Raw genomic sequence first — 63313 nt, 5'->3', positions numbered from 1 at the left:
GTATTATGATATTGATTTCGTATTGTTTTCGTTAATCAGGTGTCAGGATAGTTAGAACGGTATAAGCCCTGACACGACAGATACATGTTATAGTATCTATCAGTGTTACCAGACTAGAAATTGTAAAGTTAAGAAACCAAATATTACTAGACTTAGTGGTTGTAAAGATTAGGTTCCAAACATTACCAGACTTTATGGTTTAAAAGACATTGACCCAAACCATCTATTCTGATTTATTTATCTAAAATTTGTTGTTCAATTGGATGCTATTATTGAGCATTGCATTCGTCATTATATAATGAACTGTTTGTTTCTCGTGCGGTGATTTCATTCTGAATATGGATTTCCTTCGAATCCAATAATCTGAGTGGCAATCAGCACTGAGAAATAATTTATTATTTCTCACTCGTTTCCCCTTGTGGGTTACAGGTTTATTATATGAAGATAAAGAGCGCTTCCGGGTAATATTTGACAGCAGGGCCACCTAAAGGTATGGAATTTGGGTTTATTATATCTGACAGGGTGCAGAGAATATATCTCTAGCATTATCCACTATAAAATGTCAGATAATTGTTGTAAATAAATTTGGGATGTGGCAAAAATAATGGATGCTATTGGCAATGCATAAAAAGATCCATGCCTTATGTTGTATTAATTGAATGGTAAATAGACGCGGCTGCATCGTCGCACCTCCGGATCGGGGGTGTGACAACTTGTAAGATAGATGAATTTTAACGGTTCAGATTCATCGTTTAAAGTCAATACGATATGTTTTAGAATTGAGTTTGCAAAGAGACTTGTTGAACTTAAGACCACCTTAGTTCTACTCATTATTCAGTTATGTTTAATAGTGGTAATATTTTTTAGTGCACAGATCATGGCTATTGTTTACTTGTATTTATTTATTTTTCTGAGAATAAAGAGTTATAGTGCACGAACCATGTTTCTAGTGTTTACCTATTTTTATTTATTGTGAGATCGCCTCTTCATATGATCACTGCACCTAATCTTATGAAGTTCTCCAATATCATTTTAAATTCAAGTTTTTCGATGTTATAGAATATCAACTCAGTCAATTAATTCACTTGATATTTGTTCACGTAAAAGATATGCATTTTGATACATGTAGAGTTAATTTCTGTGCAGCAACTTAGAACAAAATTAATATACCTATATAAGTTCTTGATTTTTAAATTTATTATATCATTAATTGTATGAATAAAACTATTTCACCATTATATTTTATAGATATATGAACCATTATTTTAAATTGCTTATCACGTGCATACAATATTTATCACTCTCCTTTAAGAAAAAAAATGCATGATCTATTAATATTTTCTCACCTTTAAATAGAGACGCAATAAGGATGAAATTATTGTCATATAAATCTTCCTGGTTACTTCTATATATTCGTAGAACTCGATGTCTCCCATCCCTAGTTTCGTTCCGATACAATCTCAGTCTCAACTCTAAGCAGCACTGCTTTACTAGTTTTTACTTCTCAGTTCTCATCAATGTCTTGCTCTGTCTTTGCACTGATTTTCTATCTATCTAAATAGTAAATTGTTTCCAAAAATTATAAAATTTGGTCTCCAAGCATATTTTAGTATGAATATTATGTTGAACGGTTCATATTGATAATTTAGACTTTGAAAACAAAAATATAAAACATAAGGTATGATGAGGTATGAAAGACATGAGATATTGAAACTCTCATAAAAAAATATGTTTGTTGTCAAATTTTACAGTTTTTTAGAAACTTTTTACATTTTTTAAATAGATAGAATATTTATGATTTTGAATAGTCTATAATTTTCGGATTAAGTGATTTTTTATCTATCTAAAATATAGTATAAAAATTATAAAAATATATAAAATTTATTTTGCAAGTACACTTTCATATGCTGATCATGTTAAAACAGTTACGATTGACTGAACTTCAAAAATAAATATACGGGTCGATAGCCCATACTGTTATGTAACATGCATGCCAACAGTATCATAGCCTCACTCTATCAAACTTATTTATTTATACATAGAAAAATAAAAAAATGATAACTCTTTATGTACATACATAAAGATTAATATAAATTTTATTTAATAAATTTATTTTAGCACCTGAGCTTTTATGTTTTTGTTAAAAATTTAAAAATAAATACGATGGGCTTGTCAAGTTGTCAACCCTAATCAGCACTGAACCTTTTTTTCTCACGCATGCACCGCGTTCTGATAAGTTCTCCGCTGTTCACCGCCAAAAAGTTAATACATAATTTCACCTTTTCCCTCCAGATCGTTCCGTCTGTAGATGCTTTGAGGACTAAAAGAACACGGCGCAACGTGTGCTGAGTCGTAGACCGCACCGCAAGGCCTAATCAAAAGAGTAGAGCACAACATATTACAATTTACAAGTGAACATACGAAGTGGGGCCGAGTGGCAGTGACCCAGGTGGCAAACACTTGGCGATTCCTGCTTCAAGTAAAAATGATTAAATTCACATTCGCCGGGCAATGCGTGACGTCAGCATCTCACCCATATTATGATATTATTATGGCCATATCCTCTAAAATAATCACAAAATAAGTTGCCCCCAGATCTGATGTGAACTTCTCTCCTTACCCACTTCTACAAAAGAGAGTTCCAAAAAGAGAATAAACCGCTTCTCTGATAGCGAAGAAGTTTGGGATTTGTTTCCACCCATGGGCCTCTCTTTTCTCATTGCTTGCAGCTTCTCTCTCTTTCTCTCTTCGCCGCTTCCCTCTCCCGTCGTAGTTTAATCTCAGTAAAAGACGGAGTTAAACAAAGAAAGAGGTAATTTGAGTAGGCTTTAGCGGTTGTATTTTTTTTTGTTCGTCTAGATTTTGTTATCAGAAATTATTTCAATTTGGCAACACGGATGTATAATTTATTTTTTGTAGTTTCGGAACCTAAATTTTTTGAGAAAGTTTTATATTTCCCGCGCTGATTCTTTATCAGCGTTTATATTCGCTTTCGTTGACTATTCTGCAGTAAATAAATTCTGGCTCCACGTTCTCCGCTTCTAATTTTGAGATTCGCTCAAGTTACAGCCCTTGAGCCCCCCACCAAATTTTCAATTTTTATTACTCTTATGGGTAGGATGAAATAACTGGAAAATTGGAGCAATGGAGTATTTGTTCTACTGCGGAAATCTTTCAACACATTAATTCTGTTAATTTTTCTGTAGAATGAATAATGTTTGTTCTGAGTATTAAGTTGTAATTTGTGAAGAAGAAGTTTTGGAACTAAAGGATCCTCCTATTTCCGTTTTGAACCTTTTCTCAGCTCTTTAAACTGTAAGCTCGTATTGTTTTCTATTACTTATTTGAAACTTCAACAACTCGTGAAAATCAATAGGACTCTATATTGTAGCAAAATTTCGTCATATTTTTTACCGAGTAAAAGTCGGTTCCAATGGTTTCTGCCTTTGTGCTTCCCCTCCCTATGAAAAGGATAAATAAAGGATTGGACCCATGTGATTTTTTTTTTCAAGTAATTAGAAAATAATTTGGTCAATAAAACACTTGGTAGAGGCTAACAACGTAATTTTGTTAATGTGTTAATATTATTTGTTTCGTTATTTTTTCTCTGTCACACTGATTACTGACCCAATCTCCAACTAATAATAGCACATGGGCTTTCAGGGCTTGCCATGTGCAGATGTGCTGCTTCTCTCTCCTCGCTGCATTCACACTTCAATACTAATTTGTTTAAATTTTGTTTTCCGCCAGTGGTTTAAATTTTCTGACACATATTTGTCCAATCTCTACTTTTCCACTTTGGCTTGATCATTGACCACCTCTATCACAAAAATGCCAGTAGCTGCATCCTTCCTTTTTTCTTCGTAGGTTATTTTTCATTAAATACTGGTACTTTATTTTTTTCTCAACCGGAAAAGGCATAAATGGAGTTTTTCCTTTTTTCCGATTTATTTTTTTGTTAGACATATTCACACATCCAGTTTTTTTTTTTTTTCTAATTTTGAAACTTTTTTGTTATAATAGTTGTCGTGTTGTATTAGTTGTCAAGGGTTGAAATTATGATTTTTTTTTATGTTTAGTACTCTTAGGGGTTATTTTGATTCTTTTTAAACACTAAAAGAGTTACTCTTACTGCTGTTCTTTTATCTTGAACTTAGTCTTATTCCTGTTCTTCTAATTATCCATTTTGTCTTGCAGGTAATTAATTGGCATAATTTGGTGATCCAAGTAAGAAAATGGCAATCCTAGTTCAAGGAGCCCTTCTCAAGCTCCTTCAGCAAATGAATGGCGACCCCAAGCCGGCTGGTGAGCCCCACCGCTCCACACTCCTCCAAGTCGTCGGCATTGTGCCAGCACTGGCAGGTGGGGACCTGTACTCCAGCCAAGGCTTCTACCTCAAGCTCTCTGACTCCTCTCATGCCACCTATGTCTCTCTAAGCGAAGAAGACAATGATCTAATCTCAAGCGACAAGATTCAGTTGGGACAATTTATTTACATTGACCATCTTGAACCGGCCTCTCCTGTACCAGTTGCCTGGGGTCTCAGACCAATTCCTGGACGGCACAACTGCATTGGCACCCCTGAAGATCTCACGGCCACTACTGCCGCTGCCACAATGAAAACCAATAGCAACAACAAAATAACGACAGAGAAGGAGAAGAGCAAGGTAAGGAAACCCAGTCCCATTGTCCCCAAAATTGAAACAATGGAAAGCAAGAAGGCATCATTGAGCAGATCGAGCTCATCTCTTTCAAAGCAATCAGTAAGTAGTGTAGAGGAGAGAAGAGAAAAGGAGTCCAACAGTAATGCCAGGTCAAGGTCGTTGTCTAGGTCAATTCCTTCTTCTCCAACAAGTTGTCACTCACTTCCTGTCACATTCGACAGACTTTCAATTGGAGGTAAGAATAAGGAAAGTACACCGGCAAGATCAAGGATGGGGCTATTGGAGAAAGCGGCTTCTGTACTAAAGGTGACTGGTCGAAAACAAACTAGTGGGAATTCAATTGGAAGTACTTCGATTGCGAGCTTGTCAGGGCCAAAAGCTTTGAGAAAGAGCTGGGATGGAAATGGAGAGCCACTTAAGGGAAGGGATTTTTCCAATCCTAGGCCAGCCAAGGCATCGACTAAACCTGAAGCACGAAGCTCTTCAGTATGGTTTCTTTTTCTTTTTAGTTATTGTTTCTTTATATGGTACAATTATTATGTGAAAATCTTGTTTTGTCATAGTTCATGAAAATAAAGTAAAATACGAGGGAGAGTTGCATAGGTTATATATTACCATTAATTGAACTTATCTGTTATTGTATTTAAAATGATAAAATAGTTCAGATAAAAGAAAAGAATGACGAGGTACTTAATTAGATGTCATTATACCAGTTAGGTAGACCAACTTTCAAACTTGTGCAAAATAAAAAAAAAAATAAGTCGTTTGGTGTTATCCTTACACCATAATCCTGATGCATATAAAAGCAAACAAAAATATAAAATAAGCTCCAGTAAAAAATCCTGATTGCACTTGACAAAATATATATATATATATATATATATATAAAACAGTAGTTCACTAACTCTATTTCTGTAATCTTGCTGAATCTCTCTAAGCACAGTGAACTATTTTTCCTGAATCTCTTTAAGCACAGGTAGACTAACTCTATTATTTGAATTACAGGTTCCTAAAAGAAAACCAACTGCTGATGAAAAACCGCTGCCGCCGCCGAAGGAAGAAAACAAGCCGCAAACCCCCACAAAGAAAACCAGTTTAAGATCAGCACCTGAAGATTCAGAGAAACTGAGCAAACAGAGAACTCCGCTTGTGAAGAAAACAAATGAAGCACCTAGCAGTCTCTCTTTAAGCAATCTAGTGAAAGTTCCTGTTAATAGTAGAAAATTGACAAAAAGTACTGCTTCATGGGGATCCCTGCCTTCTTCCATTTCTAAGCTTGGGAAGGTAATGCAATTGCATCCTGGTAAAGTTCTCAACTGGTTAGGTCCTAGGAAGAATCTGAGAAATATGTGTATAAACATATTGGCAAAAACAGAGATCTGGGCTATTTGGAAAAACAAAAAGAGGTCATAAAATCACCTCCCGCCTCCGTTCACGGTTATCTCACCCTAAAAAATACAAAATTTTGAGTCATCTTGTCAAGCTCTTAGTCTTAGGCCTTGGATCTGTTTCTTGTTGTTTTATTCTTGTTATTGTTTGTTTGCAAAAGAAATTTTATGCTTTTTCCGAGAGATTGCAATTTGTAATGCAATATCTATATTTAGAACATTTAGTATGAATATGTTAGCTAATTTGGATTTTTCTTGTGGAAAGCAGGAGGTTGTGATTTATAGAGATGCAGCTGAGCAAGCAGCTATAGAAGCTCTGCAAGAAGCTTCTGCTGCTGAGACCTTGCTAAGGTGCCTCAGGTATAATGTCACTTTCTCAACAGATATTTTATTGCATTATTATATTACAGTAGTTCAACCTAATTTGTCCTATTATTAATTGGTATTAATTAGGATAATGACCAGGATGATCCATGTTCATGTGGCTTTTATTTATGACGTGTTACTATGCAAGGACCTCTGGTTATCAGTTGTACAATTTTCATATGGCGTTTATTTATGACTACTTTACAATCTCGCAAACTGGAAATGCCCTTCAATTGTATGAAACACCTTAATAATTTATTGAAAATCACAAACATCAAGATGTTGTTTTAATATGTTAAACCAATATGTTGTTTTAATAAAGCCATCATTGGTGTGTTTTAAACAAGATGAGGTGAATTTTTGATGGAATGATTATCAATGCAGAGTTTCAAATACAAAGAAGGAAATATATAAAGGAATCCCAACTTAGATCTGATTTAAATCTGGGACCCACATGACCCCCCTTCCTAGAAACTGTGCTAACTAGCAAATATGATTGGAACATGGGCAATTTATAGAATTATAAAAGGAGAATTCAATTTGGTGGTGATATATGGTTGTGAATACTAATGCATGGTTTTCCTTCATGGAGGAGGCTTTGCAGCAGTTAAAAACAGAGAAAAGGTCTTGTTGACATTGAGAAACTGTTGCTATTATTTTCTCACAATAGTTCAACCTTAAAAAAGTACCACAATTGTCGAAACTAAAATTCATAATAAAAGGGGGATTTTGAAAGCAAATTTCTGGATAAAAAGATATTGTAGAACATATATAGGGCGTGTTCGTCGTGCCACTGTTCCCGTGGGAAAAAAAAAATTCACTCTGACCCAAATAGTGTTTCGGCCATTCGAGTGAATTTTTTTTTTCCCACGTGAATAGTGTTTCGGCCATTCAAATTGGACCCAAACCCATTCCAGTTCCCACCCGGCAACCGAACACGCCCATATAGAATTTTGATTTGATTCCTGTCATCATTGCAAAATTGCAAATTAGCTTTTCTTTGATATTTTTCAAATGAAATTTACTTAACAGCAATTATGCTGAACTTCGTACCTCAGCAAGAGAAGACTCACCTCAACCAACTGTAGAGCAATTTCTCTCCCTCCATTCGACCTTAACCCGTGCAAGCCTCGTTGCTGATTCCCTCTCTAAATCCAACTCCACCCAGGTGGCCAGTTCTTCTGATTCTACTGTCCCACCTGACCCAACCCCAGAAGAAACCATCCGTGTCACCTCTGACCACCGACACCTCGCTGCCTCCTGGGTCCATGCTGCCCTCTCTACCGACATCACCCCTTTCACTCTCTATGGTCCTAGATCTGCTCTCCCATCACCATCAGCTGCCACTCCCCCGGTAGTCACAGCTGTAGTGGCTGGTGATTCTCCAGCACCTGCAAAATCCTCTCCTTCTACTCCTTCCAAGTCTCGACCTGTGGCGAGACGGCACCGATCACCACCACCACCACCAGCCTCGGTGGAGGTCAGAGAGTGGACACATGGCCAGGAAGGTATGGAGGAGGCTGCCGAGATGGCAAGAGGGCTGAAGGAGGAGACCACAAGTTGGTTCTTGGGGTTTGTGGAGAGGTTTCTTGATGCTGACGTGGCGGCCCCGGCGTTGTGGGACAGGGATCGTGTGGCGGGGATGTTGTCCCAGCTCAAGAGGGTTAATGATTGGCTCGATGTGGTGGGGCAGAGAAGAGATGGAGGAGAGGATGTGGCTGGTGCAGCAGAGGGAGAGGTGGAGGTGACAGTGGAGACGGGCAGTGTGCCCAAGGAGACCGTTGAAAGGCTAAGGAAGAAGATATACGAGTATTTGTTAACACATGTGGAGTCAGCGGCAGCTGCACTTGGTGGTGGTGCTACTGCCTCTACTGCTGGCAGCCCCACAGTGACACCGGCGAGTAGGAGCGGTGGGGATAGGCCCGGCAGTCGGAGGAGCTGACATTTAGTTATTGCTTCATTGCTAGACAATATTTGAACCATAAAAAGATCAATAGAAGCTACTTTTGTACAGGCCTTGGTTGAATTTGGTATTCAAGTGTATAGCATTGTTCTCACTTCTCATTAGATTCACTTTTATCACTTATTACATTATTTTCGTAGGTTTGCAAGAAAGATAATAGGGAATTTACAAAAGAAAGAATGCTGTTTGATTGTTTGCTTTGCTTCTGTCATGATTTTGCAATGTTTAGTTTGACCTGGATTTTTTTTTGTTGGTTGTGGTTTGGGTTTTTTCGACACTTTTTTTTTTTTTTTGTGCGGTCAAGCAGCCATGATCCATGAAAACCGATCTGCCCTTTCTTACTTAAATGTTGTTTATTTGTACGTCTCTGGAACACACAAGAGGAAATGCTGAACGAGAGAAAACACAGGAAAGCATAGTTATGCCTTTTATTTTTTGTGGAATTCCAATTTTCCATCTGTAACCTTCATAGATGCTAGCAGGCATGCAAACAAAAGAAAAGGAAAAAAAATATTATTATTATTATTTTTTTAGGAGAAACCCGTTTAAAAAAAAAGTCCATAAGCCTCGGTTTCCATGTCTTCACTCTTCACCAGTAGGCTTACAGCGTATAAAGTTGGCATGGACCGGAACCTTTTAACTGTTCGCGAAAAATTCCGAAAAAATAAAAGTGTGCAATAATTTGTAAAAATAAGAAGAGTATGAAGAAAATTTTGAAAATAGAAAAGATTGGAAGTTTTTTGAAAATAGGAAAAAAATATCAGAGCCAAGTTTCGATCTTGGGACCTGTGGGTTATGGGCCCACCACGCTTCCGCTGCGCCACTCTGATTTTGTGATTTAATTAGCTTTAACATTAATCTAGTATTATTATTTATTCCATATTAACGGGCCGACGAAGAATTATATTATTATTTGTTCATTGATAACGGGCCACTTCCCAGAAGTAACAAGGACTGAAGGGCTTATCGCGGGCACATGAAAAAAAGATCTCTATTTTAATATAGATTTGTTGGGATATAATAACAACCGTAAGTGAGATTTAATTTTTAATGAAAATACAATTCTCTTATGTTAAGTGCGCTTTTTTTATTAATTCATTTAACTTTTCCACCTCTTCTCTGCAAATTTGAAAATTAGATACAATGTAATGTTCTAGTAGAACTTTTTAATGAGCGTAACAATCAATATGATGTCCCCCTCTGGTTAATGAAACACGTTGAGACGAATTTTAGTTTGGTTGCAGAACAAGTTGATCCATTAGTATGAATGTTTCTGTACACAACAATATGAGAGCAAATTCTTCCATTCCAAAAAACAACAAAATGATTAAATGGCACAGGCTAGAATTACGCATTTACGCTCAATTGCAACCCCACACACCCCCATATTAAAGATGGTTTGCAATATAGCATTAAGTAATAATATTACATCAAAAATATGCACAAGAGCACTTCATGGCCATATAGATCGGAGAATATGCAAATTAACTGAGAAATGTCAATCAAGATTCTTCCATTGAGCTGCGTTTCATAGGTTTTGACGTTTTTGCTCTGGGGCTTGATGATTCTTTGAAAGCAGAGGGGCAGATTTTGTTTATTTCACAAATGCCGCACTTGGGAAAGCGAGCAGTACACACTGTTTGCCCAAAGCCAACCTATACTTATTGAAGACATGGAAGTCAGAGGCTTATAAAATTTTATCAATTCTTTGTATCTTGGTCTGGTGGTTTTTATCCAAATCCCGATTGCCGTTATTACCGTTATTATGATTTATGTTAGTCATTTATTCACTTTTTTCTGAAAATAAGAGGCCAAGTAGACCACCTGATCCATTAAAGGAACAAGAGCTTCGCTTTCCTTTTTTTTGACAAAAAAAAAATTATGGCTTATCCTAGTGCTGCTCTAAAGCAATGAGCCTATTCTGCCTGTCCAAATACCACGTTTTTGAATTAAAAACAAAACTGACTAAAATGTACCAGAAGGGGATTGATAGGAGACCATTCATCTTTTGGTAGCCACGCCTCAAGTGCCACTCTCGTCTCTTCTGGGCTCGATGTTTTCTACAAAAAAGAGTTGCTAAGTCAGCCAGACCTAACCCAAATCAAATTCATTTAAAAATAGAATGCCATAAAATCCAGAAAATCATGAGAAGTACAGTCAACTTTTTTACCTTCCTAATAATATGATGCATATGACTCCATCTAGAAAATTAAAATTTGGATTTCAGGTTTCATTTTTAGGTCAAGACATCAAGTGCATTGGGAATGGCTCAGCCCATCACTAGAAACGACAAAAGGTACCTGTTTAGTCCCGGGCTTGAATACCCATCCAAGACGATTAGAGATACGATGCACGTGCGTGTCAACACAAATTCCCTGGATATCATTCCATGCAATGCCCATTACCTGGTTGATTCAATACATCAGATAGGAGCAGTTCCAAGTTCAAAATAGACAAGAGAGGGAGACAAGTTGCTATAGTACCAGGTGGGCCATTTTGGGACCAACTCCCTTAAGAGAAAGAAGATCAGGTAAAGAGCTAGGGATGTCTCCTCCATATTTCTCTAAACATGTCTGAGCAGCCATTTTAATGAATGAAGCCTTTTTGGGATAAAAACCCACCTAGTAGTGAGATTACCAACAGAAGACAGGCAAAATTAAAAGAGTTAAAAAGAGATGCAAGCACGTTACTAAAAGAAATGAAATTTTCTTTGATTATGATAGTGGAAGACAGGCCAATCCTGCCCTACATTTAATAAGTGGTATGGGAATCCTGTTAACTTGACCACTGACTTTTCTTTGTTACTTTTAGTGTGTGTTTTTAACCAAATGAAGGTAAATAGCATAAAACTGACACTCAGTTGCTCAAACCAGGACTTTGATTCAACATTCGAGATTAACTGAAGCATATTGAAGCTCCACTGATTAATAAACCATACAAATTCTACATTCTTGGTGTGTTACATACCGGGCGAATCAAATCTCTGATGGTTGCTTCATCGGTTTTGACAATTGCTTCAGGATCCAGTAAACCGTTCTTAGAAAGACGCTCTACAGCACCTATTTTTTGGTAAAAGAAAACCAATATAAAAATTGATCAGTACAATGCAAAAAAAACACACCAACAAATGCAATAATAAAAATGAGACATCTTGAGGTAGGAGGACTTGCCATGTGTAACTTCGTCCTTGGTTTGGCTCGATAGCATTGATGAAATCAAAACAGCAAACCTCCTTTCCTGAAATGTTAAATATATAGCTTGTTTGGAAAAATACATACATCTCAATTGCCAAAAAAAAAAAAAAAAAAAACTAATAAAGAAAATATTGGTGGAGAGAAGCCAGAATTACCTTAGGAGGTAGAAGGCTGCCGGCTTTTTCACAGCCCTTGGTGTCGACTGGTGCATCTTCTGAGCATCTTATTTTCTTTATCCCTTCTAAAAGCTTCTCCCAGTTCTCAGGGGCTTTCACTGCATCAACCATACTCACAATTTTTCCATTTTCAAATAAACTGATTTTTCATTAAAATTACAACTACCTTTGGACACAGTGGTAACACTAATTCCCGTTTGCAACCGAATGGAAGTTGACTGCTCCTTGCTACCTATTAGATTAGGAAAACAAAGGTATAAGAAGGTCAAGAGAATAAATTTATAGAGGTAAGTTCTTGTAAAGCAACATTTTTTCAAAGTTACACAAAAGGCCCTAATTATCTTCTAACCTGAAATTTTTCTAATGCAACACTGCAATCAACATACTCACATTTTTCCATTTTCGAACAAACTGATATTTTATTAAATTACAACTACCTTTGGACACGGTGGTAGCATTAATTGTCGTTCCCAACCGAATGGAAGTTGACTGCTCCTTGCTACCTATTAGATTAGGAAAACAAAAGTATCAGAAGACCAATAGAATAAATTGTATAGGGGTATAAGTTTTTGTAAAGCAACCTTCTTTTTTTCAGAATTACACAAAAAGCCCTAATTATTTTCTAACCTACAAATTTTCTAATGCAACAGTGATTTCAATTAAAACAATGTCCTCGTATCAAAATTAGTAGCAAGAGAACCCTCATTGAAGTATGCACTTACTTAAAGATTTCTTGATGTAACTAAAGTCCTCTATATCAGGCAGCCTTTCAAACTGTAATAAAGCTTGTTAATCTCATGTTGAAGGAATATCAAACAAAAATGGAAAAATAGTATTTGGACTAAAGATTGTCATGTATTCGGCCAGTACATACATTGAACCTGACTTAAATGGACTAATTTACAAATTTGTATTTTGACTTAAATGAACCTGACTTCAATGAGCTTTAACTGATTGTTATTTGACATACTTAAGTATTGAACCTCAGTTGTGCAACCAAGCTTCAATTTAACCCAAATAAGCCACCATTTAACCCAGCCCATGCAATTAAGCGGCGGTCATAAGAGAAAGAGGAAAACACAATGGGCATGGGCGCAAAAATGATCAAACGAGTACTGGTGCCCTGCTTTCTGCTCAGAATATTTACCTTAGGGCATGCTCTATTAGGATCCACGCCATTTGGAGTTTCTACTTTGGTTTTAGTATCTTGTCTAATCCTCTTTCTTCTTTGATTTTCTTCTCTGTGTTCGGCAGCTGCAAAACCAAATATTTTCATTTATGCTGATTTAAAAGAGCAGTATGATTATGGGTTAAGTTTAACACGAATTCAAAATTTCCGGGAGGAATAATCTCTTGTTCTCCTTCTAACAGCAAAATCAAACATTACCGAGTGCGATTGACAGAACTTACTTGGGTTTAGGTGCGATTTCGTGACCTCAGTACCGCTAGAACGAAATCGCGTGGACGATCGTGTTAGAGGCATCCTTAGTGTTAGGGTTTTTACTGGAGAGGAGACGGAGGGGAAGGGGAAAGAAAGGGGCATCTGTTTTTTTTTTTTTGGAGGGAAGGGAGACGAAAAAGTAGTGAGAGGGTTTTGTGATTAGGTTCGATATTGGGTTTATGAACTACTAATTAGTATTAACTATTAAGACATGTTTAAATTTGTTTTCCCTCGACCATTGCCCTGGTGCTGCTTTGAATTGATCCTTTTTTTTGGGAGAATTTCATGCATACCACTAAAAAATAGTAAAATTACGTATTTATCATCTAAAAATCTAATAACTCACGTATTTACTCAATATAACTTTAGTATATATCAAATATAACCAAAACTCAGATTAATTATGTTTAATATACATAAAATAATAATTAATCAATGACTAACTTAGCTCCATCTCTCTCTCCTTACACCATTTGAGTTCCTATCAGCTAAAAGACTCACGCTATTTTTAACTGACCTAGTAACAAAACGCATATTCTCAAACTACTTTGATAAGGGGTTGCAATATCAGCGTCGACTTCATTACGAGTTATTTTGTTAGAAAAAGTGGAGTAGTTACCTTGTTTTAGACGATTAAGCTGGAGGTGGAATACTAATCTCCGAGTCTACTATCCATCTTTCTGAGTTTCAGCGGGAGAGATGAGATGACGGGAGAGTTTTAGCATAAAGGATAAAGTTATGTTAAAAAAGACGAGAGGAAAATATGAGTGCAGAAGAGGAACGGGTAGAGGAGAAGAGACTAAATAACTGATTAATTGTATTTTATATAATATTAAACTTAATAAATTTCATTTTTTTTATTAATTGAGTAAATATGTGAGTTATTAAATTTTTAGATAGTAAATATGTAATTATAAAAATTTGAATGATAAATACATAATTTCACAGTTTTTGAGTGGTATATATGAAATTCTACCCTTTTTTTTCTCGTCATGACGGCGTGGAAGCCTATTAACCACCACATTTTCGTCATGACAACGTGGAAGCCTATTAACCACTTTTCAATTTTGCCTGCTTGGGATCCGCTAATGCCTAATTGTGATGATTTGCTTTGGGTCTTATTTTTTTTTATATTATGATTGCACGTTGACACGGTGCTTAAAACTTATAATTTAAATTGTGGTGATTTATATTGGCAAGAAATGAAATCACAAGTATATTATTTAGAAATAATAAATAATAATAATGAGTCTTGTAGTTTTATCTTTATACAAATTAATAGAAGTTTTTATTTCTAAGAAAAAAATGTCAGGAAACATTTACATTTTCTGCATACTGTAATGGTCCTAGATTTGTGAATATTAGACTGCACATATCAAACTAATTTAATCAAGTTAGAAATCACCATTGATGATTGATGAATTACACAGACGGCAGACACGTCAGTGATTTTCTTAATTAATGACAAATATTGTATTTGTGCATTGTAACGTAAATATATTATAAAAAACAAAAAATATTCATACAAAATAACATGTATTCATAAAAAAAAACTTTAAATTAGATAACAAATAACATTCCTAAAATAATATATATGTTTTTTTTTTATCTTTTTGACACATTTTTATAAAAGAATGTTTTACGAAATAACATATTAATTGACAAATAATATTTTTAAATGATATAAAAAAATAGAAAGAAATGAGGACATGACCAATCAATTATCAATCAATTAAAAAATTTCTTAAATGACATTTAAAAAATAGAAAGAAATCACGACCAATCAGAAATATATTACAATTTGTATGTGACAAGTTTTTTTTCAAAAATAGATACAACTTTTTAGAAATTAAATGTATTAGAAGGATGACAATATTTTCTGTATTTATCTAGAAGTGACTTTTGAACCGGGATCAATAACTCAGAATCCAAGCATTTTTATTTTTTTTTCCAATAGCACATAAAGAAATATATTAATTTTTCTAACAGCCGCGAAAAATCCGGCCTGAAAAATGTTGATCTGGGTTATTTGTCACAGTCTTTCTAATAAATCAAATTATATTGTATTCCATCTATTTTCAAAGAAATATATTCAACATTTCTAATATTTCAATACAAAAAATAAAAAAAAATACTTTTTCTGTTTTGTAAAAAAAAAAAAAACCCGGCTATTTAGTAACCGGTTTCAATAAAGTCATCCGGTTACTAAATAACCGGTTTTTTTTATAACAAAACAGAAAATTTTAAATTTTTAAAATTTTTGTATTGGATATTAGAAATGTTGAATATATCTCTTTGAAAATAGATGAAATACAATATAATTTGATTTATTAGAAAGACTGCGACAAATAACTCGGATTAACATTTTTCAGGCTGGATTTTTTGGGGCTTAAAGAAAAATTAATATATTTCTTTATGTGTTATTGAAAAAAAAAATGCTTGGATTCTAAGTTATTGATCCCGGCTCAAAAGTCACTTCTAGGTAAATACATAAAATATTATCATCCTCGTAGTACATTTAATTTCTAAAAAGTTGTATCTATTTAATTTTTTTTTAAATTATTTAATGATTGTTATTTAAAAAGAATTCTCAAAATAGATACAACTTTTTAGAAATTAAATGTACTAGAAAGATCACAATATTTTTTGTATTACCTAGAAGTGGCTTTTGAACCGCGATCAATAACTCACATTCAAAGAATATTTTTTTTTCCAATAACACATAAAGAAATATATTGATTTTTCTTACAGTCGTGAAAAATCCGATCTAAAAAATGTTGATACGGGTTATTTGTTGCAATCTTTCTAATAAATCAAATTATATTGTATTCTATTTATTTTCAAAGAAATATATTCAATATTTCTAATATTTCAATACAAAAAAATTTAAAAATAAAAATTTCTGATTTGTAAAAAAAAGAAAAGAAGACAAAACAACAAAACCGGTTACTAAATAACCGGATGAATTTATTGAAACTGGTTATTTAGTCACCGGTCTCAATTTTTGAATCCGGTGACTAAATAACTGGAAAGAGGGGCTTTGTCCGGTTATTTGGTCACTGAAAGGAGCAGATTTCGAATTCCTCTAGAAAGTAGGGTAGATTTTGTAATTTGATAATTTTTTGGGTATTAATAAAAATTTCGGGTTATTTCGTGTATTTTTACAACTCTTTCGAAACATAGTAAAGTGTCTCATGTCATTCATCTTTGTCACACAAAATTTTCCTTTAGTTCTAATTAAGCTATTCTCTCCTCTATCTTATCTTTTACCTAGCATTTTCATGTCCAATTATGTTTCTTTCTCAAACTGTATGATACACGCTAACTCCATATTTTTTTTTTCTGGGACTATTTACAGAATAATACGATGAGCTATTTATTTTCTACGGAGAAAGAGCCAATTTCATTTTGACACTAAAACAATTAATAAATTAAATACATGGAGTTGCGTACATCGAGTATCTGAGTGTAGTAAAAAAAAATAAGAAGCGAAATAAAACAAATGAAAAAAAACGAGAATCAAATTAATAGGTGGTTTTCTAAGAGTGTTTTGAAGAACCCTCGACATGTACAGAAGTTAAGTAATGCTCGAGAAAAATTTAACATGGTTGATTTAATCGAAGTACTCGTAAATTGAGGAATAATTTAAAGTATTGATATGCAATGTCAAAGTTTTAATTCAAAAGATTCAATACGTTTAGTAGGGCATGTTAGGAAATACGCCGAGAAAAAGATGGAACAGGAGAGTAGTTATTAAATTTTAAAAGGAAAGAATCCGTATAGTAATTAATCCGGACCGTTCTTTTAACTTGCCGTGAATCTCAAAATAAGTTTCAATAGGCACCGGATTGAATTTCATCCGCTGAAATTAATTTGGACTGTCCGTTCTTTTAAATTGTACCTCAGCTACCTTGGCGAGACGGAATTAGGACGGGCAAAAAAGCTCGTGGCTCGTGGCCTGTTTGGTATTCGCTCGTGATTCGATCGGCAACAGCTTGTTCGTTAGTGGATTGAGTTAACATTAGCTCGCTTGCTACATACTCGAGCCAGAATTAATGAGTTTGAGTTTAGCATGACTCGGTCGTTAACGAGCTATTTAATATACATAGTTTAATAGTTTAATCGGATCCTTTCACTTCAAATTGGAGATATTATGGTCTATGGATGTTATAGTTAATGTTATGACAATTGCACTTTGGAGTGTGTTTAAGTTGATTGATAATTTTGTATGGAATATGTGTGAATTAATTATAAGCAATTAAGTTAATTTGCATGAATTTGTTTGATTTAGTATGAATGAATTTATTATGTGAATATGTTTGTATGAATTTACGATTTTGATATATTTGTATGTATGAATTTAGTTGTAAAGTTAATTTATAGTAGTTGATTTGCTTAATTATAATTGAATTAAGAGTATTCCTTATTAATTAGTTATATAAATATTATTTTGTTTTAGTCATAATTGATAAGATATGTTATGAAAATTTAAGATATAAGAAAAGAAAGTATACAAATTTATAAGGCAAAGGTTTCTATGGACATAAGGACCTATTTGTAAAAATGAATATATTTTTATTTTCAAAATTCAAATGATCGATCCAAACCGTTCATCTTGTTCTCCATATTAATATGTGCTTGGAGACCAAATTTTATATTTTTTGAAATTTTTTTACTATTTATTAAGATGGGTACAAAAAATATCAAATTCAGACCATTGAATTTTGTACCCATCTTAATAAATAGTAAAAAAATTTCAAAAAATGTAAAATTTGGTCTCCAAGCACATATTAATATGAAGAACAAGATGAACGATTTAGATCGATCATTTGAACTTTAAAAATAAAATTATGTTCATTTTACAAATAGGTCCATAAGTCCACAGAAGCATCGCTCAATTTATAAATCACGCAAAGTTTGAGATATCTCAGAGGATACGAATTTAGAAGAGAATCCCACTTCGCTTGGTATGGGAGAACAAATCCATCCTCAATCCCGAATGCCCAATTACCGAGACACAGTTCGTCGTTTCAATTTTTCTTACTGAAAAATCCTCCTCGTTTCAAACGGGAACTGTTTTCAGTCGGAACCACAAATCAAATAGAGAGATTAATGGAGAGATTCCGATCCAGGGTTGGGGATTTAACACTGTTGATCTTAGTCATCCTTGCTGTTTCTACCAAGGTTCCCGCTATCAGGTGGTTTGCTCGAACTACGCTCCTTTATCCTTTTCTATACATTCTGTTATTAGTTATTTAACTTATTTTATACAACACAATTTTGAAACCAACTGATTCATAACCGATTAATCTTTCCCTTACGGTTCGACTTTATTTGGTCATAGATCTATTAAACAGCTGTAGTTGGATCAATTCCAGTGCAGTTAACAAATTAATTGCAATTTGCATATTTGTGGAAACATTCGGATTTGATATGAAATACCAATGTATCTTTCTTTCAACTGTAAAATTTCTTCAGACGCCTACGGGCTTCATCTAAAAAAAAAGTAAAATTTCTTCAGGACCGACATCAGTTTTCCTCAAGCCCCTTTGTGCAAGACCACTGTCCAGGGACGGTATCTAATATCAGATAACAAAGGTAAGCATATCTTCAATTCCATGTATTGTTCTTATTTGATACTGTAAATAGAAAAAAGGAAATTATGAACAGAAAAAAATTACAATAATCAAACTCTCAGGAATCACTGTTAAATAAAAATTCACATATTTCTAGATCTACTTTGGGGCACAAGCCATTACTTTGGGAAATATTAGCGAATTTCAGCTGGCAGTTACATATTGTAGGCACTGTTTATGTAGGTTATGTGTGTACTGCCCCTTTACTCGCAGTTACATATTGTAGGCACTGTTTATGTAGGTTATGTGTGTACTGCCCCTTTACTCGATTCAGTTTCTCGCTGCTGTCCATTAGGAGGAGAGCGGTTTTCTTGTCAGTGAGTTTCCCTCTTTTTCATCTTATTAATTTTCTTATCTATTTTACAAATAAATTTGAAAAGATAGGATCTAAGTTTAAATACAAAATATAGGGGGTGCAATCTTGCTTCCCAGTGTTGCAACTCGTACGAGTATTGCGTCTCATGCTGCCTCGATCCATCTAGGGTTTGTTCTTTATATATACTTTGTTTCATTTGCAGTTACCACCAATCTTTTGCCACATATCACATTTGTGCTTTTAAATAATAGACAAGGGAGGATCTGGCGATGAAGGTCAAGATAGCCAAACCAGTTACTGCAGGTAATTTGTATATTAGATGTTGACAGGTTCTCATTGTCATATAAATACATTACTTAAGTGGTGCTGTCTGTGTGCTGCTTTTAGGCACTTATGCTAGCGCTTTTGATTATTGTGCGGGAAGGTGCCGCCACAATTCTGCTAGTGTTGTATGATCGCTCTCACTCTTTTCCATTTATCTGATTGATTTTACCATATTCTTTAGAGTTGTTGGAAATGATTCCCAATATATCTCAAGTGACAGTGTGTATTGGTGATATATATGCAGCAAGCACCAAACAGTTAGCTTGGGTATAGTGTGGGCTTTTTGCTGTCAAATGTTGTCATATTTCTATTTAGGTATTTTCAAGGATAATCTGAACTATAATCAAGCAAAGCAAGTTTATGTTTTGATGTTTTCTTGAACACTTAATGAATAAATTTTGGTTAATTAACTAGAATAGACTGTTTGGGAAGGGGATAGTTCAGTCAGCTTTTGCTTGGTGAATGTTAATTACACATATGAGAAGTTGACCCTTTTTGATGTTGATGTTGTTGGGTGTAATTGACAGGTCTTTATATATCAACTTCTCTATATTCATTCTAAATAAATTCACAAATTAGTAGTATGAACTTCTCTTGGCAGGTGCATGAAAATGCTTATGCCAGCGACTTCCATCATTGCTTTTCCTTGCACCAGAATTCTTCTGGTATGTATATTTCAGCATCAGTAAGCCATCATCAATTCTAATAAAAATCATTTTTCCATAAGTACTGCATGTTAACGTAAATCTATGACAAATTTAAACCAGAGCCTAAAGAGTCAAAGACCGAAGCTAGTTTGACTGGGATCGATGTTCTTGTGGGAAGGTTTGTAATGCTATAATCCTTGTGCAAAATGAAGTTGTAAGATGTTTAGTTAATTGCAAATGATTTGAAATTCAGGCCTGGGGAGTCGTGTGAGTCAGTTTGTAGGTCAAGGGGGCAATCGTGCCTGTCTAACATGCTCTCCTTACTGAACCAATGTGATATGTAAGTTTTTTCTTCTCCTATTATGTTTTCATGGAGTGTCTATTACTCTTAATTCTGATTTCAGAATTTTATGTGGTCTGGATTTCATATTTTGTATCTGCAAATAGAGCCCAACATATTCATGCTGGAAATGGGCACCGAGTTTTTCTGACATGTTTGCAATTGGCTGTCTTGACCCAATTGTGGGTTAAATGATGATGGTTTATTTTGCTCCCGGAGTCCCTTGTTTTTTCTTTCACCGAGGACATATTGTGCCAAAACCGAACTATTGCACTAAAATGTCAATGCCAACTTGGCACTATTGCAAATATAAGAAGCAATTTGGTCACATTTGACTGACTTTACTTTGCAATAATATGGGTTCTCATGTGATACTTGGCAGGTGTTAGCTGCATGTGTGAGGAATGTTGCTTTCTTTCTGCAATTACGTAAAATGCAAAACACTTGTTTGCAATAACTGATTTTTTCTTTCTTTTGGGTATCACCAGTCTACAGAAATACATGAGATGCAAAAATGGTTGTTATGTAAGCATGGGGGCCGACCAACCAGCTGAAGTGGCTGAGGATGCTCCCAGCCATTTGGTACGCCTCTATATGTCATGCATCTGATTCTTTTTATTCTCTTGATTTGAGGTGTGAACTCGATTGTTGCTTATTTTGCAGAACCCTGGAGCATGCTTGTACACACAAATGGAGGAGCGGCTTTTCTGTGAGGGGTCGCATCAGCACACCAGGAGGTTGTGCCCATGCGCTTGACCAGTGTGCACGTAAGATCCACAATTTAATTGATTTGTATTAGTTTTATTTTTGGTAGAATTTTGGTAGTTTTAGTGTATAAAGTATCAGTATAAACTGTACTTCTAGAATATAAGAAGTCACAAGCATTCAAATACTTGCTTGTACACTTGGTCAATTATTCATTGCTTCTGCTAGTTCTGTTCTCTCTTTTTGAGTCCTGAGAGAAAAGTAGATAAATTTAGCTCGGTACAATTTTACCAGTTTTATAGTTTTATACTTTTATATGATGCTTCCTTATTTCAGGACCTTGTTGTATAACAGGAGAGTAGAACTAGGGTGCTCTTGAGCTCACCAAAGTGTTTGGTGAGCTTGACTCTAGAACCCATCAAATCAATTTCAAATGATGAATCCGAACCGTTGAAACCCGCCTACCTTATGTGTGATGCGTCTACATGTGAAATTTTTAAACATTTGAATTAATTTAGTATAAAGTCAAGCGGTCAAAAAACGTTCAAAAAATGAATGCACTAAAATTAATTTATTAACCTTCTAATTTTGACCGATTGACTTTATACTAAACTAATTCAAATGTTTAAAAATTTCACATGTAGACGCATCACATGTAGACGCATCACATGTAAGGTAGGCGGGTTCTAACGGTTCGGATTCGTCATTTGAAATCGATTTGATGGATTTTAGAGTCAAGTTCACCAAACACTTTGGTGAGCTTAAGAACACCCTAGTTCTACTCATAACAGGAATAGTTCATTTCTGTATTTGTTTTGCAATATTATTAACATACGCATGGGCCGTTTCTTGGGAACTGTACTCGGGCCTATTTGGGCACCATGTACCGCGAGTTGTAAGTCGTTTAGTTTTTGGCGAAAGAATTTTTCACGGAATATTATTTTGTAGAGTTGTACATCCACAGACTTATTCACGGGCTCACGGCTGAAGCTAATTTAGCCGTCAGATCTGTACATCCACAGACAATAACATGAAAAAAAAAAAACGATCTATCCTTTGCTGATTCCAAAAGCTAAGAACTTGTGTCGTCTCTTTAAATTCCGAAATTGACTCACATCGTATGGATCAAATGTTTAAAAGCTAGCTGTGCCTTCCAGTCAGCACACAACCTGCACATCTTCCGAGAAATACTGGAAAATAAATCAAAGTACAATTAGATTAACAACCTTTTACCAGTAGCGCCATCTGCACAAAACAACGGTTTTAATCTCCCAATACACATGATATGTATCCTCTCAGAAGGAATAATCAGGCTTGAAATCTAGCAACTTCTGCCTCTCATTAGCTTTTTCGACACCCTTTTGCTCACCCCCGTCGCTCTTCTCTTCTCTCACCTCCTCATCACTCTCAGCTCCCTTAGCATCATCAAATGCCGGGTGCGTGAAAATACATGTCAAGAGCTGTGTCCCTCTCAAGGCATTAGTAAGCGGTAGATGCCCCTCAGGTGGCGTATCGTCCTTCAGCTCCCAAACAAATTCGTCTGGAAATGCCCTGTAATTGTACTGCTCCACCTCAGTGTCGAGCTTCTTCATCCAGCCAACACGAATGAAAAAGCGTGTGAAGTCTCGACGGGATTTCTCCCACAACCGCTTCTGCACACTGTACCCAAACCTGCCTCGGCTGTACGTCCGCCACAGCCGGTCAATTTCACGTAAATCGTCAGATGAAATGAATTGGACCTCTGTGAAGAAAACATAGCCACGCTTCTGTGCGGCTTCCCCGGCAAGGTCAATAATGAGGCGGCGTGTGACTTCATCTGCCTGACGGTAATTTTCGGATGATAGATGACGCTCTAGAAGGTTGAGGGAAGGGGTTGTTGATGTGGCGGTGGCGTTTGTGGAAGTGGGAGTTGTCGTGAGGGAAGAAGAAGAAAGATTGGAGAAGAGCACATATTTAGTACTCGACTTGCCGGGATTGAATTGGAAGGTGAGTTTCGTTTCGGGGTTGTAGATAGTTGTGAAAGGTTGGTGATTGTGGCGGTGGAGAAAGGTTTGGCGGAGAGCTTGTAGAGAGGTAGTGGCCATTGGCTTGGGATAAGGCATGAATGGGAGAAACTAGAGAGAAGTGGGGGAACTAAGAGGGAAAAGTTTTGTACAGAGGAGGGATGAACTGATGAGGTGGAAGGAAAGGGGAGCTGTGATTGGTTGAGTGTGGGTGAGACGAGATACGGCTTCTATCACCAGCTTAGCTGGCGCATGCGGCATGTCCTAGACTCCTAGTCACAGTTTTATTTGGTAAATATGAAAAGATTCCTTGTGGCGTTTCGGTGCAGTAATTTGTACAACGAAATCGATTCGCATATTGCCGATTTTTTTAAAAATACCCATTTAATAAATAAATTAAATTAAAATGCCCAGATCTGAACAGAAATTTTAAAAATACTCAAACTGCGGATTTTTTCCGCGCTCCGGAATTTTTATTCCGGGCCGCGGAAAAAATTCGCGCCCCGAAAAAAAAAAAAAAAAAAAATAATAATAATATTTGAGCCCGAGCGCGGATATTATCCGTGGGCCGGATTTAAATTTTTTTTTTTTTTTTTTAGTTTGGAGAAAAAAAATTATTTTTTTGGTCCAACTTTACACCTCTGGTTAACATATCAAAACACCTTCAAAAATCATGAACATTTACCGACATGCATTCTTGACTTCATAGAATAAGACTGTAAAGTTTCATACAAAATCTCAAAACAAATTGTGAGATATCGGCTGTCAAAAATTGCCCGAACTGCTGAAAGAGTGCTTCTGACCCCAACTTTGCACATCTGATTAACATACCAAAACAACTTCAAAAATCATGAAAATTTGCCGACATGCATTCTTGACTTCATAAAATAAGACTGTGAAGTTTTATACAAAAACTCAAAACAGATCGTGAGATATCGGCTCTCAAAAATTGCCCGAACTGCTCTCAAAAAAAGTTTGGCTCAGAAGCACTCCTTCAGCAGTTCGGGCAATTTTTGAGAGCCGATATCTCACGATCTGTTTTGAGTTTTTGTATGAAACTTGACAGTCTTATTTTATGAAGTCAAGAATGCATGTCGGAAAATTTTCATGATTTTTGAAGTTGTTTTGGTATGTTAATCAAATGTGCAAAGTTGGGGTCAGAAGCACTCCTTCTGACGTTCGGGCAATTTTTGAGAGCCGATATCTCACGATCTGTTTTGAGTTTTTGTATGAAACTTCACAGTCTTATTTTATGAAGTCAAGAATGCATGTCGGAAAATTTTCATGATTTTTGAAGTTGTTTTGGTATGTTAATCAGATGTGCAAAGTTGGGGTCAGAAGCACTCCTTCAGCAGTTCGGGCAATTTTTGACAGCCGATATCTCACAATCTGTTTTGAGATTTTGTATGAAACTTTACAGTCTTATTCTATGAAGTCAAGAATGCATGTCGGTAAATTTTCATGATTTTTGAAGGTGTTTTGATATGTTAACCAGAGGTGTAAAGTTGGATCAAAAAAATAAAATTTTTTCTCCAAACTAAAAAAAAAAAAAAAAAAAAAAATTTAAATCCGGCCCGCGGATAATATCCGCGCTCGGGCTCAAATATTAATTTTTTTTTTTTTTCGGGGCGCGAATTTTTTCCGCGGCCCGGAATAAAAATTCCGGAGCGCGGAAAAAATCCGCGGTTTGGGTATTTTTAAAATTTCTGTTCAGATCTGGGCATTTTAATTTAATTTATTTATTAATTGGGTATTTTTAAAAAAATCGGCCCATATTGGGTTCCTATTTCCCTATAACTTCTAGTTCTTTACCTGTGTTTTTGTTTTTTTCTTTTTGTAGTTGGGAATAGCAATCTCGGAAATATTTATATACTAAAAGTAGACATTACTGAAAAATAAGTTCCGGTGAATGGTCTACGAGTACATCGAGGACGGACAGATATGAAGGTAGTTCTCTATTATGGCACAGAGACAAAATGTATATTATATATTTTTCTGGGAGACAAAATACATTCTGTTTTTTTATAGGGCCACCGGCCACTTATAACAAAAGAGTTAGCATGGCTGGTTTCAGACTGGGCTGGATTGAACAATACCAGCAAGGGTCCAGTTCTAAGCTGTCTAAGAAATGAAGAAGCTGGCCTAACTCCTAAGAGTAACTGTACCGCTTGATAAATACAAGCAGCGACTCTATATGTTGGAGAGAAGTAAAAAAAAAATTCCTGATAAAAGTTTATTTATTTATTTATTTTTTTTTTTAAGATTTAAAAAAAAATTATCAGGATTTTCAATAAAATAAACAAAGGACGAGATCCTTATTTTACTAAAAAAAAAACTTCTATCAGGATTTGGGCAACTATCATCAGTTAGGACTTGGAAGTTTTCAAGTCATTGATTAGTAATTTTGCACAATTTACATGCAAAGTTGCAAATAGTAATTATGGTAGGCCGAATCATTAAAAATAGCAAATTAACGCCCGGTTCCAATTAGAAAAACATTTAACCCGATCCCTTTATTGGCACAACACCGATCTTCAACCATGGTTGATGGAAGTAGCAAACTGTTTTCACTTGGTACGTAATGCTACCGTACCGTCGCTACAAAAACGCAATAATACCAGAAAAGTGAAACAGGGCAAATTATGTTATGCATAAGATTACATTGCATGCATTCCAAAAATGGGATATAAGATACAGATGGAGCTTGCAACAAATCCTCCTACCTGCAAGTTCTCTATACGCAAAACACAGCAAAATATTGGCCTAGAAATTATGCTGCAAGAATAAATTCTCCTGCGGGGATGCCGGCCCGATTTCTTCTTCGAGGCACCGCAACGGGTCCCCAGTGACACCTCCACCACTCCTCCCTTCAACATTTCTCCCCTCAACTACTGTATCAGCCTCTGATGCTGATGACTTCCTCCTTTGAGAAGAAGTAACACTGGGGAAAGTGATCCAAGAAGGAGCTCTATATTCTATTCGCTGTTCATCCCCTTCTCCAACCAATTCATTCTCTGAGCATGACAGATTAGTAGATGACCGTTGTGAGGCCTTCTTGTGCATTCGACTACTGCCTAATACAACCTCAGTTGGTAAAATTGGTTGCTCATTGGAAGGGTTGCCCATTAACAGTGCAAGTGCTCTCTCAAGTGCGGTTGTAACCTTATCCATTGACGGCCGGTCTTTACCTCTCATTCTCACGCACTTGTATGCTACTGTTGCAATCTTTTTAAGAGCTTCAAGGTCATTAGGTGGGTTTAAAACAGGGTCAAGGATTGAAGAAATGTCTTCTGATTTTAATAGGGGGACAGCCCATTGCACTATGTTCCCTTCTTCAAATTGCATGTCGATGGCCTTGCGGCCGCTAAGTATCTCCAAAAGGAGAACTCCAAAGCTATAAACATCTGATTTTGTGGTCAAGTAATGTAGCCGGTAATACTCTGGGTCAAGGTAACCCAGCGTACCAGCTGGTAACTCAGATAAAGGTGTGCTGCTATCAACCGGGCCAAGTAAAGAGAGGCCAAAATCTGACACACGTGCATTGTGTTCTTCATCAATTAAAATGTTAGATGATTTTATATCCCTATGAATCACTGGCGGGCATGCATATCCATGCAGGTACTCAATACCGCGTGCAGCTTGAACAGCAATTGTGACCCTCCTGATCCAATTCAATTGCCTTTTCAAGTTCGGGTCCTTGCCATGCAAATGTTGGTACAGTGAGCCATGAGCCATAAACTCATAAACCAAAAGTCTTTCTCCCCCTTCTTCACAGTACCCAAGTAAATTAAGTAAATGAGCATGGTTTAACCTAGATAGAAGGTCAAGCTCGGTGTGAAACTCTTTCGAGGTTTTCTTTATGTCCGAAGAAACCTTTATTGCCCGTTTTACAGCAACTATAGTTCCATTTTTCAATACCCCCTTAAAGACACAGGAGAAGCTCCCTTTCCCGATTTGAGAATCTTCACAAAATCCACCAGTTGCCTCATCCAACTCTTCATAGGTGAAAACTTGGGCCCGCCGGATCTTTAGTTCATCCATACCAGGTTGGATCTTCATGGAATCCTTGTTAAATGAACAGGCTTGATTTTTCATGGCCCGCACCTCGACATCTGAGCACTTGCACCCTCTTAACTTGTGTCGCACATACATAAAGGCAATTGAAAAAATGGAAACTGCCAATACTATGGCGAAGGATATCTCAGCTATGAATACTGGCATCTGAACTGAAAAGAAGCTCTTTCTCCTTGGTTTACTTTCATGCACAGCTGAACAGTATGAGGGACAATTGTCTGACACACAACTCGAACAATTAAGCTGACAGCCATGGTAAGATGTGGTATTGCAAGGCAGTGATTTAGAGCTACCATCCAAGCACCCAACACTACATGGTAGACAAATCCTAGAATCTGCTGGCTTACACACCTTGCTCCCTAAGCTTGTGTGGATGTACTCATAATAACCAGGCCCACATTGTGCACTGGTACATACTCCGGGCGATACAGCCATCGGCACTGACCATGGGCCACCTGTACCCCAGCAAAATGGCCGAAAAGTGTCTGAAATCACACCACATGTAAAATAATCACCAGCCACTATTTCCAAAAACTTCTTGTCAGTAGGAGTAGGTACGGTGTTTTTTAAAGCAAAACCCCAACAAGACACACTGTGATCTAAACTCTTGATACCACATGCATGAAACCGACCACCAACGACTGATACCATTGGATCCATGGGTACCATTCTAACATCACCTTCTCCTAGTAGATCGGGTTTCTTCATTTCCAAGCTCGTGCCCCAGCAAAAAACCTGCGCATTTTGTAAAATGCCACATACATGGTACCCACCAGCAGATATCGATTGAAACCGCACATTGCGCGGGACCAAGGAAATGACCCCGCTGCCTGTATCATCCCCCCAACAAAAGACAGTATGATTGTGGGTGAACAAACCACAATTGAATACTGACCCAGCAGAAACCGAGTCAACCGCACCACCCAAGGCATGTGATGCTGTCATGTTGTAGCCCCAACAATCAATGACTGAATTGCCCTTATAAGTTTCATTGGGGGGCATTAATCTGAGGGCACACAAGTGACAATCTCCTGCACTGATTTGGGAATACCTTGCCCCTTCCTCCATTGGCTGTGGGACCCCCATTTTGACATACATATTGCTGCCCCAACAATACGGTTGCTGTGAGTCTAATAAAAGGCCACACACAAAACCATCACCGGCTGTTAAACCTAGTAAAGGGAGTCGGACTGGGGCCCCATAAACTATTGAGGCATCAGCACCATAGCAATTGACTAGGTGGGATCCATCTGAGACAAGGCCGCAAAATACTGGCCCATTCTCTCCGTAGGAGACGGCAATTGATGACATGGATCCAAGGCCTAATACACCATGTCTAAACAGAAATGACATGAGAAGCAGAAGTATAGCTTGTAGTGAAAGGAGTCCAATATTAGCAGTCATTGTTGATTCTTCCGTAGGTGCCCTGGAAATTATAAGAAAATTATCCTTACAACATATGTTTTATTTTACCTTCTATAATAACCAGCCCATGCACAGATTCATAGTAAAAAATTTATGGTTTTTTTTTTTTTTTTTGATATTGATGTCTACAATAGGTGACGAAGCAGTATATGCTGCACATATTTTTTTGGATAGTATTGTGCAGATCATTCATAACCAGTGTTCTAAATATCTAGCTATAGCTTTTTCGGACCATAAACGCTAAGCTATGAGATAAAAGTGCGCTAACTCAGCTACGACCGCTATAGCTGTAATAGCTTACCGCTATTACCGCTATGCTACATGATTTTTTTTTTTTTTTTTTGCAATTTATATGGGTTTCTGTACTTCTATTCCTATTTCTAATGCTACATGGTCTTCTACGATAAGTATGCTAAACCAAACTATGTGCTTCTATTTTTATTTGAAATTTATTCTCTCATTCTATATCATGAAATATTCAAATATTAATTTCTTCCTTTTGATTTCTTTTTGTATAGTATTCATTTGTAAAATTATTATCATTCGTTTCAATTAAAAGCTGATTTTGATTATTATTATAATATATAAAATGTTTAAATATGTATACTGAATTCATTTACCTTATAAAATTAATTGCTCTTCGTCCTATTATAATATGTAATACTATGAAGTATGAATTATTAAATAATGTTACTTTTCAGATCTTCTTTTTTTCTTCTTATTTGCGTAATCGATAAAAAGTATAGACTTAGATTAGTTGTTATCTCAATTCTTCAATATTGATTATGTTGATAATTAGTATAAATATAGAATATAAAATTTGAAAAGAAAAAAAAAAAGCTATGTATGACAGCTTCCGCTATTCACAATAGCTTTTTTTTTTATCTCCCCGCTATGCCGCTATAATCGCTATTTAGAACATTGTTCATAACACTAAGAGATGTTTTTTGTGCCAAGATGGCCTAGCTTTCTTGTATATAAGTAAAACGCCCTGTAGTTCTAAATCTTTTATCTTTTTGCACAACCGCACTCCCAAATATGAACATAATTCAGTTACCCCAAAACATAACACCCAAAATCTTGTTTTGAGCCAAGGCCTTTAAATTACCAATAAGCCCACCGATCACATTGGTTACACCACATAATTATGAGTACTAAATTTGCAAATTTTGAACTTTTGGGGTATATGAAAAATTATTTTTTCAAGAGCATGCATGCTAAAAGTACCCTTCTTCTTCGATTCTGGCGCACAACCAAGTTTGATGAGAAAATATTACATTTTGGATATAATTTGTTCACGTGTGCTATTTAAAATTGACTCTTTTGTAGTCGTTGGAACTTTGAGTAAAAAACAATGTTGGTAAAGAATTTTATACGAGAAAACAGAAATGTTGTTAGTTATTGTAAGAGAGACTAACCGGCACTGTTGGATTTAAATTTTCGACAAGGTTAATTGGAGGATCGAGCGAGAAGAAGCAATAACACAACCTACACCTTGCAATTTTTAAGAATCAGATTAGCTCCCAAAATCTGACAAATAAACAAAAAGATCAATTATTTAACTAAAACAGAACGCAATAACGAAGGAAAAGGCAAATATCTTTCACCTTTTTTTTGTTCATATCGCATTATTACAAGACATGATTGTTGCTACCGTGTACAAAGCAGAGCCTTTTCAACCCATTGCAAGACAAAAGAAAACGAGCTCGCGACCAAGTCTAAAAATGTCTGGTAAAAACTCTGGATAGTTGCTTTCGTTTCCTACTGGGAAAGAGAAAGGTGGGTCTTAGTCTCGGGCTCTGAAAAAGCTACAGCGGTACAGTCTACAGCAGAGAGAGAGAGAGGAGCAATAAATGATGGTTCATGGGTTGGAGAGAGTGTAGGTAGGAGTGTAAATGAGAATTAAATGCGATTGTATGTTTTCATGCCTGGATCTGTGCACATTTGTCCATCAATTCGAATTCGGTGCGCCTTTCCTTTCTTTCTCTTTTCACTGTTATTATATGATCCTTTTGATGTAGCTCGGTGATTATAAAGGCGGATCAAATTATGCGAAGAGTCACAAATATTATATATAGGCCAGGCGGAATAAAAGAACTGCGATCAGTTTTCCGGAGAAAATGCTGTGGCTAGTTGAACAACTCGCTACACGAAGTACAACATTATATGCCACATAGGATCGGACAATTATTAGGTTCGTGTTGCCAAAAAATTAAACAACCGTTTCGAGTTGGATTCGGATCCTCTCCGATTGTGCGGATTTAGTTGGAAAGTTTATGTTAGATTTGAATTGAACATTTCGGATGAGAGCCTAAACATGTAAAGATAAATTGGATAAAAAGAGAGAAATATTAGACAGAATTGACCTGGACGATCTGATCTATAATCAATAGTTCAGATTTATTTAAAGCTCAATAAAAATTACTCCCAAATCAACTTCACATTCTTGGACTACCTACCCGAAGTCCCGAACTCAACCAGACTCAATCTGACGATCGAAAATTAAATGGGTTAAAAAAAAAAACGACCATGATGTCACTAGGGGTGTCAACGGGTACGATACGGGTCGGGTGGAGATATTTTCATACCCGTACCCGTTATGATAACGAAAAAAAATCTTTACCCTTACCCGTATTTTCAAATACGGTACGGGTCGGGTAAACGGATAAAAAAGTGTCATTAACATTTCGATTTGCATTTTCGATAAAATATTTTTCAAAATAAGAAAAAAAATAATAAATACAACTAATTTGTATTATGAAAATTTAATAAAATACAAAAAATTTATTGTATCATGTATCATCTTTATACAAATATATATCTATATATATAATTTTATTTTTTTAAAATTATCTTATACGAAAACGGATAAGATAACAAAAAAAAATCATTACCCTTACCCGTACCCGATTAGCTAACGAAAAAAAAAATCTTACCCTTACCCGTGTTTTCGGATACGATACGGATCGGGTAAACGGGTAAAAGGGTGCCATTGACACCCCTAGATGTCACTCTAAGGATATGCTAGAGCATGTGTAATCTCGCTATTAATGCATTAATTGAACTCATTTAGTTACACATATCCAAACAAACCCTAAGCGACGCAAATGATCGACTGTTGTCGAACATATGTTTTCCTATTTCTGTAAAGAAATGACGAATGTCTTGAAACTAAGCTCGAGCTCTTAATTTCATTATCAAAATTGTTCATCGTGTAGTTTTAACTAACAAATACAAACCTACGCACGGGTTAAAAAGCTTGACATAATATATTTGATATGGCGCGCAACCCAAAAAGCCTTTCTGGGTTTGTCATGCTATGTTTCTGCTGCACAGTTCTCCGTTGAAATCTTATGACCTTTTTTGACCCCCACTTCAAGTCCACGCAGTTAAATCATCCAAAAATAAGAATTCCACACGATTTGTTAACACGGGCGTGCTCGTCGGAGTCTTTTTGAGAAATAAGTTGCTGCGCCACAATTATCCAAAAATAAGAATTCCCCTTACTTGTTTCTCAAACTTAGATAGAATGGATCTGTTTAAACGGATTCAGATGGTGGATTCGGAGCGAATTCAGATCGGATAATCCGTTTGCACCCCTTACTTGTTTCTCAAAATTAATTTAAAAAAGTAATATTATATTAATATATATTCTTCTCATTTCCTAATAATCCTCACTGTATTTTATGACTTTAAAAAACAATAAATAAATAAGAAGTCCATTATTATATAGGGCCTTCATAATTGTCCCCCATTATTCTTCCAATTTTATTTGTTCAATCTCGTATATATTTTTCACGATTTATAAATTTTTTTTGCGAATTTAAAACCACGAACGTCTTCTACGCAATTTTATTTTTCAAATGAAATCCATGATAACATACTTTCGAGCTCGTCGTTACACGAGTATTTATACATCGTCATTTAAGTATTTATACCTAGTATTTTCCACATATGACACTGCTGACATTTAAAAGTATTAATATCAAGTATTACAAGTATTTATACCCATGCACTAAAGTATTGATACCTATGTGGTCAATTATTTTTGTTAGAGAAAGGTTGACGCAGAGACGATTGGGAAAGATTGATGCGGAGATGCGGGTCCATGATTGAGGATAAATACTTACAAGTATAGGTATAAATATTTGTATGACGATAAACCCGAAAGTATGTAATCATAGATCTCATTTGAAAGATAAAATTGTGTAAAATACGTTCGTGGTTTTAAATTCGCAAAATTTCTTATAGATCGTGAGAAATGTGGATGACATTGAAAAAAAAATTCACCTCTAAAAATGTGTATGATTATTCTCCCAATATAGTTTGAGTGGTCCCCTCATATAGTCTTATCAAGTTAGATATGTAAGTATTAATTTATTATATTTCAAGTATTTATACCTATGAATTTAATTAAACTTGGAAGACCATAATGTTTTGAATAAATTAGTTAATTAAGTTAGTTTATGGAAATTAAAATATGTTTAAGAGATGGAGAGTGACGGGCGATGAGAGTGGTGGTGGTGGTGGTTGGGGGGGGGGGGGGGGGGGGGGGGGGGGGGGTTATATAATTATTCCATTATATAATGATTCTTAAAAAAATTATTTACTTTTTACGTCAAATGAACAGACGAAAGGATCATCGTTTTTTGAGGAACTTTTTTAATAACCTGTGCACAGCTAGTATCTGTGCAATCAAATGATATTATCTGCAGGTGTTAATTGCAGATCAAATGGTGCGCACATAACAACTGTACATATTCAGTAGCTGATAAAAAAATAAAATTTCTACAAAAATAATAACATCCGAAATTCGAATTATACGTGCTAGTGTGAATCAACCTAATATTCAGCTTGCATTAATCAAAATTAAGTGAGTATTTCAAGAAGTTTGGAGGAAAATTTTGGAAGACCAAAACAAACTGTTAACTAAGAGAAGTGAGAACACATTTTTGACATGGTTCAAATTGCATGGCAATTATCAAGAGTTACGTCTTAACCGAAAGAAGTTCAATTCAATTATCGACACAATTGGCATATGTGCATGGACATAGTAGACAAGTGTATATATTTAAGGCGCATGAAAAGTTCGATCGGGAGAGTGATTCGAGTGTGAGTTAATAAAGGTGGTTATCGGACTTATTTTAAGAAATAGCACATGTTCGAGTAACTTTTCTTACTGCTGCACTCGCCTCTCGTTTTTAACTAGGGTGTTTGTTGAGTAGAAGTAGGGTATTTTTAAGTTTATTAAGTTTCTTTGTTAACTCTAAAACTTATTATATTGACTTCAAATGACGAATTTAAACTGTTGAAATCCATCTACTTTATGCGTAATGTGCTTATATGAAAAAATTTAAAACTTTCGAATTAATATAGTATAAAGTCAAGCGATCAAAATTAGAAGGTTTATAAATTAATTTTAATGTATTAATTTTTAACATTTTTTGACCACTTGGCTCTATACATAATTAATTGAAAATTTTAAATTTTCTACATGTAGACGCATCACTCGTAAGAGGTAGACGGATTTCAACGAATTAGATTCGTCGTTTGAAGCTAATCCGATAGGTTGTAGAGGTGAGTTCACAAAAATACTTGGTGAACTTAAGAACACCCTAGTTCTACTCGTATTTGTTGGTTCCTAAGGCACCTGGGGGGGGGGGAATGAATATGGGGTCTTTTTAAATTTTAACTCAAAGTACTTTTAACTAACGTGTGTTTGTGTTATTCTTGGCAGAAACAAGAATAACTATAAACTAAACAAGTGTACGTAAAATAAATAGAACAGTTAAGATACACTTGACACGAGAGTTGTTTACGGAGTTCGGCACTAACGCCTACGTCTCTGGGACTCGCAACCTTTGAGATTACGCGCCTTTCTTTACCCAATGAGAAATGAAGTATAAGGTGGAATCGGTGAGCCCTTACAAAGCTTGGGAAGTCACATGGTCCGAGTACGGAAATGACTTAAGAGGACAAGGGGCTCTAATACAAGATAAGCGAGCACTAAAAGCTCAAAGTAGAAGAAGCGAGCAACAAATGCTCCAGTGTTTGTAGTAAATAGAAGATCTCTCACAAATCACTCTAATTCTTGCAATAGATTGAATATAGTAGAGTAGATTTTCGGTTGTTAAATGAGTATTGAAGTTTCAAGATCAAGCAACCGTGGCAGCTCTCTTTTTCAGCAAAGGAGGATGTGTTTGACGGCTGGAGCTCTAAGAGAAAACCTAATATTTGTTTCTATATAGGGAGATAAGCAAATATAGGTTTATAAATGTTATCATATATGATGTCTGCCTTCCATGGCCCATAGCCAGGGGCGGACCCAGAGTAGAACATGGGGGGGGGGGGGGGGGGGGGGGGGGGGGGGCAGCCGCCCCTCTTGATGTTTGATTTGTAATTCAGATTAAATTTAGTGTTAAAATCAAAATAAATTTCTTGAATTATAATTGGTAATTAGAATTATAAGTTAAAGCATCAGAATTATAAGTCAAAGCATTGTTTTTTTTTTTTTATCGAGTACTCAATTAGTTGATGGGTTAAAATCCGATAAGTTATTTAAACCGGATTGGATATTTTTTTGCCCCCCTCCCCCCAAAAAAAAATTATGGGTCCGCCCCTGCCCATAGCGATCCATAACTTTATAATTTGAATAAAGTTAAAGCATGAAAGTTGTATATCTCGGTTTACTAAAAATTGCAAGCTTTGATTCACTAAAATTGGAGTTCGTATGACCAAACGGTGGCCAAAATACAAAAGGTGTGCAGAGCTAGAAATGCTAACCGTTGTACAACGGTTTAATTCTTTTCGAAGGTGCTAATTTCTGCCAAACCTTCCAGAGACAACCATTGTGGAAACCGTTGCAACACCTATTAACTGTTACAACGCTTATCAAGCGTTGTGGAACTTCAGCAATTTATGCTAAATTTTATAAACATGCACATATATCAACTCAAGGAAATTGTTAAATTCAATAAATATATATTTTGCAAATCTAGTTAAATAGACAAGTAGATTATGACACAATCCAACAGTATTTGCTTATGTACAATATAATTACTCTACTTTGAAAAACCGAGTTGCTATTTTTATTTAAATACAATTAAAATATGTTTCTCTCCTTTCTAAATGATATTAAATTAACGCTACAAATAGCAGAATTACCACTTTTGAAATTAGTGCTATTCAAAAAATACTAAATTAAACAACATTTATACTAATTTCACGCACTAATGTGAATAATACTATCTTTCTATTATTTCTTTGACCATCCTATTTTCTATTGAATAGCTTAAACAGGTGTATATCACTCGAGAGTCGAGAGGGAATTTCGAGGTCGACCTGAGAATTTTGAAATAAAATAAATAAATATTATGATGGTTTAGCCGTATATATTTGAATCGATTTTTCTCGCCAAGGAATTTTTTTTTTTCAGCTTGTCAGTTAATAGAAACACGCAGAACTAATGTGCAATAACCTGAGAAAAATGCAAATTCTTCACAAATTTAACTTTATATAGAATTCACTCCCAAGTAACGTACACATAATTTGTATACGGTTATTCCTTGATAAGTCGAAGCCAAAGCCGATAACGGTTAGCAAGCACATTCATATCTTAAAAGTATAATTAGAGTATTTTTAATTTGAGGAGGATTCAAATGTCTCCATTTTTGTGCTTTTATTATGTCTTTATTTTTTAAACTTTAATAATTCAAAATTTAAAACTCAAAAGTGAAAATAAAACCATTAGATCGATGTGATCTACGTTATTTTCTCTATGTGCTCATAAAAAAATATCACATTTTAATTTTGTTCTTATGTAAATCAATAAGTTGAAAAATCAGCGTCTAGAAATTATGCACATTAGTATGTATTTTTACGAGCTCTTGATGACAACCAAAATAAAATTAAAATGTCATAATATTTTACATGTACATAGATAAAATGATGTAGATCATGTCCAACGGTTTTATTTTGATTTTAAATTTTAAATTTTGAATTATTAAAGTTTTAAAAAATGGAGGCATGATGGAGGCACAAAAAATGAAGGCATTTGAACCCTCATCTTTTAAGTTTATCAAGATTTTTAAATTAACTAAAAAAATATATTGTATTGGTTTCAAATGAAGTGTCCAAATTATTGAAACATATATATTTTATGAGTGATACGTCTACATGTAAAAATAATAATTTTTGAATTATTTTTGTATAAAATCAAGTGGTTAAAAAATATTTAAAAAATAAATGCATTAAAATTAATTTATAAATTTTTTAATTTAATCACTTGATTTTATAATAAATAAATTTTAAAATTAAAATTTTTTGTATGTAGATGCACCGCTCGTAAAAAAAATCGGTTTCAACATTTTGAAATCAATCTAATAAATATTAATTAAATTCATAGAGAAACTTGATTAACTTGAAAATATTCTAGTTATACTCTATTTAAAAAAGTAAATTGTCAGAGAGATAAAATAATATATGGAACATAACTTTTGCTGATTAGGGTGTAAACGGTCGGATACGGATCGGATAGTGGTCTTACTATATCCGTATCCGTTATAATTTTTCGGATACGGATACAGATAATAGTCTGAGATACGGATAGGGATTGGATATTAAACGTTACAGATACGGATCAGATATCGGACGGATACGGATATTTTTCATAATTAGCTTGTTGATTACAAAACGTCTATTATATTATTAAAATATTAGTCACTAATTATGTCATAGTGTTATATTGTTTATCAAAATATATATATCTATATGCAATTTAATAAATTATTTGTACAATATGTAATTTAATAAATCAATTTAAGAACATATAGCACATTTGTTGTGGTTTAAAAATGTAAACGGTAGGATACGGATATTTAAAAAATCTTGTCGTTTTCTTATCCGTTATAATTTTTCGGATAGAGATATAGATTGGATAATTTAGATAATTTTTTGAATTCGGATCTGAATGAAATCGGATAATATCCGATCCGTTTACACCCCGTGATACATTAGACATGATGCTTTTGTGGTTTATCCTCTGTCATTTCTCAGGGAAAAAACTTTGAAATGTACAGACGTTACGGAGCAAGGTAGTTGAGATTATTCATTATGTATCTGTATTTGAATTCGTATTTGTAAATTATTCACTTTGTATCTGTATCTGTAAATTATCCACTTTGTATCCGTATCTGTTTAAAGTAAATTTAATTTTACATTTTGACATATATTTACTATCTCCGCTCACTAAAATGTGACGTTTCAGTGTTTCACCCCTACACGCTACATGTCTTATGTTTAAAAATGATAACTTTTTGTCATATTTGTAAATTTTAATAACAATTAGTACAAAAAAAAAATTATGGAATTTTAACTATTAAACGGTCAATGCAAGTCGCTTAGTTCAATCTTCCGTACAAAAAAAATCTTTTATCCTATAAGATCAATGGTTAATTCTCATAATCTGCAAAATGTTATTCAAATGAAATTTTATGGAACCTTTGTGCACTAATTCGGTAGATAGAATATTTTTTATTGATATAGTAACACAAAGCTAATAAAAAAAAGAGAAATTTGGATATATATACCTATCATAACTTCTTTAATTAGATATTTCCTCATCAAAAATTACAAATTGGATATTTTTCCATGTAAACACTATTTATTAATGGAAGTTGATAACAGTATCCGCAGTATAGTACTCGCACTGTATCCGCAGGGGGACCACCGAAAATTAAATGTGAAAAAATAATTTTTTATGGAGATCACAAAAATTCCACAATTCGATTTTTTTCCTAAAGTATTAATATCTATACATAGAAGTATTTATAACTATGAGATGAAAAATTATTTATTGTGAGGGTACTGTAGCACAAAGATAATAGTACCCGCAACACTGTACCTGCGGAGGGACCGCCAAAAATTAAATGCAGAAAGATAACTTCCTGCAGGGACTGCAAAATCTCCACATTTTTTTTTCATATTAATATCTACGCAATTTTTTATTTCAAATGAGATCCATGATGACGTATTTTCAAATTCGTCGTCGCGCAAGTATTTATACCTCGCCATACAAGTATTTAGTGTTTTTTTACATATGACATTGAAAGTATTAATATCTAAGTATTGAAAATATTTATACTTATACACTGAATTATTTATAGTATAAGGTCAACTATTTTTGAAAGTATTTATATTTATGCATTCAAGTATTTATTCCTATGAAGTCAACTATTTTGTTAGAGAAAAGTTGACACGAGAACGAGTGCGGAGATTGTAAAAAGAGAAATTATATAATTAGTGGGAACCATAGAGAAATGATGCTGCTGGGATTTTAGAATAATAATTTGATGAGACTATAAAATTAGTGGGAATCATAATACATTATTTTATCTAAGTGCGGGTATTATAGCACGAGTACTGTACGGGTACTGTAGCGCGGATACTAAAATAATTATTCTTTATTAATATACTCATTTTCAGTTTTGTTTACTAAAAATATAATTTAATATTAATAAAATATTTCAGAGACCCTGTGTTTTTTATAATCTATTCAGTAGCAAATGTAGCTTAAGTTGTTTTCTTTTTTTCGAGAATTAAGTTAGGAGTTTTATTTTATGGTAAATTAGACTTTATTCTGGTAGGCAGAAAAGAATTAGGATGTAACAGACTCTATTTGAATTCAATCGAAAGTGCGTAAGGGTTTTCATCAAAAAAGAAAAAATTGAATTCAATCAAAAGTGACCAAGGACTTCTGTCCTACGATTCTGGTTTTCCAGTTATGTTTTCACTACTACTTTAATTTCACAATTTTTCTATTAGCTCAATCGTTTTAATGCTCTCATGTAACTAAACTTCTAGTATTAAATATAATTTGATTACATATTAAAAAGTTGCATTAATTACAATCTTTGCACGGAAGAAGGGTGGGTTGGAGAGAGGGCAAGTTGGGGAGAGTCTGGAGAGAGATGGCGTGGGGGTGAAGAAATGTGAAGCAGAAAATTAGAAAAGAAAAGGATATAGAAAGGAATCATAAGGGTAAAATGGTTTCTTAAATATTTTACTATTGTTTATTTATATTTTTTAGTGAAAACATTGAAAATGGGTATATTAATAAATAGGTTGTGTTTAGATGAGCAAATATCTAATTTTCAATTTTTAATGGGTAAATATCTAATAAAAGAAGTTGTGATGGGTATATATATCCAAATTTCTCTAAAAAAAAATTACATTTACTTCATTTGAAAAATTATATATATCTAATACTAGGTTGCCATTTAAAATAGCAATTTTGCAATTCTATTTTTAGTTTTTGTGTTCTTGTAATCGACAAAATTTGATACCACTTTTATACATATTATTAAACAAACAAGCTTCCGAAATTAATATCGTAATCGACATCAACATTTGCAATTAAATCTTGCACTCTTTAATATTATTTAATTCAGTAGGTAGTTGCCCAATAAATAAATCCTGTACCTGTAGAGCAACCAAAACCCGCGGCTGAACAATACTAAAAATTTGGAATGTGGGGCATGTGGCACAATTGTGATTGATATTTTTATCAGTCCACTTTTACTATGGCTATTCAGATGTGCTAAAGAACTAGAAAAATTAGAAGAGTATATAATTTTAGGAATGGATTGGACAAGAAAGGGAAGTTAATTGTCAAATTGAAGGGTACAAGCTGAAAATTCGCATCCTCTGAGATACCTCAAACTTTGAATGTTTTTTTTTCTGGAAAATCTCACCCGTTCAAATATGTTATGCACGAATCTCAAAGCACAAATAATTCTGGCCCTGTGCTATCTCTGAATAGGCACTGCACCGTACATGTCGGTCGCACAAAAGTTCGAGTTATCTCAGAGGATGATGCTCATTTATGTAAATAATTTCTCTACTTCTTCATTCCCTTTGCTTTGCTACGTTTCAAAATTTTGGCTTATAAAACAAGTAACAGCAATTGGTTACTTATTTTGTTTTCTATATCTTTCTCGTTCAGTTTATAATATTAGATGTGAAGTTTCGCGTTGCTTTAGTTTTGTGATGTTATTTATCTTTATTAAATTATAACGACGCATTTAGTTAAATTTACCACAACCTTGACGAGCTTTAAAACGTCCTAGTTCTACTCAGACAAGTATGTATGAATAACTGAATTAAAAGATGTATCCAGGCCATTCCCACCTAATATACGATACAACGGTGACCATCAATGATCCAAAATAAAGTCTGGTCTGTTACGAAGAGTTCCGACTTTATGGCCCGGTTCTAACAAATAGGAATCTTGGGCTTTCGGCTTTCGGCTTTCGGCTTTCGGCTTTCGGCTTTCGGAATCCAAATATATATTGCACATTTCTATTTGAATAATTATTTCAATCCCCAAACTCCAGTACCCCTATCTCTTAAACAGATTTTAACTTCCCATAAACTAACTTAACTAACTAATTTATTCAAAACACTAGTATAAATACTTGAAATATAATAAATTAATACTTGCAAATTAAGATATTAATACTTGCATGTCTAACTTGATATAACTATATGGAGGGACCACTCAAACTACATGGGGAGAAGAATCATACACATTTTTAGAGGTGAGTTTTTTTTTTTTTTCAATATCTTCCACATTTCTCACGTTCTATGAGGAATTTTGCGAATCTAAAACCACGAATGTATTCTACGCAATTTTATCTTTCAAATGAGATCCATGATGACGTACTTTCGGATTCATCGTCACACAAGTATTTATACCGCATCATACAAGTATTTATACCTATACTTGTAAGTATTTATCCCCAATCGTGGACCCCGCATCTCCGCATCACATTTCCCTAATCGTCCCTGCGTCAACCTTTCTCTAACAAAAATAGTTGACCACATAGGTATAAATACTTCAGTGCATAGATATAAATACTTGTAATACTTGATATTAATACTTTTAAATGTCAGCAGTGTCATATGTGAAAAATACTAGGTATAAATACTTAAATGACGAGGTATAAATACTTGTATGATGACGAACCCGAAAGTATGTCATCATGGATCTCATTTGAAAGATAAAATTGTGTAGAAGACGTTCGTGGTTTTAGATTCGCAAAATTTCTTATAGATCATGAGAAATGTGGACAAGATTGAACAAATAAAATTGGAGGTACAATGGGGGGATGAGAGTGCGGGTACTCATATCATCTCCCTTTCTATTTAGGGGCTGAAATTTCAGCTCCCAACTTTAGGAAATGGAACTTTCGTTAATCAGACAGAGGGGAGTTTAGTACTGAAATAAAAATATTTTAATTACGGCTCTTCAATAAATATATCACCATTTACAAATATTTTCTAAAATGTTCCAAGTAAATATAATTTTCTTCGAAATTTCATGCAAAATATCATTGTGGGGCTCACGGATTTTCCGATGCCTAAACAAAGTGTCTCAGTATATTAAGACTTGAGAGCGACAAAAGCACCAAAACCAAATTGCATAGTTCACTTCAACATGGCATTATTGATAGTAGAATATCTTTATTCACATCAAATGACTTTTAAATTACATGAAATCAGACATAATAGTCTATAAAATCAACTATATGTCTATATGCCTACATTTTTATTAAACACTTTTCGGTTTGTTTTGAAATATATTGTTAAAATTATCAACTTTTATTTAACGGATTGTTAAAATTATAAAGAGATATAGTTAGTTTTAGACATCCTATTTAAACTTTGTATAATTACCAAGTTAGTCATTTTTTTTTCTTTTTTGGAATTTGATACGGAGAGATAGTACAATTGAGGTGAAAAACATATGCTGTGATTTTGGTGTGCTGTGTCATGTTATGACTAAGTTAATGTTTTACGTATTATGCCGTGAATAAAATATCAAAGGGTGATCACGGTATGCGAATGATCACGCCGTGCCCAAGCGTGCAGGGACCAAACATAACCTGTGTGACCATTTGATTCTAATTTAGATAAGTTTATTCAAGATTTAACGATCTAAATTACACGTGACTCGGGTGACCACGTGCCGTACTGTGACTAGATTTTTTGCATGGTGTGTCGTGCCGTTCTGTACTGCAATCGTACCGTTCCGTGACGAAACCGGCTCTGACGTTCTATTTTTCTCACTCTAGGTACACTGCATTCACTCTTTTTTTTTACTCAAAAAGAATTCGCTATTTATCTTGAAACAGCCTAAACTTGATTGATATGAGTAAAGTTGGCCAGGACCCGTTACCCGTACTGAAATAAATGCGATGTCATGCCTCACATGACATGTTGATGATTAATATTCCTACTTCCTAGTGATGGACCCAAGGCAGACGCGTTATCATAAAGAGCTACCAATTTAAATAGCTATGATCATAATTAGGAGCGAGAGTTGTTCCATAATTAGAAATATGTTTCTATTTGTATTGCTGAATATCTTATTAAAATAATGGGGAGTGCTACATGTCATCCGTGCCAATCCAAGAATGTTGTTTTAGGAACTAACTCTATTGTATTAATTGCTGAATATTTTTTTAAAAATAGCTATCGTAATTAGGAGCGAGAGTTGTTCCATAATTAGAAAATTGATATTATAATTTGGTGGAGCTTTAGGGGTTTCTGACAGGCAAAAATGATGGTACAAGGCCGGAATTATGTGGATGGTGGCTGAAATGTGTCTTTGAAATTTGTATAATAACCTCTTAACAAACCCAATTTCCGAATTTAATAATTACGATTCCTAATTGTATCTGTCAGAGCACATGGTTAAGGGTTCCCTTGCGGAAGTCAGCGGATTCCATCCGCGTGTCATCATATCCAACCGTTCCTTCCAGATCAAACATTCAGATCATACCCTCTAATTAATCTCTATACAAATATCATGAATTGAATTAATTTTAAAATTACTAGTTGAGACTTGAGAGGCCCTCTCTATTTATTATAAAAGAAAATTAAATGATTTGATAGCCTCTGAGATGCACCGTCCGCGTCGAACGGATAGAAGGTTAATTTATCGCTAGAAACGCGTTTTCTGGTAGACAATTATTATAAGTTTATAAATCACTTAATCAGACAATGCGCCGTTTTAGCGTATATAACCTGACGAAATCAAATTTTCTAACACAGCCTTTTGTTCATAATATATCACATAGCAGGGTCATATACCGAAATTCCTGATTATTCTATGTATTAATTAGGCCGTGTAACCTGAGACGTGACAAACATTGCATTTGCACAAAGCCTCCCCCGCCCCTCTCTCTCTCTTCAGGACCAAAAGTTCAAAACTGTTGTAGAACCCCCTAATATCTCAATGCCACAGAGAAAATTGGCAAACTCAAACCGCTAGCTAGCTCCAATCCTCCCCTAAAATTTTCCGCTAATCGATTTAACCAAAAATCGTAGCTGCCCGCATCAAAATTTTCCATTTTTTTTTTTTTTGAAGAAAAGATCAAAGGATCATACATCTCTTCCTCTCATTTCTCTTCTACAATCTCTCCTCTCCACAGCCGCGATAAGCTTTTCCGGTTGCGTACAAAATGACCGACAAGGCTGAACTCAAGCGTGTCTTCCAAATGTTCGACAGGGATGGCGATGGCAGCATCACAAAGAAAGAGCTTTTTGATTCCCTGCAGAATCTCGGCATCCACATTCCAGAGGATGAACTCACATCAATGATTGATAAGATCGACGTCAATGGTGACGGGTGCGTTGACATTGATGAGTTTGGTGGATTGTACACGGCGATCATGGACGAGCAACAGAATGAAGAGGAGGATATAATGGAGGCCTTTAAGGTGTTCGATCAAAACGGAGACGGGTTCATTACAGTAGAGGAGTTGCGGTCGGTGCTGAATTCTCTGGGGTTGAAGCAGGGAAGAACGCTCGAGGACTGCAAGCAGATGATCAGCAAGGTCGATAAAGACGGGGATGGAATGGTGAATTTCAAGGAGTTCAAACAGATGATGCGCAGCGGCGGGTTTGCAGCATTGGGTTGAAACTTGAGACAATTCGTTGGTTTGAAATGCTATTTTGTTTTATCTTTTCTTAGTTTGTTTGTTTTTAGGAGAAGTAGGATCGCTGTAGGAAGGATTTTTAATCTCGGGGAAGTCCTGTTAAGTAGACACATGATATTGGTTCATGGGCTTGAATTATATTGTTCTTTTATTTTTTATTTTTTCATGGCAAGATTATTTTCATGTTAACCCTGTTTTGTGGAATACTGGAATTGAACAATTAGACGAGATTAATGGTTGGATTGGTAATGATAATGAAACTTTTACCTTCCTGGGCAATGCTACAATTATTATTGCTATTGGATTCATTTGTATTTTGAACTTAGCATTTGTTCTTCTCTGTGTTTGGAATTTGGATAATAATTTTATTTTGTTAGCATTTGGTCCTCTGTGCGTTGAGATAATAACTCTGTTTTACCTATTTTAGATGATATCAGAGATTAAGCTCACCGAAAAAAAATTTAAAAATAAAAGACTTCTATTACAGATAGAATACAGAAAGTGGTACTATATCACTAGCAGTAAAATTTCTCATGCGTAGAACGTCTATTGAAAAAGAAGATAATTCTATAATTCATAAAGTTTGGAGGAGCCAAATGCCTCCAGTGAAATTATTATAACTTAAATTTAACATGAGAAGAGTTCAAATTCCTCCATTTTTTATACCTCCATTTTTAATTTTTTTTAATAATTTAAAACTTAAAACTTAAAATAAAATCGTTAGATATGTTCTACATCATTTTATCTATGCACATGTAAAAAATTATGACATTTTAATTTTATTTTGGTTGTCATTAAGTGCTTGTAAAAAAACGTACTAATATGGATAATTTTTAAATTGATTTTTCAACTTATTAATTCACATACAAACAAAATTGAAATGTGATAATTTTTTACATGTGCATAGAAAAAAAATAGCATAAATCACATCTAATGGTTTATTTTGACTTTTAAGTTATTAAAGTTTTAAAAAATAGAAAAGAGGCACAAAAATAAAGGCATTTTAACCTTCCTCATTTAACATATATACTGTCTTTTTTTTTGGGGTTAAAAGCCCGTAGGCGTATCATTAACATATATACTATTAAACATACAACAACGGAGCATTAATGTTCTTGATGTGTGATGCAGGTTTCTTTACTTGATTGCTTCATAATATATGGTATAATTAAAGTCTGCCGAATTCTTTCGATTTTTTTATGTTTTTCTTCTTAATATGTTAATTGTTACCTATTCAAGAATTTTTTCTATAGAAACACGGCGAGCAAAAATAGTGCACAAAAAAACACCAAAAACCAAAGAGCAAAAATAGTGCATAATAATTTTATGGGAAAAATCAGGAAGGTGTATAATATACTTTAATGTGATAATTTTTTTATGAATTATAGCAAAACTAATCGTGATAGATAAGAAAAAGAGAATAGAAAGATAAAATAGATATTTATAGAGAAAATTATATTTCAGTTCTCAAAATTACAATTTCTACACTGAATATAGCACTCATCTTCCTTTTTTTTTTTTCTTTTTTTTTTTTCTCAATTTGGTTCACCGGGTCTCCCTGAAAACCGGTCGTTTCAAATTTTCAATCACCTGGTCTCCTATACTGTAATTGTGCAACGTTCATTTTTGGTTGTTGTTAATTATATATTCGACGATGTGAAAGCCACATTCTGTTCTTTCAGGAATCAAGCTGTCTTTTTCTTTAAATTTGACAATTGCAATTATATAAATAATAAAAATAAAATATCATATCCGGCCAAAAGTTAAAATTTCCGATATTTTTGCTGTAGCAGTACAATCGATACAATTAAAAGCGGCTCCGCTATCTACAAAACTGTTGCAGTCTACGACGAATTTGGGGCAAATAAATTACGAATCTCTTGCAGACATTTTTTTTTTAAAAGTTATGGCTTTAATCATCAACTAATAATTTTATTAATAAAAAAAATGAACTTACAAGTTACAACGAATCAAATAACCCCTCAATACAAAATCGAATATTTTATTTTCATAAGATTCACAAAATTACTCAAAATAACTCTAATATTCTAATATCACTTATATATACTCATAATTACTTTATTACCTTAAAACTCTATCGCTTTCTACGATCGTGCTCCGACATCTGGATTTACTCATCCGCACTCTGATCGAGAGGACGTAGAGATTCAATATTCCGAGCTCCGACGATACCGCACTTTCGGCTCCAATCGGCTCCGGTTCCTTTCCTCTCTCTCATTTTTCTCTCCGTTCAAGAAAGTAGAGCTGAGAGAGAAACTATGTTAGAGATGAGATCTAAAAGAATAAGAATAACAAATTATAGCAAAAAAAAGAATGAGGGAGGAGAAACGACAACAGCAACAAGTAGGATTTTGAAATTACTCAAATATTCTCCGTTGGCTGTTGCTCTTCTTTCGTTTTTTTTTTAAAGTGGAGACCCTCTTCTAGATATCTTCATTGTCTCACTGACAAAGAAAACTTGTATTAATTATCATTACAATATAATTGATAAGTCTTATCAAATAGCAATTTAAAATATTGAAATGCAAGCACTTGCTTTTGGGTTCATAGCAAAGATACATAGTCTATAATGTAAGAGGCATGGATTTCAAATTCGGATGAATTTTTTGTTGTTGTTGTAATAATATGAGTAATACATAATTGAGTGATCTGATCTCTAGTTTTTATTAAAATAATATATTGAAATTGTAAATTTTATGAGAAAGGGTATTTGTAATGTATTGAGCATTTTCTATTGATATTGAATATTTGTTATATATTTTACAATCAAGAGATATTGATATAAGTACTGTTGAATGTTTATTGTACCGTTGGTATCTAATTTTGGTACTAACGGTAATGTTCTATAATTAGCAATAAAAGTAAAATCTACTCTTTCTTTATTTTACAATATTTCTAATTTAGTCCCTAATTATTTCTTTATTCTCAACAGAAATGTTACTTACAACTCAATAATTCTTTTGACTTCGCCAACATATAAATTTAAAATTGTTAATTACAAGAAAAATTAAATTTAACTAATTTCATCTAGATTAGTTTTCTCTTAGTACATAAATGACTGATAGTTCATTTACTGAACATTTTTTTATACAAAAATATTTAATTTTGCCATCTGCTTTTATAGATAAAAATAGTACATATCAATATAAAAAAAAAATAATTTTTGATAATTAGATCTTTTATAATTAATAGTAAGCGTGACTTCCGGAGCCGATACAGATTGTTGCAACTACATTATTTTTGTGAATATCGGTATTCCGGTGTCATTAGTTTAATGCTTCTTTTTATGCTACAGATAAAAAAATCGATTAATGTCTTTGAGAAAAAAATAATAATTCTGTGCTAATAATGTTACACAGAGAATTTTCCTAGATAACATATTTGAAACGTAAACTGGAGTATGTTAATGATATGAAAGTAGTCCTCAAGGTAGTGTTTGACATTTCCATTTTTATTCAGAATAAATGCGAAGTAGATATATTAAAAAAAATCGAGCACTAAAAATAAATAAAATTAGAGATAACAAATAAAAAAAGTAAAAATATATTCTTCATATATACTGAATTTTCTTCTTCGTGTAATTAGTACTGAGTTTTGTTCTTGGAATATAGTGCAGAAGAAACTTATTTTAGAATGGTTATTTTTACTTTATTATGGAAGAAACTAGTGCTATCATTTTCATCATAAAAATGCAAATTTACTTTATTAATGGATGCAACGCCCATTTTGTTACAAAATCACAGCGTATGATTTAAGCTTTAAGGACCATAATTAAAATGGATGATGTTTCAAGAGACCATTCACGTAATTTTTATTTTGTGGATCTTTCCCAAGATTCCATCTCTACGAATAGTCTGTGTTAGTTGCCAACGGTGTAATTTTCATTCTGATGCATAATTCTTATTGAAGTCATCTGATCAATATTAATTGATTTATATAACGATCTGCTTTTCAGAATTTTTAATTTTCTCATCTGATCTATTTGATGTGCAATGCCTTCAGAGTGTATTTTTTTTTTTTTAAATAGAATCAAATTTTAATATTTCAATGAAACAAACATGTCAAAATTTATTTTTGTGAAAAACAGCTCCACGGCAAAAAAAAATATTTGTTCCACTGTATACAACATATGAAGTTTTTTGACCATCTGTGATTGGTGTTGGGTATTTATTATTTTGTAAAGCTGTATGCTTGGTATGGCTCAATTTTGACTTTTATGCGGATGTAAATCAAAGCCTGTACTCATTGGCTGTCTTCTTATCATGGCATCTTAAAATAAACAGTTTGCCGATATTAAATTTTGGAATCATCATTGTTTTGCCATTTGTTTATTTCTTTTTTTTTTCCATGCCATGCGCATTTCGCATTAGTTATTATTCCGATCTCTTTTTTCCCTTTTTGTCTGCGATATTATTTAATATTAAAATGTTTGTTGGCTTTTGGCAACCTTCAAAAGAAAAGAAACAACAACAAAATTGAATCGCAAAACACGGAGCAAATTTTCAGATAAAAACACGCGAACCTTATCATACTGTACGGAGTTCTCAAAGTTGTAGCCATGTTTGCATATACTGGCAGGTACACGTGGATATTGCTAGTCTTACAGTAGATATCTTACTTCTCATACTAAAGCAAGCTACACAACAGGCATCTGACCGTTAATTACCCAAGATCAGGGACAACGAAGAACTCTTCATCGTCGGAAGTTTCAATTCTCGGCTTCTTGAAAGTTACTCCTGATTTGTGAGGCTTGTAGAAGGATGCCATGGAGTTATTGTTGTGGGAATGTGGGACCCGCAGCTCAGGTACCTCAGCTGTTGCACGGGAACCCTTTGTTGGAGTCTGCTGCTCTTGGAGGAGACCGATGTCTGAAAACCAGTCTAGTTCGCCAAAACCAAGAGGAGAACCCTTCTGATACTATATTTATAAAAGAAAACAAACAACTTAAAATTATGTATTTATATTCCCTCATAAGAGAAATTAGTGATTTAGTAAACCAAAACTAGCAATACACATCAACTGTTCATTTTCTTTCTTTTTACATTGAGTTGTCTTTGGAGCTAGGCTTGCTTCAAAAATCACAATTCAATTTTGGTATATATATTATGTTAAATCAATGAACAAACTGAGAATAGTTGGAAGAACAACTAAGACCTAATTATAGGCATTTCAATCAGGCTACAGAAAAGAAAAGACAAAACTAAACTCAACTTAATTCGAGTTTCCTGTCGGGAACTCAACTTATGTAACCAATTGCGGTTAATGAAATAGGGAGAATTTTTATTGGTAGTAATTAATAGAAAAGAAGAGAGGGAAACAGAAAGAGTACAACTGTTTTTTTATGGGCAGTAAGATCGGTACTATTCATACCGATCCTAACTCTTTTTTTTTTTTTTTTTTTTTAAGTTAAGATCAGTACTTTTCATATCGATCTAAACTCTCTTTTTTTAAAAAAAAAGTTAGGATCAGTACTGTTCATACCGATCTAAACTTTTTTTTTTTTTTGCAACTTAAAAAAAAAAAAATTTAGAATCGGTATGAACAACACCGATCTTACTACCCATATAAAAATAGCTGTACTCTTTCTATTTCCCTCTCTTCTTTTCTATCAATTACTACCAATAAAAAATTCCCTGAAATAGGGGGCTCGGTTTCCTCAAAAAAAAAGAAAAAAGAAAAGAAAACTGAAACACCTATAACACCAATAGTTATAGCACCGCCACAGCATGGCATGAGAAGTCTAAGACTAACCTTGTCATTCGACTCATAATCAGATAGCTGGAGAAAGTCATCAACCGGCCAAGATGGCACAAATGGTGATGCCACTTGCGGTACTGGTGCAAACTTGGGCTCCACGTTTGGAGCATAGCTCTTAGGCGGCTCCGAATTGTTGTCTCCAACAGAGTCCTTGGCACAGACAGGGTTAAGCCCGACACGGATGCCAGTTGCGAGGTAGCGCTGGTGGTCCCCTGAGAGTGAACCGGAAACATGGATTGGCTCATCACAATCCCGACAAAAAAGTGCCCTATCCTCTACACAGAAGATGAAGGCCGGTTTCTCCTGGTAAAAGATTAACGAGACAAAAAAAACAAAGAACTAAGCTTAGATGTTATTCTATGCAATTGTACATAATATTTTCCTTTATTCCTTTGTTTTTTTCTTATTGTTTTTATTGGAAGAAGCGAGTACAAAATTGATACTTGGCTAACACTGACCAAAAACGGTGCAAAGATAGTATGTGACCTCTCCATACCAAAATATTGGCATATGTGGTACCAACAACCACACTTGTTTTTGCATTTAAAAGAACAAAAACAGCTTGGTGAGTGGTTAAGAGTAAATCAGTTCAGCTAACAGCGCATTTACATAATAACCAATTAATGATGTAAAAAGAACACAGTAGTCTGACCAAAGCTACCAGCCAGTACCACCTGGTAAAACACAGTACTGAAAAATATGGGTGCCAAAGAATTATGCCAGGTTCTGGTACATACACAACTGGTAAAACACAGTACTGAAAAAAACGGGTCTAACCAAGATTGGCAACATCTACACATACGTAGTAGATTGGTATCAGTCTGGATAAAAGTGAAATTATATTCTGTGATGTAAGCAAAACCTTTATACTTCTCTAAATACACTTACTACATATGGCTTGAATATGGGGGAATTATCAATACGGACTATGCTTCTATTTGGGCATTCAAATTACCTCTTAAAATAAAGGTTTTTCTTTGGCTGTTGAAAAGAAATAAAATTCTTACAAAAGCAAATCTTTTAAATAGAGGTTGGACTGGTGATACATCTTGTCCTTTTTGCGGTGATTTTGAGACTACTGATTATTTATTTGTTTCATGCTACTTTGCTTTTCAGATTTGGACATGGATTGCAGCTCATAATAACTTTATATTTACTGGGTCAGCTATGTCTGATATTTGGTTTTTAAATGCACCAATACCCTTCAAAGAGCCAATACTAATTGAACTTGTAAGAGGTGTGGTATTATGGACCCTTTGGTTAGAGAGAAACAAATTGTGTTTTCAAAATTCTCCTATTCCTTCTCTTCATAGTGTTGGGTCAAAGATAATCTCTTTGTGTACATTTTGGTGCTCATCTACTATTAATTCATTATTACCTTCCTTACATCTGATTTTGCCTATGAATACTACTTCTATGTCTTGTCAGGATTTGATAATACAGGATATAGGCACGACTCATTCAGGGGTAGAGGAAGAGGTTATGGTAGAGGAAGGGGCAATACAAGCTATTCAAGATCACAGAGAAGTAATCCATACACTTGGCACCGAGCTACTTCTAGCCTTGGAATGAGTTGATCGCTCATGTTTCTATATTGTCTTTTATGTAATGTTGTTTGCATGTAGTTCGCTTTTGTTTTTGGAGCTATGATGCTTTGGATGTTATACGCTAGTTTGATAGGCTGTTATTTTGTATGCCTAATCTTTCTCTATTCTAGAGATTGAAAAGGCACAAACCATATTAGTTTCAATGGAAACTGGTGGGTTTTCCCCACTTCTTCAAAAAAAAAAAAAAAAACTTCTCGTTTTGCACTAATTACCCCCGCATGGAACTCTTGGTTATTTACTCATCAATCATCATACATCTCCATGTCAGGTCTAGCACCTCACAAATTTTATCGAGATATTGAATTTTAATCTACTGCCTAAATCACATCAAGCCCCATCCGATGCAATAAATAATAACAGCTTAATTCAGATCAAGTATAATCCAAACATAACATGTATGAACTCACCTGACAGATGTCACATCGAGGGAACTTGTTAGGAAGGCTCTCAAGAAGCAACCTCTGGTGCTTGCTCGCTAGTTTATTCGCTGCGTGTACTGCCACGTCGCAATTCGCACACAGCGCAGCCTCGTCGGCGCAGCATATCAGTGTCGCCGGCGCCTTCTCACACACATCGCACTGTATCTTCATCTCTGTTTTTTTTTTATCTCTTGCCCTTTGAGAAGAACCAGAAAAGAAGAACTAATTGTTGGAATGAGAAAATTTAAGGGACGGAGAACTAACAAGTGGAGCAAATCTCGACAAAGTGAGGTGATTGGTGAGGAGATTGAAGGATAAAAGTTTGAACTACCTAATAAGCTTCTATTCTCTGCAATCCAACGTCTAAAATTATTATTTATTTGTCAGAATGGATAATTAATAATTCAGCCGTTCAGATATTTTGATGAATTAAAAAAAAATAATGTAAAAGAATAAAAGATATGCTATAATGCGAACATGTTTCGAATACAAAACACAAGTTGCATGAATTTGAACACGATTTTCTTAAGAAAGATAAGTAATAAGTTGATCTTAATTTTGATTACTAAAAGAGAATTATTATTTTATTGTTATTTAATATCAAATTCTCAGTATCTATTTTATTGACTCTCTATGTTAACATAATAGAATAAGTAAAAAAAAAATGAAGACAAGGATCATTCAGGGATTCTAGTCAGTAAAGATTTAAAATTAAAAATAATAATATGATATTTTTATTAGTTTAACATATTAATCCAATCTTTTCACGAAACATTTTATTTTTCAAATTATAGAAATTAATAGTTATCTTCCAATCAATTTCATATTGTTTTCATCCATGTAACTAATTTTAGTTTCAATTGTGTTAGTAATTTTAAAATTTCAAGTCTTACAATCCTATAAATAATTAATTGCAAACTAATTGTAAGATGATGTGGAGATTCTAGTAATTAGTAGGTGTTGCGTATATTTGCAATTTAAAATATTAATTATGCAAGTTATTAGGACCGTGATCCAACTTAAGTTGAAAAAAAAGACAGTAATGACGTAATATTCATAATTTCTTTTTATCAGCATTCAGTTCATACATATCAGTTGCATTAATATAAAACATAATAATGAGATGTAACAAGAAAAATCCTTTTAGACAGAACTAAACTATTGCAGACGATTGAGAAGAAACAGTAAATCGTCTGTTCTCTGTATTCAGGGACTAGTGGGAGATTTTTTTAAAGGTTTGAGGGGTACGGGAGCGAATTCGTATCCTCTGAGATATCTCAAACTTTGCGTGACTTTATGGAAAATCTCAACCGTTTAAATGCGTTCTGCACGAATCTCAAAACACAAATAATACTGACCCCCTACATCAGCCCCGAATAGGCACCGGACACGTCGGTCACGCAAAATTGAGATATCTCAGAGGATACGCACTCCTGAGCTGGGTCGTTCCCAAAAACTTGTGGCTGGAGATGAAGCGGCAGGCGGCTTGTGGCTGTCGTTTGGAGCATTAACATTTAACAAACTGTGGCTGTCTTCTCAAGACACCGTGTCCTCCCAGATTTTTTTTTGCCCTTTTACAATATTCTTGGAGTGAATCTATGGTACTATGCATATCACGGGTTGTTACCGTGCTACGGCTCTATATTTGAATTTTCAAATCCTAATGGTCGATCCGAACCGTTCATCTTGTTCTCCATATTAATATGTGTTTGGAGACCAAATTTTACATTTTTTGAAAATTTTTTACTATTTTTTTAGATATTTAGAAAATTACTTAATCTGAAAATTCTGAACCATCCAAAAACAGTGATATTTAATAAATCTAAAAAAATAGTAAAAAAATTTCAAAAAATGTAAAATTTGGTCTCCAAACACATATTAATATGGAGAACAAGATGAACGGTTCGAATCGACCATTAGGATTTGAAAACTCAAATATAGAGCCGTAGCACGGTGCCAAATCGTAATATGCATAGTACCATAGACTCACTCATATTCTTGGCAAGGAATTAGACTGTCAATGTGGAGTTTTTTTTTTTTTTTTTTTTTTTTTTTTTGTCATTCCTGTCAATGTGGAGTTGCTACCTCAACAAAAAATACAGGTCCATGGGACCACATGGACCAGGTGGAGTTGCTGCCTCAACAAAAAATACAGATTTTTTTTGCATTTTTGTATTGTATTGGATATTTTTTTTACTGTTTGATTGCGAAAAAGGTTCTAAGCTTCTGCGTTATTTGCTGATTCAGTGGTTAATATTTTCTCTGATCATTCAGGCTTAAAACAGAAAGCTTCAGTTGAATATCTTCCCTCAAAATAAACTCCTAGAGCCGTTTGAATTCATTTATTTTTTATATTATTTTATTAACATGATTTTTGTTAGAGTTTAAGCTATTAGTGTCAGCTATTTTATTATAGAGATCAATTACATTATGAAAAATTCACTTTAGTTTCAACATATGTAGCACGGTATTAACACGTGTTCAGTATGATACAACATTACACAACATATCATTTAAATTGTTTTTATTAAAATAATATGAGTGCTACTGTTGGTGTCATGTCAAATATAAACACTGTATGCTTAGAGCCTATCCAGATCTTTTTTTTTTATGGACCTATCCGGGACTTTTCGTCCAAACAGCATTGTATGTTACCCGTTCCCCTTCTAAAGCTTACATACGTTTCCTTCCTCCTTTTATTTTTTATTAAACACGCCCTCCCACTTGGAACCGCAAAACCAGCTGAAGATCGGAAAAGATTTGAACTTTGAGGCTAATAATGCCATGCCAAAATAATAAAATACCTCAACCCATGATTTTAATATAATATAGGGAAAATTGGTTATTTGTCACTTCAAAACCTTCAAATTAGAAAAATGCCACTCCAAAATTAGAATTCATCAAAATGCCACTCTAAACTTAGAAAATTCAGAATTTTGCCACTCTAAATTATTAATGACCAAATTACCCTTCCATCTCTTCTTCTCCGTTTTCTTCTTCTCCTTTGCCTCCCTGGTGGTTCTGTCCCGTACCTCCAGTTGGTGCAATTTGAATGATTAATCCCTCTTTCTCCGTGTCTCCCGCATATACACCTCCGCAGTTCCCTCCTCCGCTCAACTCGCCACCCATCTTCTCTGTTTCCATTTCATGAATGGCGATCTCTCTCAGGCTGATAAGTTGTTTGCTAAAATGCCTAACCCAAGTTTGTATTCTTACAATGTCATGCTTTCTGGCTATGCCCGGCTTGGTGTAATGGACTGTGCAAAAATATCTATTTGGTCGAATGCCTTACAGGGATCATGTCAATTGGACCATGATTCTTGCTTTTTCTCGAAATGGGTCTCCATATGATGCTGTGGGTTTGTATTTCTGGCTGAGGAGGTCTTCATATGGTTACAACTGGTACACATTCACTGGAGTTATTCTTGCATGCAATCAAATTTTAGATCCCTGGCTGGTTAAACGGGTCCAAAAGAAATTATTTATTATCGGCTTTTGTTGGACCAATTTGGTTATTTCAAGTTCACTTGTTGATGCCTATGCAAGATGTGGGCTATTAAGTGATGCAAGGAAGGTGTTTGATGAAATCAGAGAAGAAGAAAACAGAGGAACGGGACAGAACCACCAGGGAGGCGGAGGAGAAGAAGAAAATGGAGAAGAAGAGATGGAGAGGGCAATTTGGTCATTAATAATTTAGAGTGGCAAAATTCTGAATTTTTTAAGTTTAGAGTGACATTTTGATGAATTCTAATTTTAGAGTGGCATTTTTCTAATTTGAAGGTTTTGGAGTGGCAAATAACCAATTTCCCCTATAATATATCATGCTCTTCCGGATGGGCTAGTGGGATTTGGGAGCAGAATCATGGATCTCTGTCTTATACAAAAAACATTTGATAATTGCTAATTGATAGGTCAGGATTCCACCACACCCTGCGCGTGATTATTTTAATCAGTTGTTACTGTAATTGGAAAAAAGAAATATAGACCATTAAATACCCAAAAAAGGAAAACTTTGACTAACAAGATGCAACTAGGCAAGTGAATCTTCTGTGTTCTTTGTTGTTTCACACTTATTACTTGGAAGCATTCGGTGTAGCATCTTATTTAATATTTATTGTTCCCATATAATTTCGAAAGGTGGTTAAAAAAGCATTTACATTTTCAATTGTTTCCTAAGAATCTAAAAGCAAGTGGGCTCCAACACTCATGTGAAGCAACTCTGGGCCAACTGCAACCGCTTGCTTTTTTTGTGGGCCTTGTGACAAGCAATTCTCGGATTAAGACCAGACAGCGCGTTCGTGGATATCTGTTATTCGTCCAAGACCAAGAGGTGCATTTAGTTAACAAAAAACATTTATTGCCTTTCTCTGCACTCCACATGCTGTCGCTAACTTGGCTTGTTACGACTTACGAGTCATCAAACAAAAGATGAGTCAGATTTAGGCGGGGCATTTGCATAATTGCATGGGTGTAGTTTCTTGATCCTTCAACCTTTCAAATTATAATTTTATTTTTCTGTGATTTTTGTGTGGCCCTCTGATTTTCGTAGTTCTGGCTCATGCACAAAAAAATAAGTCCTAATTTCAAAGGATGAACCAACAAGAAACTATATCCATGCAAATGCAACGCTCTTTTAAGTCTGTCCCATATCTTCTTTTAGGCTTCAGTCTTAGTCTGACTCATAACTACTTTGCAACGAAAATCAAGTTTGTTAGAGCATACGGAGTTATATCTCAAATATTAAAATAAAATCAAGTTTGTTATATCACATGAAGTTATATCTCAAATATTATCTATTACTTGTATAAATAATTATTAAAAAAAAGCTTCAAAAGGATACATCCATTTTTGTGCTTATGAGTTACTTCATCAAGTTAGATTGATAAGCAACAAGGTATTATTCTTAAATTAGATTTTGAGAAAGTCTTTGATAAAATTAATTGAGATTTTTATTTAAAGTGTTAGTAGCTAGAGATTTTGGTTCTTTATTTATTAATTGGATTAAAGATATTTTATATGATGGTAGGTTATGTATTTCTTTTAATGTTTTAGGTTCATACTTCCAATGTAGAAAGAGTCTTTATACAAGAGAGTCCTATGTCTCCATTTCTATTTGATTTAGTGGCTAATGCCTTTAACAAAATTATGTCTAAAACTCAACATGCTGGTTTTATTAAGGGCCTTGGTAATTTTTTCAATGCTCCAAAGGTTCTTAATCTGCATTTTGCAGATGACACCTTGTTGCTCTTAGAAGTTGACCATAGGATGGTAGAGAATTTAAAAATGTTATTATTAGACTTTGAATTAATTTTTGGTTTGCAAATCAATTTTGGTAAAAGTGCTTTCATTTCTCTTAATCTTTTTATCCCTCCTGCTAATTCATTAGCTCATCAATTAGGATGTAATCTCACTTCCCTGCATATTACTTATCTTAGAGTTCCCCTTTATTGAAAAAAGTTATCACCTTCAAATTGACTTTCTTTAGTTGACAAAATTGAAAAACAATTATAATTCTGGAAGAGTTCTCTATTTTCTTTAAGGGGAAGGGTTACTCTCAGTCCTCTCATTCCTTTTTCCTGGCTTTCTATAATAAACTTATAGTCGACATAAGAAAGAAAATTTACAGAATTAGAAAGAGATTCCTTTGGTCTGGTGGAGCTCTCACAAAGAAAAAGTATCATCTTATTTCTTGGGATATTGTTTGATCAAGTAAAAATCAAGGAGGATTAGGAGTTATGAATTTGGATAGAATGAATCTTTCTCTACTTGCTAAATGGTGGTTTAGATTTAAAGACGCTACTATTATTAGTAAATGAAAATCTATTTTGATTGATAAATATAGTGCCTCAGGGTTAGATTCTAATAGGTGCTCTTCTTTTTGGTTTGACATTCTTGTCAATAAACAATTATATGACTTAGGCCTTAACATAACTGTAGGTAATGGCCATGATACTTCCTTCTGGTTAGATAGTGTTGGATTGGACCATAATCTACTTGTATGTTTCACTAGATTTGCAAAACATATATTAATTAAATTTTACAGTTTTTTTGTCTTGAGATATTGTGCAGATTCATGATTATAAAGAATATGATATATACATCAAGGATGAATGAACAACTTCAACACTTATCAAGGATGTAGTCAAGAAGCACTAGGCATTGAACATCAGAAACATCACCTAAAGATTAGGAATCAATATCTGTAAAATTGGTAAAATAAGTTTGAGATTGACCTAAGTACGGCCTATCTTTGCAATGATCTAGTGACCATTGCAATGGTCATTTAATAAGTAGAACAACATATAAAATAAGTCTGTAACAGTAGATTGTGGTTGGCACCCCCAAAACTCCAGAGCTTGATCGTGATGGGACTGTTACGCCGATCCATAGACCGTTAGGGGTAATGGCATCTAAACCCGTCGTAAGTTGGCTAGCCATTATAACGGTCCGTGAACTATTATAACGGTCCATGAACCATTATAACAATCGAGGCTAAATTACTTCATTCTGATCAGCTCAATATAAATAGAAGCAATTTAGGAGTTTGGATTATCACTCTAGTCGCCATTAACTGCAATACACGAATTTCTCAGATATAAAAAAAGTCATTGTGTGGTAGTATCTCTAAATGACAAGAGTAGAGGGTAGTTGTAACCCTAATACAACACTCTAATTGAAGGTCATTGCAGCACATTAATAGTGTCTCCATATGACAAGAAAAGAGGGTGGTTGCAACCCTAATACAACACTTCAATTGATGATGGTTGCAGCACTATAGTCTAGAGGTGCTACTTTTACTCGATTACCCGGATCTGATTAATTTTGGATAGGGTATGGTTTAAAAAATATAATCGGTTAAATTATGGGTACAATTACAAAATTAATAATTTAATATCCAACCCAGATCCGAACCGGAACCGATACTGTAATGGGTAGGATATGGGTATCATTTAATTATCCGACCCATAATCGAACCCGACCCAATACCCGTATAAATACCCAATAAAATATATATTAATAACTCTGCATCAAGTTTTTGCGTTATATAATATATTTCAGCTATGCTATAGCTTGTTAAAACTTAACCAGGTTTATGTTGTTGTTTTGCACTAGCTTTTTAATTACGACCTTAACAAGCTCGATTCTTATGTGCTATATTTTACTAATAAAAAAAATTCTGCTCATATGACTAATCTAATATATGATACTTCCAATTCAATTTGCTATGTTTATACACACATGAGCTTTAGAATATGCTTTTAGCACATGTAATAGAGTAATTGATGACAAACGAGCAAGTTTGGAGGCATCAACAATTGAAGCTCTCATTTGTTACAGCGATTGGTAAAATAGTAATTGAGATAATGTACTTGCAAATGTTGAATCAACAGGATAGTATTTTTTAATTTAGATAGATAACTAATAATTTAGAGTTATTATTTTTATTTTGCTATGTAGCATGATATATTTTATTATTTATGAACAAGATCAATAGTGTAATTTTTATTTTGCAGCAGTTTTTAATTTATATTGTAATGATTTATTATATGAGATGTTTAAGAAATTATAATTATATTTAAATATAAATAATTTCTCAAATGCTTTGGAGTTGTGATCTATACCCGCTCTGGATCCGGAACCGCCCCGTATCCGAACCGGACCCGATAATCCACAAACAAGTTATGGGTGTCTATCTACCCGGAACCAAAATACTGGACCCAAAATATCTACGGGTAGATAGGTATCTGGATCCGGACCCGACCCGGTTTGAAACAAATAAGTGTATGGATCGAAGTTCGGACCCGAACACTTTTAAGGTACGGGTCCAAATATAATAGTACCTGGACCCGACCCGACCTGATAGCACCTCTATTATAGTCGTGTCTCCATATGGAAAGAGAACAGGGTGGTTGCAACCCTAATACAATACTTCAATTGAAAGTCTTTGTAGCACTCTAGTAGTGTCTATATTACAAGAGAAGATGATAGTTGCATCCCTAATACAACACTCCAATTAAGGGTTGTTGCAGCACACTAGTAGTGTCTCCATATGGCAAGAGAAGATGGTAGTTGTAAACCTAATACCACACTCCAATGGAAGGTCTTTGTATCACACTAGTAGTGTCTCCAGATAGCAAGAGAAGATGTTGGTTGCAACCCAATACAACACTCCAATTGAAAGTCTTTGCATCACTCCAATAGTGTATCTAGATGACCAAAGAAGAGGTTAGTTACAACCCTAATACAACACTCCAATTGAGAGTCTTTGCAGCACAAGTGTCTCTATATGGCAAGAGAAGAGGGTAGTTGTAAGCCTAATACAACATTCCAATTGAAGGTCTTTGCAAAACACTTGTAGTGTCTCCGGATAGCAAGAGAAGAGGGTGGTTGCAACTCTAATACAACACTCTAATTGAATGTCTTTGCAGCACTTTAGTTGTGTCTCCATATGGCAAGAGAAGATGGTAGTTGTAACTCTAATACAACTGCTCCCATTGGAGGTCTTTGCAGCAAACTAGTAGCTTGTTAGATAGCAAGAAAAAAGGATGGTTGCCACCCTAATACAATAGTGCAATTGAACGTCTTAGCAGCACACTAGTAGTGTTCCCAAATGACAAGAAAAGATGGTGCTTGCAACCCTAATATAACACTCCAATTGAAAGAGTTTGCAACACTCTAGTAGTGTCTTCTTATGGCAGGAGAAGAGGTCGTTGCAACCCTAATACAACACTCCAATTGAGAGTCTTCACAACACACTAGTAGTGTCTCCATATGGAAAGAAGAAAGGGTAGTTGTAAACCTATTACAACACTCCAATTGAAGGTCTTTGCAACACACTAGTAGTGTCTTTAGATAATAAGAGCAGAGGGTGGTTGCAACCCCTATACAACACTCCAATTGAAGATCTTTGCAGCACACTATAATTGGCTAGAAAAAAAAGGTTGTTGCAACCCTAATACAACACTCCAATTGATGGTTAAGCAGCACTATAGTAGTGTCTCTATATGAGAAGAAAAGAGAGTAATTGCAACCCTAATACAACTCTCAAATTAAAGGTCTTTGCAGCACACTAGTAGTATCTTCAGATGGCAAAAGAAGAGGGTGGTTGCAACCCTAATATAATACTCCAATTGATGGTGTTTGCAGCATACTAGTAGTGTCTCCATATGACAATAGAATTGGGTAGTTTTATCCATAATACAACATTATAATTAAAGTCTTTGTAGCACTCTAGTAGTGTCTTCATATGACAAGAGAAGATGGTAAGTTGCATCTCTAATACAACACTCCAATTGAGAGTCGTTGCAGCACACTAGTGTTTCTATATAGGTAAAGAAGATGATAGTTGTAAACTTAATACAAGACTCCAATTGAAGGTTTTTATATCACACTAGTAGTGTCTCTAAATAGCAAGGGAAGAGGATGGTTGCAACCCCTATACAACACTCAAGTTGAAGGTGTTTGCAACACTCTAGTAGTGTCTCCATACGGCAACAAAAGAAAGCAGTTGCAATCCTAATACAACTCTCCAATTGAGGATCTTTGCAGCACTCTAGTAGTATCTTCATATAGCAAGAGGAGAATAGTTGCAATCCTAATAAAATACTCCAATTGAAGGTTTTTGTAGCATTCTAGTAGTGTCTCTATATGGAAAGAGAAGAGGATAGTGGTAAACGTAATATATCACTGCAATTGAAGGTCTTTGCGGCACTCTAGTAATGTCTCCATATTGCAAGAGAAGAGGGTAGTTGCAACCCTATTCAACATTCCAATTGAGGGTCTTTGTAGGATACTACTAGTGTCTCCATATAGAAAGGGAAGAGGGTAGTTGTAAACCTAAAACAACACTGCAATTGAAGGTATTTGCAGTACACTAGTAGTGTTCTAGATAGTTAGAGAAAATGGTGGTTGCAGCCCCTATACAACACTCCAATTAAAGGTCTTAGCACTCTAGTAGTGTCTCACAATGACAAGAGAAGATGATTATTTTTACACTAATATAACACTACAATTGAAGGTCTTTGCAGAACACTAGTAGTGTCCCCAGATGATAATAAAAGAGGGTGGTTCCCACCATAATACAACACTGCAATTGAAGGTCTTAACATCACACTAGTAGTGACCCTAGATGGCCTTGTATTGGGTAGTTGCAATCCTTATACAACACTCCAATTGAGGGTCTTTGCAACATACTAGTAAGGTCTCCACATGGAAAGAAAAGATGGTAGTTGCAAACTTAATACAATACTCCAATTGAAGGTTTTTGCAGCACACTAGTAGTGTCATTAGATAGCAAGAGAAGATGGTGGTTGCAACCCATATGCAACACTCCATTTGAAGATCTTTGCTGCACATTAGAAGAGTCCCCAAAGAGCAAGAGATGAGGGTAGGTTTAACCCTAATACAACACCACAATTGAAGGACTTTGTAGCACATTAGTAGTGTCCCCAGATAGCAAGAAAAAAGGGTGGTTGCGTCCTTAACACAACTATCCAATTGATGGTGTTTGCAGCACTATAGTAGTGTCTCGATATGGGAAGGGAATAGAATAGTTGTAACCCTAATTCAACACTCCAATTGAAGGAGAAAGAGTTACATTTTGCCATTCTTAAAAAGCATTAAAGTAATTTGGTAACATGACAAAGTCCCATTTGGGCCAGCTATCAGGACTTTACGAAAAAGTGGGTATGCCAGAAAAACAAATTTGAGTTCATTCACAAATCTTTCTTTGACATAAACCTTATCTTTTACGGGTGGAGATTAATAGCTCTTACTCAGGTACTTTATTGCTTCATCACATTCTTAGATGAACTTTAACGCGATCGAAAGTTTTTGAAAATGAAAA

The 63313-nt window shown here is 34.6% G+C and overlaps 7 protein-coding genes and 1 long non-coding RNA gene across 14 annotated transcripts; 3 read left to right on the top strand and 5 right to left on the bottom strand.

Annotated features, from left to right (window-relative positions):
* Nucleotides 1–2576: 2576 nt before the first annotated feature.
* Nucleotides 2577–8635, top strand: LOC144545422 (uncharacterized). Of its 3 annotated transcripts, none has more exons than XM_078294003.1 (5): nt 2577–2812; nt 4198–5150; nt 5670–5948; nt 6321–6412; nt 7451–8635. In XM_078294003.1, exons 2-5 carry the CDS (start codon nt 4236–4238, stop codon nt 8358–8360), a joined length of 2196 nt encoding a protein of 731 aa, XP_078150129.1. In that variant the 5' UTR covers nt 2577–2812; nt 4198–4235; the 3' UTR covers nt 8361–8635. The 3 variants fall into 3 exon arrangements, with proteins under 3 accessions (XP_078150129.1, XP_078150132.1, XP_078150121.1); XM_078294006.1 differs by lacking the exon at nt 2577–2812 and adding an exon at nt 3404–3888; XM_078293995.1 differs by lacking the exon at nt 2577–2812 and having other exon boundaries at nt 4125–5150.
* A 1034-nt stretch (nt 8636–9669) lies between these two features.
* ATNTH1 (DNA glycosylase superfamily protein) lies at nt 9670–13461 on the bottom strand. The gene is made up of 12 exons (XM_078293874.1): nt 13162–13461; nt 12899–13005; nt 12474–12525; nt 12189–12254; nt 11918–11983; nt 11731–11849; nt 11552–11618; nt 11349–11440; nt 10865–11002; nt 10682–10786; nt 10358–10441; nt 9670–10036 (listed from the first exon to the last, which is right to left on the bottom strand). The coding sequence occupies exons 1-12, from the start codon at nt 13292–13294 to the stop codon at nt 9884–9886; spliced, it is 1182 nt and encodes a 393-aa protein (XP_078150000.1). The 5' UTR covers nt 13295–13461; the 3' UTR covers nt 9670–9883.
* Nucleotides 13462–18121: 4660 nt separating this feature from the next.
* On the top strand, nt 18122–21389 carry LOC144545453 (glycosyltransferase family protein). Of its 3 annotated transcripts, none has more exons than XM_078294031.1 (11): nt 18122–18390; nt 18714–18790; nt 19055–19145; nt 19239–19311; nt 19396–19447; nt 19532–19593; nt 20070–20133; nt 20236–20293; nt 20369–20455; nt 20944–21037; nt 21119–21389. In XM_078294031.1, the coding sequence occupies exons 1-11, from the start codon at nt 18305–18307 to the stop codon at nt 21209–21211; spliced, it is 837 nt and encodes a 278-aa protein (XP_078150157.1). In that variant the 5' UTR covers nt 18122–18304; the 3' UTR covers nt 21212–21389. The 3 variants fall into 3 exon arrangements, with proteins under 3 accessions (XP_078150157.1, XP_078150164.1, XP_078150160.1); XM_078294034.1 differs by having other exon boundaries at nt 18123–18390; nt 19070–19145; XM_078294038.1 differs by lacking the exons at nt 19396–19447; nt 19532–19593.
* An 861-nt stretch (nt 21390–22250) lies between these two features.
* GUN4 (protein GENOMES UNCOUPLED 4) lies at nt 22251–23400 on the bottom strand. The gene has a single exon (XM_078294044.1). It carries the CDS (start codon nt 23260–23262, stop codon nt 22456–22458), a length of 807 nt encoding a protein of 268 aa, XP_078150170.1. The 5' UTR covers nt 23263–23400; the 3' UTR covers nt 22251–22455.
* A 2327-nt stretch (nt 23401–25727) lies between these two features.
* On the bottom strand, nt 25728–30192 carry CR4 (crinkly4). Its single transcript, XM_078293865.1, has 2 exons — nt 30081–30192; nt 25728–28663 (listed from the first exon to the last, which is right to left on the bottom strand). Exon 2 carries the CDS (start codon nt 28639–28641, stop codon nt 25927–25929), a length of 2715 nt encoding a protein of 904 aa, XP_078149991.1. The 5' UTR covers nt 28642–28663; nt 30081–30192; the 3' UTR covers nt 25728–25926.
* A 13684-nt stretch (nt 30193–43876) lies between these two features.
* On the top strand, nt 43877–44897 carry LOC144545262 (calmodulin-like protein 7). Its single transcript, XM_078293854.1, has one exon. It carries the CDS (start codon nt 44187–44189, stop codon nt 44643–44645), a length of 459 nt encoding a protein of 152 aa, XP_078149980.1. The 5' UTR covers nt 43877–44186; the 3' UTR covers nt 44646–44897.
* A 4286-nt stretch (nt 44898–49183) lies between these two features.
* On the bottom strand, nt 49184–52795 carry LOC144545480 (B-box zinc finger protein 24-like). Of its 3 annotated transcripts, none has more exons than XM_078294052.1 (3): nt 52456–52795; nt 50436–50744; nt 49184–49601 (listed from the first exon to the last, which is right to left on the bottom strand). In XM_078294052.1, the coding sequence occupies exons 1-3, from the start codon at nt 52636–52638 to the stop codon at nt 49347–49349; spliced, it is 747 nt and encodes a 248-aa protein (XP_078150178.1). In that variant the 5' UTR covers nt 52639–52795; the 3' UTR covers nt 49184–49346. The 3 variants fall into 3 exon arrangements, with proteins under 3 accessions (XP_078150178.1, XP_078150183.1, XP_078150188.1); XM_078294057.1 differs by having other exon boundaries at nt 49184–49894; nt 50378–50744; nt 52456–52757; XM_078294062.1 differs by lacking the exon at nt 49184–49601 and adding an exon at nt 49870–49889 and having other exon boundaries at nt 50387–50744; nt 52456–52757.
* On the bottom strand, nt 50819–52449 carry LOC144545500 (uncharacterized). The gene is made up of 2 exons (XR_013508535.1): nt 52216–52449; nt 50819–51324 (listed from the first exon to the last, which is right to left on the bottom strand). It is a non-coding gene; the product is annotated as an uncharacterized LOC144545500 (long non-coding RNA).
* Nucleotides 52796–63313: the final 10518 nt, after the last annotated feature.

The sequence above is a fragment of the Carex rostrata genome, chromosome 2 (assembly GCF_964058835.1).
Source record: "Carex rostrata chromosome 2, lpCarRost1.2, whole genome shotgun sequence".
In the NCBI taxonomy this organism is placed as follows: domain Eukaryota; kingdom Viridiplantae; phylum Streptophyta; class Magnoliopsida; order Poales; family Cyperaceae; genus Carex; species Carex rostrata.
Note: the sequence above shows the minus strand (reverse complement) of the source record. Positions and strands in the feature narration are given on the sequence as shown.

Coding starts and splice junctions, on each gene's coding strand:
- LOC144545453 (XM_078294031.1), top strand. CDS start 18,305: ATGGAGAGATTCCGATCCAGGGTTGGGGATTTAACACTGTTGATCTTA. Junction 19,448..19,531: donor AGCCAAACCAGTTACTGCAG/GTAATTTGTATA, acceptor TGCTGCTTTTAG/GCACTTATGCTAGCGCTTTT. Junction 20,456..20,943: donor TTACTGAACCAATGTGATAT/GTAAGTTTTTTC, acceptor GGGTATCACCAG/TCTACAGAAATACATGAGAT.
- CR4 (XM_078293865.1), bottom strand. CDS start 28,641: ATGACTGCTAATATTGGACTCCTTTCACTACAAGCTATACTTCTGCTT.
- LOC144545422 (XM_078294003.1), top strand. CDS start 4,236: ATGGCAATCCTAGTTCAAGGAGCCCTTCTCAAGCTCCTTCAGCAAATG. Junction 5,949..6,320: donor CCATTTCTAAGCTTGGGAAG/GTAATGCAATTG, acceptor TGTGGAAAGCAG/GAGGTTGTGATTTATAGAGA. Junction 6,413..7,450: donor ACCTTGCTAAGGTGCCTCAG/GTATAATGTCAC, acceptor TTTACTTAACAG/CAATTATGCTGAACTTCGTA.
- LOC144545480 (XM_078294052.1), bottom strand. CDS start 52,638: ATGAAGATACAGTGCGATGTGTGTGAGAAGGCGCCGGCGACACTGATA. Junction 50,745..52,455: donor CTCGATGTGACATCTGTCAG/GTGAGTTCATAC, acceptor ATCTTTTACCAG/GAGAAACCGGCCTTCATCTT. Junction 49,602..50,435: donor ATTATGAGTCGAATGACAAG/GTTAGTCTTAGA, acceptor TTATAAATATAG/TATCAGAAGGGTTCTCCTCT.
- LOC144545262 (XM_078293854.1), top strand. CDS start 44,187: ATGACCGACAAGGCTGAACTCAAGCGTGTCTTCCAAATGTTCGACAGG.
- GUN4 (XM_078294044.1), bottom strand. CDS start 23,262: ATGCCTTATCCCAAGCCAATGGCCACTACCTCTCTACAAGCTCTCCGC.
- ATNTH1 (XM_078293874.1), bottom strand. CDS start 13,294: ATGCCCCTTTCTTTCCCCTTCCCCTCCGTCTCCTCTCCAGTAAAAACC. Junction 11,441..11,551: donor CAAGGACGAAGTTACACATG/GCAAGTCCTCCT, acceptor ACCAAAAAATAG/GTGCTGTAGAGCGTCTTTCT. Junction 10,442..10,681: donor TCAAGCCCGGGACTAAACAG/GTACCTTTTGTC, acceptor TCTTTTTTGTAG/AAAACATCGAGCCCAGAAGA.